This window comes from Pezoporus wallicus, unplaced genomic scaffold (assembly GCF_028554395.1).
Source record: "Pezoporus wallicus isolate ANWC-B61680 ecotype Strahan unplaced genomic scaffold, APGP_CSIRO_Pwel_v1 contig_3710, whole genome shotgun sequence".
NCBI classification, from domain to species: domain Eukaryota; kingdom Metazoa; phylum Chordata; class Aves; order Psittaciformes; family Psittacidae; genus Pezoporus; species Pezoporus wallicus.
In genome coordinates this window covers 664,440-716,054 of record NW_026640315.1, presented here as the reverse complement: position 1 = coordinate 716,054, position 51,615 = coordinate 664,440, and the positions used below count along the sequence as shown (strand labels likewise).

Sequence of the window (51,615 nt, the reverse complement as noted above, 5' to 3'; positions counted from 1 at the left end):
AGGAGGAGGAGAAGAAAGACCAAAACCCTCCCCAGTTTGTGCTCCCAAACCAGGTCCTGCTCGCTGGTTTGCAGCCAACCATACCCACCCCGGCGCTGCGAACACCCGCAGGTGGATTTAAAGAGCAAAACCGGTGCTGTTTTAACGAGCAGAGGAGCCTGGCTCTCCCGCCACCGCGCCTGAGTTCTTAGCCCACGAGCCTCTCGGTGCGGGAGGAGGCGGCGGCGCGCTGCCTGGCCTGCCTCCCGCAGTGCATTCAGCCGGTAAAGCGAGGCCGGGCCGGTTAAAGCGAGGCCCACACCGGGCTCGCTGGCAGAGCGAGGGCGCAGGGGCCGGACGGGCGCGGGGTGCCGGCCCTCACAGCCCCGGACCTTCACTGGGTCCCTGAGGGGGCTCCCGCGCTTCTCCCCCCACCCGCGGGTAACTTTTCCCCCCAAAACCGGGGTGTGACGTCTGCCTCCTCCACACAGAGTGACCAATCAGGAGGCTACTCGGCGGGCAGGCAGCCAATCGGCCAAGCGTTGCTACCTGTGGGGAGTATTTTTAGCCACCGTGAGGGGTGGGGGGGGGGATCGAAGTGCGCCCCCTCCTCTGAGGGCCCCGCACTCACACCCCCGCCGGGATCGTTTGCACTACCCCCCGCACACCCACCCGGGTGAGTACCGCTCGCTGAGGGCGGGGGGACGGCGCAGGCCGGTGCGGCCGTGTGCGCTGGGAGGGCCCCAGGCCGATGGCAGACGCTGAGGCGAGGGGTTGAGGCAGCCACCGCCCGGCCCCGGCCGTGAGGCGAGCGAGGGGTTGAAGCAGCCGCCGCCCGGCTCCTGAGGCGGGGGGTGAGGCGGGCGCGGCCCCGGCTGCAGTAGCGGGGGGCCTAAGGCAGCGGCCGTCAGGCCCCGTCCGCTGAGGCAGCGATCGGCCGGCCCCAGAGGCAGGGGTGTCGAGGCGGTCACGACCCCGAGGTGACGGGGCCTGAGGCGGGCACGGCCCCACGGGGAGGGGCAGGGCCGGGTGCCGCGGGGGCTGCAGCGGCACGGAAGCCGGTGGGGAGGAGGGTGAGGGGGCGGCCGGCAGCCCCACAGAAAGGGGGCTGTGGGGAGGGCACGGCCCGGGGGAGCCGGGCAGCCAGAGGGTCCCTCCCAAGGCGGTCCCTGGACGCGCTCGGGCTGGGAGGAGTGAGCGTTGCCGGCTGACTAATAGCTGCTGCTGCGCTGGGCCTCTCCGGGCAGCGCTGGCAACCGTCCTCCAGGACCCTGCCTCGCGCGGGGGGGCCCAAAGGGGTGTCGCTGGGCCTGTGTGCTGAGAATAAGGGCCTTGCAGTCCGTCCCCCCCTCCTCTTTCCAGTTATCTGCCTTCCTCTTGTTCATTTTCTTTCTTACGGGCTCAGAAAATGCTCTTCCTCCTCCTCCTGCTGTTGCCGGAGCTCCCAGGGCTGTGAGCAGAAAGCTAATGAGACCCGACTGCCTGGTTATGTAACTCCGCTCACTGCTTCAGGCTCCTGCCGGTGCTCTGCTGCTGGGGGGCTCGTGGCCTTGGGTCCCTGAGAAATACCGTCCTCTTTACATCAGAAAAGGACTTTGAAATAATCACACTGATTTGTTTGATCAGCTGTTTGCACCATGGATCAGTTTCAGGGCTTAGGAAAATATATAGCGTCTGCCCGGTGCACCTTGAAAGAATCATTTCTGCCTTAAAGGACATGGGGGAAGGGAAACAAACCAGATGGATTAATAAATCATTTTTAAATGCCCCTTTTAACCACCCAGTCAGATTTTTCTGTACTGATTGTGTCCCTTTTGTAAATATCTTCTGTTTGCCCTTGATCTTTTCCTTATCCACACCCAGTGCTGATCCAGCAAACGTTTAAAGGTCGCCTTATCGTACAGGCTTTCAAACTATTCCCATACCATGTTGGGGAGAACACAAGTGGCTGGGAAATAGGGTTCCAGACTTTAAAAGGAGATTATTTGGAGCAAGAAATAAAGCAAGCATTGCATCCATATTGTTAAGGGATTTTGATACTGACTTTGATTTCTCTAATCTTTAGTGACAGCTACACTAATTTTGTTCCTAGTGATGCAGTGCAGAAAAACACACGCTGTTAATTGAAATTTTCATTGGGCGTTTAACTTGAGCCAAATATATATACATATATATAGGTTCAGTGGAACTTTTTGAACACAAAGGTGTCTCTTCTGGATGAATACCTTTATGCAAAGGTACTGCAGGATTATCGTTAACAGTATGTGTGCTCATCTTTGAATTTTGTCTCTTTTTTAACTTAAGCTAGCTAATTTCTCTTTTGTCCTTTGTGAAGGAGTGGCAACCATATTTTATATTAAATATAAAATGGAGTCGTGGTGGAGAAAAGCAGTCGGGTTTGAGGCTTGCAGAAGCCTTGTTAGCCCTAGTAACTTTCTAATCTGAACTACAGGCAGTGCAATATATCAATTTAGTATATATTAATATATTACATCTCATAATACAGAATAATTCGTAAAAAGGGAATTATTTGTGAATCGGTTTATTGTAATCGTTTTGCAGTCACTGCCACCCTTACGACAGGATCCGTGCATCTATTTTGTATGCATTGACTGCGTTATTGTAGCTATTCCAGGAAGAGTTCTTGTCTATGTGCAGCGGACATTTTCTCTTCAGTTACCATGATTTCACCAGCACACGTTTTATAGATGATTTGCTTGGACTTAAAAATGTTGCATAATTTCAGTTGTTTGGGTGAAATCTTCTAAAGCAATTGTTAACCTTCTTACAATTCTGCAGCTTAACAGTACAACCACTATGTTTGCAAACTTTAAAATGATAAACGACCCTTGGACTAAGACCTTTCAGGTTATACTAATAGCCTGGTGCTAAATTTTGCAGCTGAGTAGTATAAATCATCCAAACACGGGTTGGTAATTGAACCCTTGACAGGCCTGGCAGTTCTGTGATGTCTTAAACATTATCCTTGCTGCTCTGTGAATAGCTCGACAGCGAGCTCATGTGATTCTGAAATGCCCCATGCTGTATATGTAAACACTCGCCTAGTGCATCTTCCGCAGCATTGTCTGTAAGTCATCCTGAATGTAGTTGACATCCTTGCCTTCCGCAGGCCTTAGCATAAACAGTTCAATGCATGTTTTTTGACTTAAAGTAGCCTATTTTATGCAGAAGGCGAGGCTAAAAGAATAGGCCTCAGAGCTTGATCTTATGCTTTCCTTATTTGGATGTGTTTGCTTTTGTTTTTTCTTAAAGGAACAAGAGCACTCAAGGTGAAGGATAATAATCAACTAGGATCAGCACTTTGAATGAAATTTTGGTTCCCTGTGGCATCTTGAAGGCATTCTTCTTCGGGTTTTGAAGCAGACTTATAACTTTGTGGCATAGCAGCTATGCAGCTTGAAATCCAAGTAGCACTCAATTTTATTATTTCATATTTGTACAATAAGCTTCCCAGACGACGTGTCAACATTTTTGGTGAAGAGCTTGAAAGACTTCTTAAGAAGAAGTATGAAGGGCACTGGTATCCAGAAAAGCCATACAAAGGATCAGGGTTTAGATGTATACATATAGGGGAAAAAGTGGACCCAGTCATAGAACAAGCATCCAAAGAGAGTGGTTTGGACATTGATGATGTTCGTGGCAACTTGCCTCAGGATCTTAGTGTTTGGATTGACCCGTTTGAGGTTTCATACCAAATCGGTGAAAAGGGACCAGTGAAAGTGCTTTATGTGGATGATAATGAAAATGGATGTGAGTTGGATAAGGAAATCAAGAACAGCTTTAACCCAGAGGCCCAGGTGTTCATGCCAATTAGTGACCCAGCATCTTCAGTGTCTAGTTCTCCTTCTCCTCCCTTTGGCCACTCTGCTGCTGTGAGCCCAACTTTCATGCCCCGCTCCACCCAGCCTTTAACCTTCACCACTGCCACATTTGCTGCCACCAAGTTTGGCTCGACCAAAATGAAGAATAGCGGCCGTGGCAACAAGGTCGCCCGCACCTCTCCCACCAACCTTGGCTTGAATGTCAATGACCTGTTGAAGCAGAAAGCCCTTTCCTCCTCCATGCACTCTCTCTACGGGCTTGGCTTAGGCAGTCAGCAGCAGCAGCAACAGCAACAGCAGAAGACTTCTGCCCTTTCTCCTAACGCAAAGGAGTTCATTTTCCCCAACATGCAGGGTCAAGGTAGTACCGGTAGCATCTTTCCTGGTGACAGCCCCCTTAACCTCAGTCCTCTTCAGTACAGTAATGCCTTTGATATGTTTGCAGCCTATGGAGGTCTAAATGAGAAGTCTTTTGTGGATGGCTTGAATTTTAGTTTAAACAACATGCAGTATTCTAACCAGCAATTCCAGCCAGTTATGGCTAACTAAAAATAAACCGAAAGTGAAATACAAGTAAATACTATTGTACAAGTTAAAATGCACGTACCCAAGGGTGTATCTTTTTTTCCACCTCTTGAGATTTTTTTTAAGGCTTGTAGTATGAATACATTCAGGCTTGGTTAGATAAATACAACATGCATCATTTTTCATTTGCCAACCAAGCACAAAATTATTTTATACTGACTGTACATTACAAAAAATATACTCTCAAATATGGCCTCTTACAGTATTTAAGATATAGCAAGGACGTGGCTGATTTTTTTCACATGTATATATATATATGTCCCCAAACATATATGTATATATATTAAAAAAATTGGCACTAATAGGTGGGTTTATTGGTCTTTTTCTAATTGTATAATTTAATTTAGTACAAAGTTTGTAAAATATCAGAGTATATATATTGTTTCTACAACATGGTATTGCATTTATATCTTTTTACTACAGTGATCTGTGACAGCTGCAGCAGCTTCATGTTGTATTTTTTTTACTGAAATTGTAAGATATCCATCTTAAAGACATCAATTCTAAAAAACAAAAAAAAGAAAAAAAATAAAAAAGTTGTGTACAGAATATTCCTTAGTGGTGGAATTAAAATGTACGAAATATTTGCTTTTTTCAAAAGAAACACAAATTGTATTTTCTGTTAAAAGTTTAAAGATTTTTGCTATATATTATGGAAGAAAATGTAATCGTAAATATTAATTTTGTACCTACATTGTGCAATACTTGAAAAAAGGTATAAAAGTATTTTGAGTCAGTGTCTTACATGTTAAGAGGGACTGAAATAGTTTATATTAAGTTTGTATTAAAATTCTTTAAAATTAATGGGCTGCTGTGGTCTGTGTTTTTACTGTCCCGCTGAAGATCGGTGCTGCACTGGCGGTGCTAGTGATGCAAAACAGTCTGACTCGGTGCCTCACAGCGGACTCGATGGAGAGCACTGCTGCACTGATGCTCCACAATAACAGGTTGCTTTACCTAAAACACTCCTGACAGAGCAAAACTTGCACTTGTTTTTCCATAACTGCAGCTCGCTGAGGTCAAAAGGTAATTTTATATTTTCTTTCCTTGAGAGTTAAGGCTGTAAGCTGTGTGACTGTGGAGCTGTCGCGCGACCTGATCTATCTAGAAGGGACTCTGGTGATTCAATGAAAATTCCCTTTCCACGTCATCAGAGCGGATTTGAACCATTCTCTCCAGAGGTCCTAGGCCCGTGCGTCAGCGTTCTGCTTCTGTATTGGGGATTAATAGCTCAGAAACTACACTGAATAAAAGCGCTGATTTACAGTTTACTAAACTCACTGTAAACTTTCATTTTGGATGCTCTATTAAAAAGAGAAATGAAATGCAACTACAGTGAGAGATTATTTTGTTTTAGGCTTGTAGTTTTCATACTTTGAGGCTTGGTTAAATAAGATGAACCAAGGTTAAGATTAGATTTACTTAAAGGTTTTTATTTTAGTGGATTGTACTAAATTTAACTGAATAGGTTTTCAAAACCTGAATGTGAGTGGGAGGAGGAATAACTCGGAGGCTGACAAAGCAACTCTGCTTTTCCAGGGTTATTTGGAAGTTGCATCCCTTGCTCTTTCCCATCTGTCCAGCCGATAGTGTTCCTTGCTAGTGGACATTGTCAAGGGGAAAAGAAATTACTCTTTTTAACATATGAATCTAACAAATGTCACCTTATTTTCCACGACAGTTCCAATTGCACAGAGAAGATGCATGCCAAGTGGGTAGCCCTTTGGCTTACCGTGGTGAATTTTAAGCTGCAGGAGCTGCACAGGATTAAATTTATCAGGACTTCAGTACTCTAAAACTGGAGTTTAGGATGAAGATCAGCCCTTTCCTGTTTGATGCACTTGGTGTGCATTCCGTGCAGCGTACACCCCTAGTCTGGTGGCAGTAGCCTGGTGCTGTAGGAAGAGGGTATGTTCAGCATCAGTGCAAGCTCTTTGCCTTGGCTAGAGGCTGTGAAGAGATGGACGGGGTGGGTGGCGGTGCAGGATTGACCATGGTATCAATTTCTAGTGCCTTGACAACCGATTGAAAAGCAAGAATGGAGCAAAGATTTCTTTAGGTGTTCAGCTGTCTCTAACTGGCTCCTTTTTATTAGGTTTGCCCTCTGGTTTATCTTTCCACTAACAGCACATCAGTGGACAGAGCTATGCTTAAAAGTGCACCACTTGGTATCTAATTTTAATTGGATGATTTTGCTTTTAAAAGGAATTCGAGAAAAAAAACAAAAGTGGATCTATTCCTGGGAAATGGAGAAATTTAACTGTGTTAATTCTATTTGTATGTTTTTATAGACTTCCTACAATTTTACTACTTAAAATACAATAAAATTACCTGCATTGCCTACGAGGTGGAGCAGTGACAGTGGAGACTGTTCTACGTGCTCTGTAATACTTCTATTCCTGTGATTTAAACTGAGATCATTTGTCTTAAAGGTCATTGCGCTTATCCTCTTCCCATGCCGATTTGTCCCTTCCACTTTGACCAGCCCTCCGCAGGAAGGATCTCTGGAAACAAGGTTATTTTTTGCAGCACCTTTTAATATAAGGATTTTCCTAAGCAGGGTTTGTTTGTGGTGCTTTGCAAGGAGACAAGCTGTCGAGAGAGCTTCCCGTTTGCTCAAAGAATGCAAATGTGAAGATTTTGAATGTTGTCTCTTACTCCTTATAGTAATTAAAGATGTGTGCTTTCTGTTCAGTCTACTTCACCCATTTATTTATCTTTTGCTAAAGCTTGGTGCTGAATTTGTTAGATAAATATTTACATTGCAACATTCTGTTCTAAATGAGCGCTGAGTCAATCTGGTTGAATTTGCACGCACCCAGTGTTTTGCTCTGGGGCTGTGCTGTCAGGTGAGTGCCTTTGCTTTGACAGAAAGGACCTAAAAGGGAGTGAGTGGGGAAAAGGGAGCCTTTGCTCAGTTGTGCAAGTTCTTTTGTATTTTCTCTTGTGAACATGCAATTTACTTCCTTAAAATTGCTGGTGTAAGTTAAACCTCGGAAGATGTCTTTAATTTACAGTGAAGAAAAGGGTAAAACCGTAAGTATGTGTCCCCTCAGTGCTGCTCAGTGTATTGGGTCTCTTCACGCAGAGCCCCACCCAAGCAGAAGTTCAGAGCACATCCATCCATAAGGCTCACTCAATTCAGCACAAGATCCTAACTTTTGAGCTCAGAGCACCTTGGCACGGTGGGGTGAAATGGGATCGCCAGACAGCTCTAGGCTGTGCTGCATCTTGTGGGTAGGTGACAGACCTTACTCTTGGTCACAAGTTTAGTAGTGTTCACCAAAATGAAATTGATGGGATTATGTCTGTAAAGAAGGGCCAGCTCACAGGTGGAGGTTACAATACCTAGTTCTGAAAGGATGTGAATCCAGAGGGCACAGGCAGGCCTGACACTGGAGTCTTGGTGAGTACAAGTTTTGTAATTCTCTCAACTTCAACTATGCTATCATGAGTACATATATCATTGGTATTCTAGTCAACTGCTAATCAACTAAGTTATCATCATTGATATATCACAGTGAGAACAATCAACCATTGGAATAATCTCCCCAGGGAAGTGATGCATTCCCTAACACAGGACACTTCGAAGATTCAGCTGGACAGGGTGCTGACACGTCTAGTCTAGGTCATGCCTTGCCTAGGAAGGTTGGACCAGATGATCATTTAAGGTCCCTTCCAGCCTCGTATTCTGTGATTCTATGATCTATGCAAATTGAGGACTGGGTGTTAGCCACAGGAAGGTGAATCCCTCCTTCATAATGCAAAATTAGCTATTAAACATGGCTCATACAATCTCTTGCTACAGACAGCCGTGGCAGGTGATAACCCAGCTACAGCACGGCTGCCTACCCAGCTGTCTGCATCCTGTGCTCCCACTATTGCAATGTGCAAAAGCCTGTCAGTAGCAAACAGCCCCGCTGCATTTGTGAAATATCAAGTAACCAAACAATTAGTTGTTAAATCAGCTCTTTGGACCAGCATGGGATCAAAGCAGAGTTCAGTTACTGATCTGACACCCCAGACTGTTCTATTAACGTTTCAGGAATAAATACCTCAGAGTTTGTGTTGGTGGTTTTGGAGCAGATGAAGCAAACCGGCGGTTCAGCACTCCTTTTTTATATCATCAGCAAGTTGATTTAAAATGAGTGTACAGAGCTGGCTGCATTCCTCTCATGAGCTGCATAAAAAGTTCACTAAATCGATGTGCCAGAGCTGTAAAATCCTGCTGAAGGGATTGTTTCCAAAGATCAGTGAAAGGGCTGGTTAAACTGTTACCGTGGCAGCGTGTCTATGACTTTTGTCCTCTTGGCTTTATTTTAGTGACGGTAGTAAGGAGTTTTGCTTTACAGAAGGGAAAAAGCATTAAGACTCAGGAACATAAACCACGTTCCCTTTGGCACTACGAGTTCTCTACCTCATAGACAAAATATGATCAGGGTGCAGAACGAATAGCAGGTGTAAAATATTTTTAGAAGAGCCTTGGCGTAGAGCACAGGCATCCCTGAGCCCCCATCCTTCTTTCTGTCAGCTTTTGTTTGTTAAAACCAATTTGTGCTACCGATGGCTGCAGTTCTGGTGGAACTTGCTGTAGTTTCAGTTGGTAATTTAGCACTTCAGAGGCCTGAAACGAGAGATCCTCCCCTCCTCTGAGAGCTGAGACACCATTACATTGAAACAGTCTGTCAGCTCCGTGCCCTCATGGAGCTCATTGTGCTGCATTCCCTCATCCCCTTTGGCTTTGAGATTACCTCTAGCATAAAACAAAAGAGGACTCTGGGAATGCTGTGCCTTAATTATTGTTTAGTGTGTCTGTGAGCTTCTTTGAGAAGGCTGTATCAACAGGACTGGCTAATGCAACTGAAACAAGACCTGCAAACCCACCTTTTTTTCCTTGGCAGAACATATCCATTCCCTGCTTCACCCATAATGCCTGCCTTTGTCTTCTCCCTCTCCCACAGCATCCTCGGAAGGACCAGCTTGTACGTTGCTCCCTTTGTTCACTGCCTCTTGCTGCTTGTCCTGCTGCACCAGGCTTTGATGCTGCTCTTCTTTTCACCCAGACTGCCCTTCTCACTGACCTCATCTCTTCAACTGCTTGATGCCAGGAACTGCCATGGGAGACCTCAGGACACAAGGCTCTAGCCACTGACAGGTACCCTCTCCCTCTGTCCCTTGCAGGCTAAGGCCTACTTGACTTCACTTTAAAGACATAGCGTAAAGACCTACTAAATGTCAGAATACAGTTAAGGATTATATTAGATGCTCAAAGTCTCACAAAACTGGCTGAATTTGCTGCTTGGGCAGCCTCATTCAGTAATGCAGCAGCCTGGGAGTTTTTAGTCATGTTGATGGAAATGAGAGGTGGCAAGTTAGTGAAGAACATGGCATAACAGATGACAACTCAGGCACCCCGTGTTCCAGATCTGACTCTGGGCAAGCCACTGCCCTTTCCTGTGTTGTTTTCCTCCTCTATCTCCATTGAAATTCACTTTTAGCAAGTGTCAGACATTAGCTGGCTGTCAATAAACAGCTTCATCCAATTTCTATGTGCCACAGGAACATCTGAGGTTGACCTACTGTTCCCACCTTTTGCTGCCTTGAGTCTCTGTGGCCTTTGAGAGCCTCCTCCATTGTACAATTCACTTGACGTGTATTAGATGACCTTTACATTTTGAAACAAGGCATGCATGTAGAAGTGAAGCCCTTGATTCTCACTGTCCATGGTGTATAGCATCTGATTCACCCACCATCAGAGCAGAAGGCCTCCAGAGCAGTGAGATCTCACATACCGACTATTGTGATTCTCTAAAAGAATTTCTGTGGGTGTTCCTACAGATATGGAAGTATATATTCCTCCAGTACAAATCATGTGAAAATTTTGCACCAGCCTACTCACTGAAGTTGCTGCTGGTCAAAATCAGACTTGCATACAGATTGTACAAACTAAAACAAATTCCCCTTTGGTTTTCATTAGACCATAGGGTTAAGAATCTCTTGTGCCAGCACACCCAGGGCTGCTAGGCTCTGCCACCAGCTGTGCTGTGAGCTGTCTGCCCGGTCTCCAACAGATTGCTTTAGCCTTGTCAAAAGTAGTTGTGGTGTTTTTAAGCCCATACTTGAGCCTTTAACTCCCTGCTGAATCTCAGATGTTGTACTGTATTACAATACAATATTGTATTGTAATAAATGTATATTGTATAATTGTATATTGTATTGTAATGTTGTATTGTATTACAATACAACTGCAAGGTATTTTTGAAGCCAATGGGTTCTCAGTCTGGCTGTGTCTCTCAGGATTAGTCAGGTACATAGATCCCCTCCATTTGGCAAGTTAGTGGGAAGAACGCAAAATTCCCAACTACCACTGTTGAAAATGTTAACACTGTTGAAAGTACTTTGCAGATATTTGTGAATCTCACATTATATTTATGAACTGCTTTGAGCAATAGGTCATATTTTACTTCAGAACAGTTGGCATTTCGTTTTTGAGTCACACGTAAAGACGTTCTCCATTTGTGCCTTCACAGTGCTGTCCTTAAGGACTCATTTCAGTATTGCCAAACCAAATCACTGGAGAAATTAGAGCTCAGGCCTCCAATAATACTTTAGAATTCATGAGGTAACTGTAAATAGGAATCAACCTTGCACCATATTAATTTATCTTGTGAGTATCATGTTAAATAGGTTTCAGAATGTTCTGGCTTTTCTCTGCAAGTCCACTAAGAACTGAACTTTTATGTGAAAATTTAGATCCTTAGGGAATCAGAGCTTCCCTGGGAGTGACGCTTCACAGGAAACAAGATATCTAAGGGGCCATGATGAACTCAGAAGTGTGGCAATGAACCAAAGCTGCTTCATGGCGTCAGCTTTCTAAGTGATACAGAAGGACCAGGACCTACCACCGCCCTCCTGTCTGCGTGGTTTGCATGACAGATTTGACAGTCTGGTGGCAAACAACTGCAGACCAGCTCACATGAACTTGTACAAGAAGGTAAAGGACAGAAACACTCGGTAAGAGACCAACCACTGCATTTCTGACCCCTCACTCCTGACCTTCAAGGAAGGTATCCGATGGTGATTCCAAAGACAATCTGAGACTAAAATGCCTGACTCTAAGATATAAAAGTCACACAGATACTGACTGCATATTACGTTACAGTTTTTGCTACCACCAGCCATCCCTAGGCAATAAATATTCCTGTCTTCTGTCTCTCTTGCTCTCTCTTTGTGCCATAAGTGACATTATCAGCTGTCCTCTGGTTAGTATCCTCCCTTTGATCAACAGGAACCCATCACCCCTTCTCACAAATTGCCTAATTCATTAATACGATGAAGTTTAACTCAGAACAATTATTCTCAGCCTGCATTTAGCTCTAAGGTTATTGCTTCTATTTCAGACCTAAGGAAGCCTTATGTGCCTGAAAGCATGTGTAGTTTCTCCAAGTACACCAGCTGACCTAATAAACGGTGTGCCCTCTCCCTGCCCTTGCCTCACTTACGTCTTGCACTGCCCTCACTACAACATGTCTGCTGCACTGCTGTGCTTGTTCCCATTCAGCTGAGTCTACAAATCAAGGCATAGCCTTGATGAGCTACTAGGGAGGTACTCTGCTAGCCCAGTTAATAGAAGCCAAGCTTAGGCATCACGTGGAGGAGATGCTCCATCTGCCAAGCCATCATCCCACCTTGTCTGGGATTGCCTTGCTTGGGGCATGTTGCTGTGGCCGGTGGGAGATAAGCAAAGTTGCTGATGACACTGGAGACCTGTGAGCAAGGCTGCCTTGATGGCCACCTCAGGACGTGTTTGTGGATGATGAACTTTCGGAGGTCGGTACGGTTGTCTTTCCTTTTTTTCTCGGTGTCTCTGTGGTTTTAAGAGCGCAGCATTTGGCAGAGCTTAGCTGCCGGAGCCCAGATCAGTTAAATTTAGTGTCTGACCTCATCTTTACCAATCAATCCATTTTTCAGTGTTCTGATGTATGGACTCTCTCTTTCCTTGCTAAGTCTTTGAAAATCCTAGGTTACCCCTACTGATTTATCTTTCCATTTTCCTTCAAGGTCTTCCTTAATACTTGCTTTTCCTTCCCAAACCGAGCCACTCTCCCCCTTCTGCTTGTTTGAGGTCTGTGCCTCACCTGTATAATTTGCAGTGTATTATCCAATGGAGACTGTAATCTCTTCAGGGCAGGGCTGTGTCCCTCCCCAGACTCACAGTTGCCTGTTTTATTTTATAAGGTTGAATACGAAGGACAGAGATACAGGAGTATACAGACACTCCCAAGTAATACCCACTGTGTATTTTGTGATCTCTGTGCAAGAAACAAATGCAGGAACAATTGTTATTAGTAACATGGTTTACATTGTACCACGGGAGCCTTGAGAAGAAGTAGAGGCTTTAGGCAAAGCAGCTTCCTTTACAAAACACTTGTGGAACATATTTGTCTAAAAATACACATACTTGTGGTAGAGAATGATGTTCCTCTGCTCATCTATAGTTAATTGTCAATGGCAACACGGGACTTTTAAATCTTGTAAACAATCCTGCTGTAGTAATATCATCTGCTTTATCCTTTCCTTCTTTGCAGCATCCTAAAGCCCTTCCCAGGCTGATTTCCATGGCCTCTGTTGCTGTTGAAAGAGTCCTGCTCACTTGGCTCTACCACTGTGCCCGCAGAGGCTCAGAAAAGGAAAACGGATGGGGAGGAGGACGACCCTGTTCAGCTGCAGCAGAGGTAAGTGTGGGGAGAGCAACCTGAACTGTGCAGGACAGGCGTCTGCCTTCAGCACTCACTGAAAATGTTCCTCTGCACGTAGGCGCTGTGGGTAATATGTGGTTAATAGTGCATTCTCAAGTGCATTTTGGGCTGAGATCTCCAATGAGCTTGGCTTTCTGATGCCTGCACAAATGGACTCCACATACTTAAATGTCTGCCTGACGGAATTAGAAAATGAGCGATGTGTAAGAGGAGATGGGGATGGGGGAGGCTGACTTTGAGACGACTCCAAAAGCCAGAGTGGGTAGAGCTAGCATTTTGACTTTGCCTATTTTCCAGAGGGATCTGGGGCCATCCAGCCTGACCTTGCCACTGAAGGCATTGCTGTGGGGTGGCAACTGGCCCATTCCCTCTCCTGACACGTGTGTTTCCTCGAACAAAAGGCTCATTCCAGCTGGGAATGCTACAGCCGGGCTCTTAACGTTGTCCGGTTCCCAGCTGCTTTTTGGAAAGAGCAACTGTGTTCAAGTGCCCGCCTTTGAGTCACCTCAGTGGGGCACTGTCATCTTGGATAGTTCAGTCGTTATTATCTTGGATAGTTCAGGCTTTTGTCATATATAAAAAAGACACCTGTATTATTTGCAAGCAGTTAGTCATCTGCTGGCCACAGTAGGCTTGTTTTCCTTACAGATGTTTAGGATCACATCACTGTTACAGGCAGAGGGGAAAAATGTCTGTAGATGTTCGGATTAGTCACATAACTGCTGCAGTTATCTTCATTCAGAGCCTTTTCTTTCACTCCCAGTTAGAACTCCTGAACTTGAGGGCTGTATCCAGTCTCCAGCCTTTCCCATAATGACATTTACCTGGGCAGGCTGAAAGACAAAAGGGAGCTCAGGCTTTTATAACCTTTAGCCAGTTATTTCTTTACTTGGTTTACTTTTCATAACCACTTACTAAATCATGCAGTGGAGAGTGGGGAAGGAAAGTCTGTAACCTGCTCACCGTGCTTGCCTGCTCCTGGCTTCCAGCAGTGGTTCTGATTTCTCTGGCCTCCATTCCCCATCAGCATGAGGTATAATGCCGTTTCTCTGCCTTGCAGAGGAGCTGTGGGGTTTTCTCCTTGCTTGAGAGGCCTGGGTGACCCTGGGGTATGATACCACAACTGTCCTAACACACCTCCCAGTCAACAGCTGACTTTTATCCTTAGAACAGGCCCATGTGTTATCGCTGTCCCTGGCGTTGAGGTGGGGATGGAGCAGAAGAGAGGTGGAGGAGCAGTCAGCCTTCCCCTGTGGAGCCAGGAACGAGGTGAGCCATGGACTTCGGCACCATGAAGGTTGGCCTTATTCTCCTGTGAAATGCGTGATCCCTCCCACAGCACAGGGAAAGAGAAAGTATTATTTGCTTTCCATCCATTCAATACCCTCTGCTTCATCAGGATGTGCTTAAACTGGGGACAACTGCTTTAGGGGGTGTTTTTAAAGGAGCTGATGCTGAGTGGGACTGAATGGCAGTGGCTGTCAGTTCATGTAGAAAGAGGCATGAATCCTTTTTTGCTGGGGATGACTGGAGCTGTGCAGTGCCCACAGCAAAGACGCATAACACTCTATAGTTTCCTAGCAGTTTGGGATAAGCCAGTCAAGACAAAATGAAGGAAAACTGGAAATTGGTCTCTATTACTTGTAACTCTTTGAAGTCCTCTTAGAAGCGGACCCCAAAAGCCCACCAAAAGTCAATGGATTTATCCCGATGGTCCCTGTGTGGTGCAGTCAGCCCAGGGCGAAGGGTCTGTGCTGGGTGCTTTGCTGCTGCAGGTGTTGTTTGCATTTCAGAGGTCAGGTTCTGGGAGGCCACTTGCAGAGCAAATGCCTTTGCTGTGCACGTAGTCCTCATGAACTGGAAGAACCTGAAGTACTGGTAAAAAGGGGACCCTGCAGCCAGCTCCTGCCAGGATTCACTCGGGGATCCTTCTTTCCTTGTCCCTTCCAGAAATGAACTAACATTAGCTGGGAGGTGCCTTTCTAACGTGGCAGCTGGCCCACGAGGCTGTGCTGAGGCACGGCTGGGTCTAGGATGCACTAAAAATATAGGTGACAAATGCAAACATTGACTTTTGCTGGGGTGGAAGTGTGTCTGCGAGACGTGCCAGCGGGGCGGCCAGTGGTGCTGGGTGCTGTGGGTGCCAGCGGGGACACGTGCTCCGCATCTTGGTTGCTGTCTGTTGTGTCTTTTAAAGCAGTGATTTCAAATTGTAACAGCTTCATACGTTAAAATTGCAGCTTCTCCCTCATTGTGTTGTGGTCAACGTGTTTCAACAGGTAGAGGAGGAAACTGGAAGGGGGGAAATAAGGAAATGAAGAAGGAGGAAGGACGTATGGAAGGGGAAATGCCTCCACCCCCGCCCTGTTTCGTTTCATTTTAAGGTTTAAAAGCAAACCTAAGAATTCAGAAGGAGGTGCCCTGAGCCCCTGCTTGTGGCCAAAGGCAGGGCTCTGCTCCTCGTGCAGCCTCCCCGTGTGCCCGGAGCAGGGGACAGGGCAAGGTGACACAGGCGGGTGCCACGTCAGCAGCCAGCACGCTCCTGCCTGTGGCTGCCAACAAAGGTGGCCATTGAGAGCCTGCCCTCAGCGACTGTGCTGTGGGAACGGGGCTGAAACCACCGGCGTGGTGCTGTGCAGGCAGCTGAGGAGCCACGTGAGCTCATCATCTCCTCCTCTTCCTCCTCCTCCTCTCCAGCACAAGGTCTCCAGGGTGTCTGCGTTGCAGGCTGTGCGGTAGTGAGAGAGCTGGGTGGACATGGGCTCCCCCGGGTGAATGAGCAATACCCACCCAAGCACCCACAAAGCAAACGATGTGCTTTTCCCCAGCCCATTGACTGGGTTTGTCAGTTGAGGATGCAACAGCAGAATAAGGGGAAACGGAGCTTTTTATTCCTCTCCTTGCTAATTCCAGCCTGTGTGCGGCTCCAGCAGGAATGAGGGTATTATTTTTGTTTCAAGGCACTTCTGCTCCAGAGCATAAAGTTACTCAGCATTTGCAGGACCAGGTCATGGTGGGTATTTTTATGCCGTGTCTATTTTGCTCTGCCTCAGACTGACCCATTACTGATGCTTCCAGTGAGCAGGGGGTGAACACAGACAGTGCTTTGCTTGTACTTTGCAAATCAAAAGAGTTTTAGTTCTGTTTGCAAAAATGTATTCATGTTCAGATGTTCTTTGTGCAGAACTGAAAGCACCTGAACCCCTGCCAGGGAAGGTTTGGTGAGCAGAGAGTGTAGGAGCCTGGCTACCCCATCTTGTATAAACACACTGGTGTTTTTGGAAGCAGACCTAGAGGAGTTTGCAAATGCATTTATTTAAGTAGCCCAGCTGCTCCTACCAATAATGGATTCACAGGCTAATTGTGTATTTACTCAGCTCACAGGCCACTGAGTTTTACATGTTACATGATTTGCACAGATCGATGAGTAGCGTAGACACACAAGCTCACATCTGGAACACATGAGCCGTGAAGAAGGGATTTGCACAGTGACCCAGTTAGGACCTAGCAGCATCTGGATCTTCAAATCTGGTATTTGTCTTTCTTTTCTTGCAATGAACTGTTAGATGCTATAAGGCAGATTGCAGCAGTGCCCATTTCATAGGGCTGCATGACTCCTTCAGGATGCAGCTACCCAAAGAGCGAGGCTTGGGGCTGCTTCACTTCCCTGGCTGGCTAAGAAGGAAAACTCCATATGACAATAGCACAGCTGGACTGGGGACCTGCCCCACTCCCTGCTTTGTCAGGTACATGGAGATGCATTTAAATTCTAGCTATGAAAAAGTAGAGAAAAGAAATCTTTAGCCAGAAAAACTAGACCCTTATATGGGACATACGGAACAGAAGCAAACCCAAGGTCCTACGTAGAAGTACCCTTCTGAGCCCTTCAGGGTGTCTGAATCATAGGATCATAGAATGGTTTGGGTTGGAAAGGACCTTAAGGTTCCAACCCCCTGCCATGGGCAGGGTTGCTTCGCACTAGCCCATGCCACCCAAGGCTCTGTCCAACCTGGCCTGGGGTCCCTGTTTCTAGTTATGTGTCCGTCTCCCACCGCTTCCTCCTCGGATGACCCCTGAGGCTCTAGAAACCCCCCTTCTTGCCACAATCCTTTCTACAAGCAGCACTTTTCCCACCCGGCTCAGGAATGCTTGCAGAATGCAATCTCGGATGCTCGGGCATGAGCGTTTGCCCTGGAGCTTGATTTAAGGAGCTGTGCTCGCCCAGCAAAATCAGGCGCTGTTCCTGCGATACGCTCGCTTGAGCAGCCTGGTGAGAAAAGTGGAGGCCAGGAACTTAAATTCTATGACCTTGTAATGGCCAGAGGCTCAAACCCGTGATGGAAGCCTCACTGGCCAAGGCAATTACTAAAACCATGAGGAAGGAAAAAACCCCACAGCCCCCAAACCTGTCCTGTCTCCAGTTTGCCAACTGAACAACCTGTGAGCTGCTATAATTCTGCAAAAGGTGCTCTCAGGAGTGGTTTTTACAGTGAAAACAGCCAGAAGTAATGGCAAAAAAATGCATGTGTGTGTATTTTACAAAGCAAGGGGAAAAATTCCGTCCTCTTCAAGCCCGTGGTCTGTGAATAATTTGTGAACAAGAGAAGCAGCTCCATCTATCTTGCACAGTGTTTGTTACAAATCATTTGCTCAGGTGTAAATCTTCCTGCCAGGGTGGGAGCAGCAAATCCTCCTTCAATTTCGGTCTGCTAAAAAACTTCCATAGCTAAACAAGAGAAACTGAATCGGCAAGTAACACATTTAGAAGGGCATCGTGGGATGGATTTATTCCTGGTGCCCATGATGGAGGTGCTGGGTGATGGTCCTTATGAGTGGTGATGGTCCTTATGAGGCTGGGGGTGGCTGTGGGGCAGGATTCCTGGCTGGCACACATTGCTGAGCCACAGAGGCTTTTGCAGGCAAACAAAAGCCAAGCCAAAGAAAAACATCCCCAAAACCCACTTCCCTCCCAGAACATCCTCAGTGAGCAAGCAAAGAGCTGCTACCAAGGGAAATGCATCAGAGCATCCTATCTCTTTTTAATGCTCATGGAGAGACTCTCCTGTGAGTCTCATCAGGATTGATGGAGCTCCAAAAACTCCTGCTTTGGAGATTCTGTGGCGAAGTGAGGCCTTAAACTTCCATTCACAAATCAAAGTGAGAATAAGAGTTTAATGCTGGTGGTGGCAAAGGGACGTGTAAGCCTGGGATCGCTGACAGGCTCTGCCATCTGAAGGCAGATGAAAAGGGTGATCGCAACACTCAAGAATTTATTTATTTAAAAGCTATAACAAGGTTCCAAAGTGACGCTGGGAGATGGGACTCATGGTACCTAAATGCTCCTGTTTGCCAGCACGCTTAGAGTTCGCTGGGACTGATAGGCCAACAAGTAGGGGTTGCAGAAAGGTGGTTCAGCCCTTCCAGCCTCTACGGCCAAGACCAAGGATGTTCCACCGGGCAGAGGCACCGAGGGACCACTTGCTCCATCCCATCACCCATCTGTTTGGACTGTACGCTCCACACAGGTGAGTTGCAGCTCTCCATCACTGTTTGCAAAGTGTGGCCCCTTTTAGGCAGCCCCATAATACAAACACATTAAGTAAAGCCAAGCACAGATGTGGGCTGGACGGTAGAGGAGAAAAATGCCCATCACAGTATTTTCAGCACCATCAGAGACCCGATGGATAAGGGGATTTTGATGTAAGTCCTGTTATCACACCTGATAGATGAGTAGATCTGAGAAAGTCATTAACTTTTTCCCTTTTAATCTATGTTTTTTCTCTGCTGACTCTGGTCAAACCTGCTGTATCCACACCCAGCCCCTCCAGTGCTATGGCTCCTGTCCCTCCTTCCCCAAAATGCCAAGCCAACTGATAAAAGCAGCGGTTCCATTATGTCAGAGATAAGATCCTTTTGCCCATCTCTTGATGAGATGACTTTTGGAGTGAGCTAGCACAGTAAAAATTGTGAATTGCAAATAATATAATCAAATCTACAATTGGAGTTTCGTCCTGAGTTAATTACCTGAGTACTGTACATCTGTTAGCTACAACAAATCACAGCAGAAATGGAGAATCTGATTGCAATATTCACTTTTGGGATGATCTGCAGGTCAAGTATTATTCACTGAAGAGATTCATGAATAATTCTGAATAACTGGACCAATATATTTAGAAACTGTGCAATCTGCAAACAGGGAGAGGAAAAAGCCTCAAATAAATTATACATTGTGCCTTTTTCCTGCAGCTCTGGAAATGGATGTGATTGCCTTATCACACGCCCTGCTATGTCTATTTTTTCCCCCCGATAAACCCCAAAATCTCTCCTGATAAATTACTAACCCAACAAGGATTAAATCAGTCGAACAGAACCAGTCATCCTGCTCATAGCGAGCTGCTTTCCACTTGGAAAATCTAACTCATTCAGCCACGTGTGTGTGAAGCAGTTTGATTAACTGGGGCGAGGCGAATCTAACCCCAACCGGAGGATGCTGCACTTCAAAAGGCGAAGTAACCCAGGAGCAGGATCGCTGCCTGCGAGGTCCCCAATCCGTGATGCCACACGCCACCTCGTGTCGGGCGCAGGGAGTAGCTGGGTGCTCCTGCCCCCATTTCCAGCCATCTGACATAAATTCAGGGCTGGGGGGGCAGTTTTGCTTGGTTCTCTTTCTTTGCACCCTTTGGGAGCGTGGGGAAGCCCTTGGGTCCTCCATGGTGCTGTTATTGCACGTTGGGTGCCGGTGCTTGGTTTTGGCTCATGTAATTGAATTACACGTTGGATGGAGAACATGACCCTGCCTGTTTGTGTGGTGAGTCCTGCTAAGGACAGTGGGATCTCCTCTGCCCCGCTGCTGTGTATAATATCCTGCTTGTACCTTGCTTTCTGTCCAGGCATGGAGTGACTTGGCCATGGCCAGCCTTGGAGTCATTACCGGATGGAGCTTTGTGATTCCCAAGCACCGTAGATGCAGGACCTGGAAGCGCCTTTTAAAAAGACTCCAGGCTCCAGATTTGGAAGGATTTGTGCCTGTGACCGTTGTCCTTCCTGCAGCACCAGCGTGTGCTTGTGGAGACAGATGGAGGTAAGGTTCCTGTTTGACGAGATTTGACTTTATGGGGTTGGGATGTGGCTGAGATTTTTCCAGTGATCTGAGGAGCAAATCTCTCATAGCAAGTAGCATTTTAATAGCAAGGCAGTAACCAGCCCGGTCTGAGCATGGTGTGCAAGTGCTGCTGGGTTTCTTGGATGTCCGTAGGCTTTTGTGCTTGTAAATGGGAGTGTTGCAAGTTGTCAAGCTGCTGATGCTGTTCTGAGAGGTGTGATGTGCAGGGCCTGCTCAGAGGGCTGCCTGCATGCTGGGGGCAGGCTGGGCTGGCCGGCCTGGTCAGATCCCTGTGAGAATGGGCCAAATGGGAACAGTTTGTTTGAAGCTATCATAGGAATGCACAGCTAGGACTCGCTTTCCCCCCTGATGCATATATTAATCAATATTGCATTTCATCTGCTGTTTTACCATCCTGACACTTGGTATTACAATGCCTGTCTAGAGCTCCTTACAATCAGCTTGTGGTTTTGCAGCCCTAAATAACTTGATCTCAGCAACAACCTTTGTAACCCATCCCTCTTCCAGACCATCTGCCTCAGGCAGCCCAGAGCCTTGCACAGGTCCCCTGGGATGCTGCCGATGACTTCCCTCCATTGTGAAAACTGACCTTTTGGTCTCACCCTTTCTTTCCGATGTTTTGACCGGTTGTTGGCTCAAGGGGCTGCCTTACCTCTCCCAGCAGGACAGCTAGATGTCTTCAAAAGCCTTGGGTGAGGAAGTTACTCTGAGGCCTTGATCCAAGTCAGCTCTATCAGCTGGACCATCTCTGTCCTCATGACTGCTTCAGAGAAAGTTCAGTGTTTGGGAGCATCACTTCCCTCTGTTAAAGGCCACGGGCTCTTTCCATCGTATTTATCATTCAGCTGTGACTTTTATCCTCTATTACGGTTTCTACCAGACGTGCAAGGCTTTCATATCCAGCTCCTAGGAGCCCTTTTCTAAAATTAGCCCCATGTTTTCCACCTCTGGTCCTGCCACAGACTGAAGCAAAGGTTATCCACTGCGGTTAATGGTTAAGCGATTTTTCATGTGAGCACTTTTACCCTTGGGTGAATACAATCTCATCCTGGGTATTTATTACTGTTGGGTTGCTATTTATTTCAAGCAGTAGAGGAAGTCATGTCCTTTACATGTGTTACAATACTCCCCCCTTGGTTTGGGTGTGTTAGGAATGGAGGGAAGGAGGAAGAGAAGGCACAAACCCCTTTATGGGTAGTGCCTTTTCATGCCAGTTGATCCAGTCCAACGACCGTGTTATCATGCCAGGTTAAGGTGAAACAATGCTCCCCCTCCTCCCTCCAAAGGAATCTTTTCCTCTTTCTCTTTTCTCCAGCCTCTTCCTTTCCTCCTCCATTTCTTCCCATCACTGGGACATACGAGAGTGGGTCAGAAAACACCAAAATCCAAGAGTTTCCTGACTTTGAACCACCTAACAGCCTTCGGAAGACTTTCCATTTGCTTTTTAAACACTCAGGCCTGACTATCACATCATGTGCCCAGCCATAAATAGCTGTGAATTAAACAGGCTGCACTGCTTTTTTGGCTAATAGATATGTCCACTAGTGCTGCAGCTTTATCTTCACATCCCACCGGTGTTTGCGTTGTAGATCAGCAGCTCCAGCTGACTTCTCCTTTTCTTCTTCAAGATTTAAAGAGCTGGAAGGATGCTTATTCAGCTGCACAAGCTCCATTCAGGGTGTTTCTCAGGTCCTGGCCATGGGGCTCATTTTTTGTCCTTTGACAGCCTCTGTAAATCAATAAGGCAGCTGGAGGTCACTTGTAGTCAATCAGTAACAAGTGCTGGCCAAGGGGAAAACACTAAATATTTGGTCTAAAAACACTGGTTCTCACTCTGGGTGATGTTTTCCCAGCCCTGCCTTTGGAAACCTGGCTCTGTGCAGAAACCCAGCCCGGCCATGGTCTCCTCCTGGTAATCACCTGCACGGGGAATGTCACAGCACGTGCACACCGCCTGAATCACAGCAGCCCAGGGTGCAGCGTGCTTTGGGTGGAGGAAGTGGGTCTTGTGGTGTGAGGTCCTAATTTGGTGCCAGCTGAATTACCCGTCCTTACGAAGGAAGTCATTTGGTGCTGGCTGAACCCGTGCATGACCTTCAGCAGCCACCTCCTTCAGGAACCAAGACCCATGGCCAGGTAGTAATTCTCGCAGGGGTCCCTAATTCCTTTTGAAACAACTGGGAACTAAGCTCTTAAATACCTTTGCTGCCTGAATCATATTCCAGTGGCGTCATCACCTCTGTTTGCTCCTAGCTCTGGAGCTGGATGCCTATAAAATCTTCTGCCTGACCTCACCTCACGGCCCTGCAATGAGAACACCCTCGGTTCCCTCTTCCCTTTGACCTCAGCTGCTCTGGGCTTTGCAGTGATGCAGGATCCTATCTCTGAGTAATCATGCAGCCATCTCTCCACGTGTGCTCATGGGGGGCCCTCATGCCCTGCACCACCAGCTCTATAAATGCATCAGGCTCTGTATGTAGTCTGGACGTGCTCTAACAGTCTGGGCAAGCCATCACTTTTTCAGTGCTATTTTTCCCCCCTGTTAATAGAGCTGGGCTGTGCAGTTTGCACAATAACCTGTGACTCATTTTTGGATCCATATGCTGGTTTCCATTGAGATTTAGCTGCAGGGTTTGCAGATTTATGTGTTGCACGTTACATCTTCACTGCAAACTGGGAGGTGGGCACGTTGTGCTGCGCTCTCCATCTGCCTCCCAGAAGTGTCCATCGCATCCATCCCCGAGCCCTGGGGAGTTCCTGCAGGTCTTGGACCCGGCTATCTTGGGTCTGCTCCCTTGCTGCTTCCCTGGCCAGTGTCTGCACACAGAGGAGAGCTTTGAGAGTGGCCACTGGCCATGGCCACATGGAGCTGGCATCCTTCCTCCAGCTCTTCCTCAGAGCCTCACACAGGCACTCCTGCTCCTTCCCACCCTGCTGCTGTGCAAGGAGAGGAGTCAATCAGGCTTTCCTGTGTCTCTGCCTTGCACACATTTAATACAAACTTTAAACACTGGCGTTGCCTCCCAGCTTTCTGACAACCTAGAGAGATGTGCCCAGACAGCAGGGTGGAAAACCGAGTGCGTGAGCAACACAAAAGGGATTTTCTGATCAGGAGCTGCATGCAAGCACCTATTAGGCTTGCAAAGGCTTTAACAACATCCTCCAGTGCTTGCCCTGTGCGTAGATTTTCCTCAGGCGGGCTGACTGGTCAGACTTGAATTTTAGGCTTCTTAAGGATTTAATAAGAGGCTGAACTGAAATGCTAGCTTTGAGTGGAGAGCTACATTCCTCAAGGTCAGAAGGTGGAGAGGGTTAGTCCTGTGCCATGGGGACGTGCGGTGCTCCCAGGATGGCCCAGTGAGCAGGCAGGGGGATGCCCATTGCACTTCTGCAGTGCCATCCTACAGGCACCACAGGGCTCAGAACCCCACGGGCTTGGGTGGGAGCTACATGAGTGTGGCTGTTCTGCGTCTGGGAGATGGGCTGGCAATTCAGTGTCCTTCTTCCACTGCACCACATTGGAAAACTGACCCAAAATGTTCCCCATGCAAGGAAGTCCTTGCACACCAGAACTGCAGCGTGCTTAAGAGTGCAGTGAGCATGCATGCTTAGTTCCCACGGGTTCCAACCAGGAGTAAAAGCTAAGATGGCATTTTAGACCCCAGGTTTAAGCACTGTAACATGCTAGCTGGAGGAGCAATGAATCGTTTGCTTTCTCCTCTCAGCTACATTTGCATCCCAGCTCTTCTGGAACAACTGGGTACACGTCTCCCGAGTCCCTCCAACCCTCCCACACTTGCAAAATCCCTTAGCTTTTGGGGGGAAAAAAAAAGAGCCATATAAAGCCAGTCTTTATTACACCACTCTCCAATGCTGCTGTGTTAAAAGGATGGCAGGAACATGCCACTTCCTACGGCTCGCTTGCAAAATGACAGATGAGCCATAGGAACAGCAGCGCTTGTCACAGCCAGGGATGATCCGGCTGAGGTGCCAACTGCTTCAGAGGGCAGCTCCCAGTGGTCTTCACAAGGACGTGCACAAGCAGCATGGATCTTTAGCTGGAGTTTTTCTCCCATAGGAAAGGTACAACTGAAACCCAAGTGGGTGTTTTCTTGCTCAGCAAATCCAATCCGGGCTCCCCTCCCTCCCACCCAGCTTCTGAAGTTCTACAAATAACTGGAATTTTAGAGCATTTTGGGCATAACCCAAGGCCAGACCACTGGGAGAGAGGAACCCACTTCTCCATCACTCTGTGGTCTTTATCCATGGGTCAGCTGCCAGCGCAGCGCATGGAAAGCCTTCACAGGAACCAGAGCTGGACTTATATTCAATGCTGTTACCCTCGCTTTCTCCCTTGAACAGCAAAATCCCCACCATGCACAGACTTTAGGGGCTTTAGAGCCTCACACATCATGCTGAAGGCCAGCATCTGCTTTTTCAATCTCTTTCCCTTATCGTACCAAGCCCCAACACATGCCTGCATCCCCAGCACTGGGCACCAACCCGTGATGCGAGCCCGTTAGATGGCACCCTGGGGTAGTGCTCTCTGCACCTTCCTTCCTCTCACCCAGACGTGTCTTGACACTGGTCCAGCCTTGAGCTGGCCTTTTGTGCGAGGCAGAAAGCTCTGGGCACCGCCGTAGTAACTCACTGCGCGCACCGAACACAGAGCAACGGTAAGGCTCGCCATGCCACGCTCGCCCCTCTTCCCTGCAGGGTCAGTCCTCAGCAGGGATTTTCCAGGATCCGCCTTTTCTTTATTTAAGGATTTCTGCATAGGCAAATAATACACTGCTGGGGGCACACAAAGGTTAAAATGATCAGTCCTATGTGTACGCACACGCTCACTCCCACAGCCCGTGCTGCTGTTCTTGGGGTATTTAAACGTATGCGTATATACAGTGGGCTGGAGGGAAATGTTTGCTGTGGTTTGAAGGAGGGCTCTGACAGGGGCTCACTGATGAATGCCTCTAAAGAGTGTCCCCTCTGTGTGTCTGTGTCTGCGCAGTTCAGTTTCAGCAGCTCTGTGTCTGTGTAACACAGTCTGCAGAGCGCGTATTGCCCTTTGAATTCTGTTCTGACTCCTCTTGCTTTACTCCTTTGCCTACAAAAGAAGGATTTCTAATGAAAATAAGCAATACATTGCTGCACGAGCTCAGGTATAAAGGGTTTTCACAAGCAGGACAACTGGCAGCACACTGCCATCCTTCTGCCTTGGATTTTTTGTGATAGAGAATATACTGATGAAAGCAAAAACAGGGAAGTGCAATGCGATGAGGGTGTTTGCTGACCTTGCTCTGATGACCGAAAAGTCATTTCAGGGTGAGAATGTGCCTTGAGCTTCTACAGGGACCTGTTGTGCTGGGCATAGGATCAAGGGAGATTTTCATCCAGTAGGGATTGCAAGATAGGTAGTAGTTGCCATTTAAAAACGAGGTGCGTTCCAAAGAAAACAGCTAGGAAGATTTCAGTTACAAGAAGCAAATTCATAATGCGTGGATTGGTTAAATGTGCACAGTTGTAAATACAGACAATAATTTACAAGCTTTTCTCTTGAGATACTAGTGCTGCTATAAGGAGACAAGCATGTGACTTACTTATAAAGACTTACCATAGCATTTCCATACTGTAAATGAGCCTGATTAGGTTGACATTAGCTATTACTTGAGCTGCGTTCCAATTAGCTAAACAAATGCTATGAATTCCGTCATTTCTGATGGAAGCTACACAAAACTCGTCTAATTACCGCAGTGAGTCATCTAGTTAAATGGTACTTCTATATGGACAAATTGATTTCAATGCGAGATTAATAGCCCTTTGCTGCTGTTTTACGTGCTTGCCAAAGACCATACTACATTGTTGCTAAGCATCATTAATGGATTAAAAGAAAGGTTCTGCATAATTCCTACAGTGGATCTTCAAGCAGCTTGTTTAGTTCGTGCTCTAGCCTAGCGCTTGTTAGCCCTACGTAACACATGGGTCTGGGAGGCTGCCACGTGTGAAGGAGGTTAATGCAATCCCAGGAACTCTTTCAAAAGCTCACAGGTTTTCTTATGGATGACTTCGCGGAGCTTCCGCACGCGCCGGACGCTGGAGGTGCCCACAAAGCTGTCTGGCTGCAGGACAGCCATGCCGTTGTGGACATCTCCCATGATGATGAGCTGGCCATCCACCGTGGTCATGTTGGGACATGGGCAGCTCCAGTCCATGTTCAAAAGGGTGATTTCTAGGGGTTCTTTCCCCAGGAATTTTAATCCCATTTTTTCATCTTTGAGAATCTCCTCCACTGTCACCAGGGCATGTCCCGAGTCTTGGTCTTCCGTCAGCTCTGTTATCCGGCCCAGGATAACAAAATCACTTTTGCAGAAGCTGGTCACCAGCTTCTGGCGTGGTTTGCAAGCTTTGCAGTGCGTGTTCTTTGGGAAAGGGCACATCTCTTCACAGGCCTCCCGGCTCTCAAAGTTGTTCTCATTGCCTCCACACCCGCCGTAGATGAAGGACTGGCACTGTTTCGTCAAGCTGTTGTAGGCCCATCGGGGCTCATAGGCTTTGCAGTGCCCTTGGAGGGCTGGCAGGTTGCAGATGTTGATGGGGCCGTTCATGCACGTTAACATACAGTTCTCGTAGGTCTCAAAGTGGTTGAGGTTGCTGTTACAGTTCCCATAGATGAAAGTAAAGCAGTTGTTTTTCTTTGCGTCATAGTACCACCTGGTCTGCTCTTCCCCACAGTCTTCGCTGTCCGGTTGCTTCAGGCACTCATCGGTTGGAAAATGTGTTTTGTTTTGGGAAGCTTCTTTGGATGTGGGTTCCCCTTTGATGACTGACAAAGGGAAATCAGCCCTGAGAAGACCACCGCTGTTCTGGGCAGTGCAGGTGTAGATGCCAGCATCTTGGAGCTGGGTGTTGTAGATGACCAGCTGGGCGATGTTGGTGACCACAACGTTCCCTCTGACGTGATTTGGTTTCATGATGACTTTGTCTTTCCCGTCGACCTGCTTCTCCCACGTGATTTCTGGCTTGGGTCTCCCTGTAACGTCACAGAGGAAGCTGACGGTCTCTCCCACATAGACAGACTGATGGATGGGGTTGTTCACCAGAGCAGGGGGCAAGATATCAATGACTGTTGTCTCGGAATAGGTAGTAGTAGGGCGAGCTGTTGTTTCTGGTGGGATAGGGCTGGTGTTTGGCCAGGTAAGATGGTACCTACAGGTGACTACGTTCAGTGTAATGCCTTTGATGCAAGCTTCTGCATCCATGTAGCACTTGTTATAGTAGGTGAGCCCGTCAGAGGCACAGGTGAAGCTCGGCTCCTTCTCACACCTATCCTTGCACTTGCAGACGGGTTGCCCGTCCCAGATATCACACTCTGAGCCTTGCTGGATGCACATGAAACGGTCACAAGTTGCCTCCTTGGGCATTCCCACCGGCCCTTTTTTCCCCTTGACGTCCATGTACCGAGCTGCCACACAACTCTTAGTTCCACAGACATTGGGGCAGCACTTCTCAAAGGTCTCACACTCCTGTGGGGAAAGAAGACAGCCCAGTCATTCCTAGGGGCAGAGCAAAGGCCTTTTTTAGAGACCCAACAATCAGGGAGCCCAGAAACTCCCAAGGTGTTAGCTCAGGGCACCTGGTCTGCCACAGGTATCTGGAGTCTGAAACCCAATATCCCCAGTAATGAATAGAAACATCCCCCCAGCACCTCCTGAGTGGTTTCTAAACACACTGGGGGTCCTGAGTGCTTCAGGAGAAGACTTTTGAGGAGGAAAATGAATTTCTGTTTCTTAAACACTAACCTCATCATAACTCTTTCCTAGAGTCACATGGGCTGCTCAACTACTGAACCAACAGCCCCCCTTCTGCACTCTCCCAAATGCCTGAGGACAAGGCCTGAGAAACAAAAGCGGATGGAAAGTCTTATCATATGGCTGTAGGCAGTAATCCTTCTTATTTTCCACAGAAGTATGTAAAGTATTATTTGAATTCCCTGAGACTAACAGCCTACTCTTGGAGGTGAAACTGCCAAGGATTTGCAATTGTTCACATTGTAGCTGAAATAATAGAATATCTCAAAAGTAAGGAAATTCTTGCTCCAAAAATACTTTTTTTCTATGGTATTTAGGAAAACAAACCCAAAACAGCTCATTATGGCTTCTCTGTCCTATTTTAGTCCTATTTTCAAATGCATCATCGCTCTTGTAGTGATTTATTACACCCCATCTCAGCTACAGTCAGCTCTAAATTGCAGTTAATTTTAGCAGAATTCTCATCTTCTGTGCAGAAAAGGTATTTGATACGTGTGATCACAGCTGCTGGGCTGTCATGGATTAAGGGACCACGAACACTGGTACCATGTACCCAACGGGGCACGCTTCCACCGTGTGTTAAACCCCTACAACCCCCCCGAAACCCAGCGGCTTTCTCCGTAAGTGAGAACAAAATGTTTCTTAAGCTACCAAACCAAAAGCTTCCCCTGAGTCCAGTGTCCTTTCCTTATTGGGAAAAGGATGACCTAATAACATAACTCTTTCCCCATTTCCAGCTGCACATTGCTGGGTTTCAGAAGCAAAGTCAGAAACCAGAATGGGTAATGTTTTCAGCTGAGGTTGAGGAGCGTGGCTCTTTAGAGTCCTTGGTGCTCACAGACCACTCACTGCAGGCAAGTATTTTTAACCAATGACTTCTGGCTTTCAGTTTTTGACCAGTCAATTATTAAAACATCCTCCCCTGCTCCTACTGCTGGGGTTCTGCAAGTGTTTTTATATCCATTGCTGCACCTGGTAGCTGGAACAGAGGAGGCTTATTTGGGAATGGTGAAAGTAAAAAGAGCACCTTCATTCGCAACACATGGGATCCATCTGAGCAAATGTCTTTGTTTACTTGATGGCCAGCATTTTTCTCTATCATTATTTTTTTTCCTCCACTCCTTTTAGCCTTGCAAAACCAACCTGGCTGCGGAGCATAAACCCAAGGACTTTTTCAGCACCGTACATGTTGCTGGAGCTTTGCTGTTGGACATGAGGTAAGCGGCAGGATGAGCAGGTATTTTCAGATGCCAGCTTGAGCTGGCGGTGCTGACAGGTTGAAAAATGAATCTGGGGGTTGTAAGCTAAGCACATTTTGAGATGGGAGCATCACAGAGAACATCTGCCTGGTCATTTCAACCGTGCCCCTGTTTTGCACTCCAAGCACGCTTTGTGTTTCAAGTGCAGCAAAGACTGATGATTTACATGTTAAATCAAACCATTTCATTCAGGATTCCTCCCAGGAGTATAAAGCACTGATGATGGCCACCAACAACAAAGAGCATGGTGACACTGCTAAAATACCATGGATTGGCCCCAGGGCATGCTGAGTTCTGGAGTATCAAATTCAGACCTTTCTTTTGACAAGAAAGCCAGGAAAATGATCAAACAGAGCGAGCGCTGTACCCACATCAGCGTAAGTGACAGCAGCCACACAGCTCCCCACCTAACTGATAACTCATCAAACCTTTGCTATTTCCTACAGATCACAGGTCAATTAAATACATGCACTGTCTGCATCGAGTCCTGCACGGTGCCGGTGCCTTCCCAATGGGAACAACCCTTCCCATCGGGTGCAAACAGCCCACCACCAGACCCCATCGCCCGCACCACGGAGGTAGAACCGTGCATCACTCACCAGGTCAGCTTCGCACTCTCTCTTGCAAGTGCTCTGCGCGTCCACCCACAGGTTGGGGTTCATGTCATTGGGGCATATCCCAGCGTGGGAATACCGGATCGGAGGTAGAGCTCTCCCTTTCAGAGAGACCTCCAGAAGCAAGAGGACACTGCTCTTCCCCAGCAAGATCCACATCCACCGAGTGAACAGCACCACCAGCATCTCAGAACTTCTCCAGGGCAATGGCAGGGACTGAGCTGGAAGCAGTTCTTGTCTGCCTGGGGCTGCTTTGCTTTGTTTGTAAGCCTTAAATTTTCGAGGAACCCAAATGCACTTGACTTCGGTAAAAACTTCAGCAAGCTCCTTCGCTGCCTCTGCTGATAGTGCAGCGTGGTCTGGACCTCATTGGATTAAAGGTCCTAGGAAGTTACCCCCTTATTTTAAGAGAAACGCTAATAGTCTGAGCAGAGTTAGCTCTATTTATACCCTGCCTCTGTTAACAAGTCAGAAAAAGTAAACTTGATTTCTTTGACAGGCACACGCTTCCTATGTCCTGGTGGCAGTCAGACAGATTTGTTGCAAGAAAAAAAAGCTGGAAAGAGTTCAAAAGGCTGGAACTGGCATGGTGGGACCCCTGCATGTTTCTGAATGCAGGGAGGCCTTCTTAACCCCTTTAGACCTAAAGTACTTCCCTATGCTAAGAATGGCATTTACTTCTGAAAGAGTACTTGTCTAAATAACACGGACCCGCGGGCAGGGGATTTCCCCACGGCAAGGGGCTACACAATCACTTGCTAAAAGGAGCAAGTAATAGGATTGAAGCAATTAAAGCTCGAATATCATATTTTAACAAAGGAAGTGGGGAAGAAATAACTGATTTAAACTCAGGAGCGACAAAGCTGTCGTCTTCACTGCTTCTCCCGGGGCTCCTCCGGGCTTTTTTGCTTCTCTTTGGTGGGGAAGGTTTCCAGGATGCCCAGTTTAATGCTGCCCTCCGAGCCCACCAGCAAGATGTTAAAAGTGTCCCTGAATTCCTCCACATTTCCTGACAGCCAGATCCCATTGTACAGTGCATTGCTGACCCCTTTAACAGCAACGACAAAAAAATAGTACAAGTTCAACTCTATGGAAACCTGCATAAAGGAATGTACAGCATTTTTGCATCGGGGGGCGGGGGGAAAATGCAGTCAAGCTGAGTTCCTCGGTCCCTGATTATTACAGCAAGGGGCTGATCCTGCTCATGCTGAACACGTGCCAAAAGCCAGGGACGAGCGGCAGAAGCCAAAGTCGCTCAGCACCTTCCAGGATTAGGGCCTTGGGGCTGAGCTCTGGGCTGGCTTGGATGGATCCTGCGTGGTGCTAAGAGCCAGGTGAGTTTGCATCCCACGTGGGGGTACAGCAGGGCCAGACCAGCAGCAACAAGTCTGTGCCCCATTCCCAGTGCTGCAAAGCCAACAGACCCAGGCACAAGCAACCCCTTCAGCAGAGCTTTTCTGTTGTGTTTATGAAAGTGGGGCTGGTTTCATGGCTGAGCCTGGTCCTGGTTCTCCCCTCAGTGATGACAGCTCCCAACCAGTACAACCAGAATGAACTGGGCTACATGCAGGCAACACCCCAGGGCCATGGGGCTCCCCAAAGCACAGCAACTGGGAGTTTCCCAAGGATCACCTAGGAAAGGAAAGAAGAGCCTGGACCCAACCTGCCCTCGGCTGTGGCATTACTGCGGCACCCCAGGCTTGTAGAGAAGTTGTGTGATTTGTGTGGCTGAGTTAACGATAGGCACCGCAGTTGAATCACTTGTGACGTGCAGGGAGAAGTTTTCCAAGCGAGTTATTTATAAGGAGCGAAGTCAACCACCAGGCAGCCGCTCCTGCAGATGATTTATCCTCTCCAAACCTTAGGAAACCTGCACGGCACTCGTACAAAGCAACATGTTTTATTCAGCGCTTGTTTACAAAGGCGAGCACAGCGCCCTGTGATGCCTCAAAAAGCCGACCAAAAATGACACATTCCCAAGAGGTACTTAAAATTCTTACAGCTCTATTAACAACAAAATCCCATGTGCGAGCGGTTCTGTTGACTAAACAAAGACACTTTATGTGCTAAAACTGACTACAGATCGGCTCTGAAACCAGCTGTATGTGGGTCTCAAAGAGGGTGGCTATCCCGGGTGATGGGATGACCCCAGCAGCTGCTGTACACGCAGGGAATTTGCCCTCGGTCCATGCCTTTGCCACCGTGTAGCTGTGGATGGCGTTTCTCCCTCCCATATGGGGTCTTTTAGGGCTGTTTTACCTCCTTGCCCACTGAGGCAGAGGTAGGGAGCTGGTGAGTCCGTGGGGCTCTTGCAGCCTCTATCTTCTTGTGACAGAAAGCAAGCTTTGGCCATGTTAAGTGAGAGAAGCACCAGTGTGGACACACACTCCATGGGACTCCCTTCCAGGGAGTACAAAATAACACTGTCTTATGTTTTTCCCCTTCCCAGACTAAGGATCCCTTGCCCAGAGGCACATTTCAGCTGCAGGGCAGCAGAGTGAGACTCTAAAGAGTCAAAAACTGGCTTGCATCAGAAACTGGTTTGCATCAACTGCTTTGCTGTGTCCTCCTCCATCTACAGGGGTATTCTCCAGGGACAGGTAAGTCCCACTGCTGCTTTCTGCTTTCAGCTCCCAGGTACTGTGTTCAGTGTGTGACAGGCGGGATGGTGGAGCTCAGGAGGTGACAGGTTAGCTGGAAGGGAAGCGGCATGGGACATGCAACTCAGCTGATTTAATTGTGTCCCTGTTGCAGGTCGGTGGGGTCGTTCAAGGAAAGGCCATTTGAATGGCTGGATTTGATGTGTTGTCACCCCAAACACGGGGGTAGTGCTTGGCAAAGCGGAGAGGGGCAAGGACATTCCATAGGAGCTTGGGATAAAGGGCAAAGCAATTATCATTAATGACAATGATGGTTTTGTTGGGTCACTGTGCTATTAGAATGAGGCACAGGAAACCCCTGTTAACTGAGAAATGTGTTTCAGCAGAACTTTTGCATAGGAAGCTTCTTTGGGGATCAAATCCTGGCCTAATCCAATGGGAACTGGACAGACACTGTGCCCCTCTGGCTCCCATTGCTCCAGGAGCAGGGAGTGCTCAGCCCCATGAAGGATCAGGCCCTCGGCTGCTTGAGCACAGCCAGGAGAGAGGAAAACAGCGCCATAAATCTCACTGCGGGCAGGGGCAGGGAGCTCCCGGGGTCAGAGGAGGCAGCGAGGGCTCTGAATAACCCTCGACAGCCCCGTCCCTGCCAGCGCAGCCCGGACACGCGGTTACCCATCCTGAGCGGGAGGGGACACCAGCCCCGCGCTGCCCCCGGCTGTCCCAGCACAGCCAAGCTCTGTCCAAGGCACTCGGTACCTCCTGGGCTCCATTGGGAGCTGTTTTCTCACCTGGTTTAGATGAGTTTAACTCCACTGACCCCGTGGATCTGACTGGGTACTCCAGAACAACACCAGTTAGTGCCGGGTGTGAGCTGGGGGCTTTGTCAAGCTCCCTGGGCATAGCTTTTCTGTTCTTGTTTATAAAACACAATGCATTTTTTCTGTAGTATGAGGCATAAAATAATCCTCATTCTCCATTTCTGTGAGCAAATCTGTTATGAACACTGATTTTGGCTCCTCTTGTCTTCCTCATATCAGGTACTGATGTGATAAAGAGCTTCCCAAATGAGTTCAAACCTTAGAAGAAACCCCACTACTCCCTCAAAATCCCCCTTTCTGATCCAGGCGTGGATCCGGGGCTGGCGGATGGGGAGCTGGGATCAGCTTTCTCTTCATCCCAGATGGATAAACCTGAGCCCTGATGACACAAAGGAACAACCAATATCTACTCCCAGCAGTGGGGATACAGGATCTCTGACCACCCTGTGCCCCATACATGTCCATCCAACATCACACCACAGTCCTGAAAAGGCCTGCTAGGATGCCCAAGGGTCCTGGTTAGGGCTGTTGATCCAGAATTGGCTTAACTGCTGCTGGGTTTTGTGCATCACAATTTCTTTGCCCTTTTTCTTACTCTTCCAAGCTCTTCTATAGGATATCCCTGCCCTTCTCTGCTGCACCAAGTGCTGACCCACTGTGATCTACTCAAGGAGGGAAATAGGATTCTCTGATGCACAGGGAACCTGGTACTAACTCCCTGCCCCTTCTCCCAAGCAGGGCATTAAACCTTCCCTGCTGCAGGGACCCTGCTCCCACAGGCAGCCCCAAGGACATGCTCTTCTTTAGCCCCATCATCATCATCATTCATGCTCCTTATGTGGCTCCTGGTCCATGCACAGATGCAAATGTGGTGCCTGAACAGAAAAGTACTTTAAAAAAAGCCCCTAATTCTGTATCATTTAGGAAGTAACGATGTTCCCCTCTGTGTGTAAAGCTTATTGCACTTAAAGCTGATAGCCAGACATTTGAGAGGGAACATCACTGCCAGAGCCCTTCTGAAGCGCAGCTGCCAACTGCTTGCCTCAAGCAGGAACGTTGCTTCCAAACCCACAAAGAAATCCAGATAATGCCTCAGGACCACAGATTCAGCTTACTTTGGACTACAAAAAGGGCAAATCTTCCCCTTCAAGTGATGCCCCACTCCCACAAACCTTGGGAGAGCCTGCTCAGGGGATGGCCAGGAACCCAGGATGCCTGGATGCCTCCCCGCATCCCTTAGAAGGGCACACATCTCATGCTGGCCGTGAGGCTGGCCAAGTGATGAGGATTTTTGGCACCGTGAGCTGCACCTCTGAACATCAAAGCAAAGGCAAAGGCTGCTGTGCTGGCCACCTGTGTTGGAAGCACACAGATATGAGTAGGGCAGATTTGGGCCGAAGCTATGCGACGGCAGTGGTGTGCCTGGATCCTGTTTTCAGGGCTGTTCACGTGCATAATTAGCAGTGGAAGCATATTTCAGTTTCCCCACAGTGCAGATCTTTGTCTTGGCTCCCATAGCCAACAAACACTGGTTTTAACTTCTAAGATAACCCATCTGAGCAGATAAGAGCGTGTATGGACCGGCTCGGGGAGCCGCGGGTACACTGAGAGCAGTGATTGCTCACCACAATGAGCATGCTGCCTTACATGCAGATGCTCAGTAAGCAGAAGTTAATGTAGTTAGACAAAAAGGGCTCAATTTGGGGGGGGGAAGGAATCAATAATGTCAGGGAGTTTATTACAGGGTTATGGGCCACCTGCTAGACCCCAGCATTAAGCAAGCGTGATGCTGTGCTTCGGAGAGGGCTGATGGTGCCGCGCTCAGACAGGGCTAGCGCCAGGATTATTATTTTATGCCTCAGCAGATGGCTTCTGCTCAGGGGTTTTATCTTTGAGTGCAGGCACACGACTGCTCATTTGCTTTCTCTTGCTCTGCTAACGTAAGCTGGGCAGGAAGCAATTGCCAGTTTGATGACGGTTCATTATTGCTAGGTTTATTCAGTCTGAAACAGCGCAGCGAGAAGCAAAGAGGGCACAAAGGAAGACACTCAACCAGTTAGTAGTGAGAGATGGGGAAAAGCTGGGCTCAGAAGCTTGTCTTCCACTGGCCCCTCTCTTTCTGTCTCTCTTTGGGTATCCCCATAGATAATTCAGGGGTGCCATAGAGCTGGTATCTATCGAGACTGCAAGGGTCAAATGTTGAGAGTGAGTTCATCCCACCTTAGAGCAGGAGGGTCTCGGTCACTTCCCAAAGTCCCTTCCAGCCCTGTTCTCTGGCACCCTCAATGTGGAGTGAGACCTGCTCCATCCAAGCTTCAAGTTAGGGAAATCTGAGATCTGTGCTGCATCCTGGAACACTGAGAGACAGAAATCACAGCCACATTGCAGGGCCAGCACTGTTCATGTCAGTTATCTGCTTCCATGATGTACAGGCTGGACAAGAGCGCTGTCACCTGCTGAATATGGGGAGATATATGGGGATATATGATATGGGGATGGCTGCATCCTGCACTGAGGCACAGCTGCACCACAGAGGCTCAAGCACCTCACTTTGTTGCAGGTTTTACTAACTAGCAGTAAGTTTTGTGGCTAGCTCAACTAACAGCACTTTAGGAAACTCTGGAACTCCGGCACCCATTCCAAGGTGTGCAAATGGAGATGTCCCCATGTCTTGCAGCAGCCATAGGATGAAAACCTCATTGAACTGGTGCATTTGCTGCTGCTGTTTATGATTTTCACGTTTGGTTCTTGGTTCCAGGTCATTCTGAATGAGGATAACAGCGAGGTGCAGGCCTGGCACGTGCTCAGGCTGAGTGCTCAGCACATCTTCCACCAGAGCCGGTGATGCTTCTCCGGGAACGTGAGTTAATTTAGTTCCACATGTAGGAGGCTAATGAATATTATTAGACCCATTGCACAGATTGACTTCAGTCTGCGAATGACCCTCTTTTAACCTCCCTCATTTACTCTTAGGAACTTAAAGCAGGGAGGAAATCACTTACTGAGTGTCACACAGCAGCAGCCGCAGAAGGCTGGAGCCCCCAGACCCTGCTGCCCACCCCATGGGCACCATTTCCTTGTCAGAAAGCTAGTTCAATACAGAAATGTCACGTTGCTTTTGTTTGTGATGTGATTCAGCTTATTAAACAGTAAGGTTTTAACCTGCTGTGCTAATTCAATTCAACACAACCCCATCATCTTCCTTGAAAACCCAGTTCCTCCTGGTTTGTGCTGTAAGCCTTAACTGACTTCAGCATGAAGGTCCCATCTCACTGTCGCTCTGAGCTGTTCCTTTTAGAAAGCTTAAGAACCTACTGGTGGATGGGGGTTTGTCAGGTGAGATAAAGGTGAGATAAAAACTGCTGCACCGTTGCCTGGGTTTGTGCTTCATTGTGAGGCTTCAGCAACCCCCTGAATCCATTGAAGTCTGAAGCCCTTGCTGTGGCTGGGAGCCTCTCCAGCTCCCAGCGACTGGGCTTTTCATCAGGCAACAAGCCAAGGTTGTTGGCTTCTCCGGTCAACCTGGAAGTGCCAGAGCTCCTCCAAGGGTTTGGTATCCAAAACTTTGCTATAAACAATAATTAATGTTCACAAAATGGAGCTATTTCCATTTCTGCAAAATGCCATCAAATCCTTCTAGCGTCAGTTCTGTCTTCATGGAATTTAAACCTAAATTAGGACAAAATTCCTTTTAACTGAAGAGTTATTGCCTTCATTTGCCTTTGCTGGCTGTTAGTGGTCCCGGCTGCCACTCAGTGCATCCTCCAGCCATGCTCAGTGTGACCTCAGCCAGGAGCAGTCCCTACCTGGTAGCTTGGCCCTGTGGACCGGATAGAACACATCATACGGTCTGCACTGCTGGAACCTAGACGATGGCCATCAGAAAGGGTGAGTAAATCTCTTCTGGCCCACTGACACCCCACTCAAAATGCCCACAGGAGACTAAATGCATATGTGGCATTAACAGGGTATTCCTCTCCTGCCGTTCATTCAGCAGCTGATCTGAACACTGGCTGGAAGCGCAAAGCAGTGATGATCTACTTCCATTGAGCTTTCAGGTACCAAGCCACCCCTGCCTGCCCTGGTAATGGGATGTTTGTGTTCATTAGTGGCTCTTTTCATTGTAGCTCTTTCTGATTCCAGCTAATTCAACACACGTTTGCATTTTGATCTTTTACTGTTTGCAGTGTGAAGAGAGCACCTGCAGCCTACACCGCAGCAGGGTTCACTGAGAGGCAGCACTTTGTTATCCACAGCAGCTTGGTCCTCAATTGTCTGAGGTGATGGTGGCCAGCAGAGCCATTGCAGGTAACGTGGCAGAGATTCATGTGGTGTAATCGTTATCGTTTTCCCGTGCCTCCAGGGCCTGCACGTTATCTACCCAATTGCCAGGATTGTGTTTTAATGACAGACGCAGCAGGCTCCTTTGAGCAGGGAGGTACAAAGGGATGGGAGCATCGTTAGAGGCAGCGTTTCAAACGCTCCGTAATGGCCTCAATATTCTGCTGACTTCAAAGCGGAGCGGGGCGAGGTTACAGCCAACCACGCTTGGAAATCCCACCCAGCGCTTGAGTTTTCTTGACCTGAAGGCCAGTTCAGCAGCGCTGCTCCCACAAAGCAGCTTTCAGGAGTCCTGTAAAAGCGGCTGCAGTGATTTCAGCCCTGGGTTCACATGGTAGCAGCATGTGAACGGTGGAAAACCCAGAGGACAATCCAGCCCTCCCAGGTTCTCATTGCTCTTCTGCAGATGTCGGGCTGGCAACGCTCTGGCTCTCTCCTCATTGGCTGGGGGGAAGTTTAGGGCAATGGGATTCCTAATTAGGTACTTTGGTGAAGGTACTTAGGTACTGGGGTGAACTTTGGTACTTAGGTACGGGGTGAGCTCCTTCAGTGGAACAGGAGGATCTGGGGAACCCTCACATAGCCTTTGCTGTGCATCAGCCATGAGAACAAGTTGACTTATGTGCTTGGAAAATCTTTACGCTAACCCTTCAAACCATCTCTTCCCATCACAGAGAAAAGGGTCTTGAGTTCATTTTCCTTTGGTGTTTCTTCTTTTGTAAGTTTACACGTTTTTCTTTCATGTTTCTCCAACTCCGCAGTCACAAAGCTCTGTGCAGGCTGGGAAATCAGACTTTGTCATACATTTCCACACATTTCCATAAACTAATTCCCTCTTAAAATCAATTAGATTTGTCGATGTGGAATCGTGATCAACATGGGACCCATTCCTGCCTCTGCCACTGTGAGCCTAGACCACACACTGCCTCTGTGCCACAGCCTCCACCCCTCTGAAGGGGACCATAAAGCTCACAAGTGACATCAGTTTGTCTCCTAAATCCCTGCTTCTTGCCATTGCCACAGCAGTGATGTGCGTGTGTGAGGTGTGATCTGCTGCAACCCCAAAACCGCCTGGAAACTGTACCTACAGCCATTTGTTTGCATGTCTTAAGCTGCAGCTTAAGCAGGACCCTTTCCAGCTCACACACACATAGTTCTTTTTTTAACTTTGCCATGGCTTTGAGACTAATACCACTGCTGTTTCAGAACATATACTGGGTTTGGACTTTCTCAGCTCCTTCTCGGTTTCCCTGAGGAATCTGGCGTACCAACGGCCATGGAAAACCAGGTTAAGCGCACAGTAGAGGCTTTCATGGCCCCTAATCTTGATGACAAAATTATTTGAACAAACACTTCTTGTGTCACCAATATATATTATGTAAAACCTTGTGACTTTGATTATGTGTCTATAATACAGATTAGTCTGTTTGGGTGTTTGGTGCTGACCTCCAATAAGCTCCTAAAGTATTAGCAAGAATTTGCAAGTGACAGGCAGGCAGAGGTGCTGCTCTGCCTAATCCCATTCTCGAAACTCAGGCTATATATGTCTGAACAGTTTCTGTTGCTTTCCTCAAGGCACGGGGTTATTTCTTTCTCTGCCCCCACTGCCTTTGTCCTACTCTTCACTGCTTTGATGTATCACGAATGTTGGAAGATTGAGCTAACCTTGTGGATCAGAGCCAGGAAGACAGCGAGAACAAATTTAGAATAGGAGGCAGAGAATGTACCAGCTGGGAGGTGATGCTGTCAATCTCCATGGAGACCTCTTTAGTTACAGCTTTGCTAATTGCTCTGTTGAATTGTATAGCGTCTGGTTGAAAGCCCGTCCAAGTCAATGGGGAGTTTCTAATTGACTGCCCATGTCTCAGGACCATGAAGAGTGCACAGGGCACAGCCCCTAAGTTATGATTTGCATTTCTGGCTTTCTCCTTGAAGGCCAAAACACATCCTCAGGAGAACCCAGACGCCATGATCTGGTCTCCTGCATGGGGAGACAGCTCCTGGGACAAGATCCACAGAGGCCTTTGGCTCTGAACACTAAATAAGACATGGCCCTAGGCCAGCTGAATATATTTGCCCCATGTCCCCAGGATGAGCCTGTTTCATGGCTTGGAAGAGTCAAGTGAGGGACCGGAGGCACAGGCAGAGAGGAATGCCTATAGAAAAAGCAAAGGCAGCCCCTTGTATGCTCAGGTTCCTGGGTTAAGACATCTCTTGGCTCACAGGGGCCTGGGGACCCTCCCCATGACTGCAGCTCAAACAGCAACAGCCCTCAAGGGGAGAAGTTTGCAGCTCAGGCTTGAAGTTTGAAGCCAAACTGGCTTTAGACACTAATCCACTGAACAATTTCCAGTTGTTATCAAAATCTATTGGACTTCTTAACCACGAGTCCCTGAGCTGATGTACCACCCCCCCCAGGTTCCAGTGCTCCAGCCTGTTTGTTCAGAAATCAGTTATTTGCCCTGCAAATAGGAACAATGTTAAATTACCAAATGGGAATCAGCCACACACCTGATGTCTTAGGGATTTGGCTGCAAATAACCATGCCCCCAAAAAGCAGTGCCCTTTTCCACCCCGCCCTCCTCATCAAATCTCACTGCATCCTGCATCTGTGTGCACGTGCATGCGCACACCTACTAAGGAATCCCTTTCTTAGGCACTCAGCTCCCCCATGAGCCCCCATGGGATGCTCAGCAGGGCTGAGAATCCATGGGATAGCTGTTTGCTCCGTGATTCAGGGATGCTCCCCGTGGCTCAGACCTGTCCTAAATCCCAGCCCCCTTCACCACTCTCAGCACTGCAGTTCCTGGCTGGTGATTTGGTGAGAAGAGCTGTGATTTAAGGTCAAAAGAAAGATGACCGGTGAGTCCTCTGCAGCTTTGCAATGGAAGGATCTGTTTATCTCATCAAGAATAGAGAAGCTCTGGTAGAGCTCCAGCCACCCTGCCTCAGGTGCTCCTCCTGCCTGGCACTAGAGAGCTGGGAATTACTGGGTTCAAAGCTCCTGGGTTACCTTTGGCTCCCCTAACAGCAGGCAGGACACAGCAGGCACTTCCAGAGGATGACTTGTCTGTGCTGTTCACCCAGGACGAGGTGAATCAGCCCCTGTGCTCCATGTTTTGTCCCGTAGGCATGAAGCGAGAGTTGGGTGACGCAGGCTCAGACTTGGTAACGTGGAGCTTCAAACTGAACCTAATTCACCTACAGACTCTCACACGGGGGGACGTCCATGGGGCCAGCACAAAACCTGGTGTAATATAAATCAGTTCTCCCTTGTGGCTTTGCCTTCGCCCTTTGAGATCATCCCCTCTGCATTCACACACTCATTGGAAGGCCCAAAGTGAGCAGCGTAAATGAGTTTACACCTACGTGAATATTTAGCTTGACTTCTAATTCATTCCATCTTTATTCCCCACCAGTCCTGCCATTTCCCTGAGCCTTAATGCCATAACAGCTTTAAATCTCTCTCTCTCTGCACATGAAGTATAAGGTTTAAGGTTCTGACTGTCCCTACGTCTTATTTCTCATACCCTTACACAAGTGCAGGGTTGGTTGAAACTACTAGCAGTGTTATTTTGGTGGGTTGGGTGAGGACTGGGTGCTTCAGTTTCACTGCAGCACCGTGTAACTGGGGATGAAGCCTTCTAAAAGTTGTTCAATAATAGTTTTCAGTGATTGAGAAAGTGGTTAAAGGAGTCTGGGAATGAAACCTGAAATGCAAAGAGAGTGGCAAATTTCATCAGCCTGAAAAAACAGGAGCAAAGAGCAAACACAGACCGTGGTTTCTCCAAAAAAGGAGAAAAGAACCAATGCAGAGGTTCAGTCACAGCCGGAAGCTTGTAGAAAGACAGATATTAAAACTAAACCAATACAATCTGGCACACTTGCTCTGAGGACAAAGAATGGCCCAGCTATTCCTTGCGGTTACTTCAGGCAGCAGCAGGATGTCCAGGCGTGGCTCTGTGCTGCCAGGCATGCCCAGTGCTCCCAGTGATGCCCAGGGGATGCGGTTCCCCCTCGGTGGTGAGGGTATGGGGAGCTCCTGTAAATGCACCATGTAAGTCACAAAGCAAACACACCAGCACTGATCTGAGCTCCATACAAACTCTGGCTATGGCTCAGAGCTCAGTGTACTCCTACTGAAGGCAAAGGGACTGCAGCCATAAGCTCGCAGCACCGGGTGCGATTCCCAGCATCTTCCAAAGGGGATGGCCCTGTACCAGCACCTGCACCACATCTGCATCCGCACAGCCCATGCTTCTGGTAGGGTGATGTATCCACACTGTGCCCTACACAGGTACAGGCATCATCAGAGCACAAACCCAGCAGCCATAGGGGAAAGGGAAGGTGCAGGGACAGAACACGCCCTTGGTTTTGCTCAGGTTTGGTGCATGCAACAGGTCCGAGGCACGAGCAGGAAGGCTGATGGCGGCAGTGGGGAGTTTGAGTTGAGTGAACTCGCTGCTAATCCTCTTCTACACAGCCTTTCTTGCGGGAGGAAATCTTATGACTGCAGGGAGAAGTACATTGTGTAACCAAGCAATGGTGAACCCGAGGTGCATTAAACAGGGCTTGGCACGAGCACGACACAGTGGGATACTCATCCCGAGAGAGCGTGAGAGAGACCACCTCAGTGCATCACCCGCCGGCTTCGAGTCCTTAAAAGCCCTGGTGCGGCCTTGGGAAAGGAGCCTGAAACAGAGGGGAAAGAGCCTAAAGAAATAGAGGGGAGAGAGAAAAAAAAGGCAAAAAGCCCCATAACCCTGCAGGAACCAGCTCATCGCACAGGGCTGCCCCGCGCCTGTGCTTGAAACACTGCACAATGTCCCTCTGCAGTGCGCAGGGCTTCGGAACCCGCAGGATCGGAGCTGTGCTACGGATGCACGCTATGGATGCACGCTATGGATGTGCTCAGACGAATTCAAAGGCGTTTTACAATGGCAGCACAAAGCCGCGCTGCGGGCTCCTCCGCCTGTTCCGCGCTGACATCTAGTGGCACAGCGCAGTTGTGCTGATGGACCAGGACCCGGGTTGATGTTTTCAGCCCTCCTGCTCCTAAATACCATTTCCCCAGTGGTCTGACAGATGTCACCGCTGGAAAAGGCTGTTTTGCCTCTGTATCCTATTGGGTTTTAGAATCATAGAATGGTTTGGGTTGGAAAGGACCTTAAGATCATCCAGTTCCAACCCCCCTGCCATGGGCAGGGACACCTCACACTAAACCAGGTCACCCAACCTGACCTTGAACACTGCCAGGGATGGAGCATTCACAAGTTCCCTGGGCAACCCATTCCAGTGCCTCACCACCCTAATAGTAAAGAATTTCCTCCTTATATCCAATCTAAACTTCCCTGTTTAAGTTTTAACCCGTTACCCCTTGTCCTGTCACTACAGTCCCTAATGAACTAGATTTAAGAAGCTGAGATTTAAAGCTTTTACGGTGTGCAAGAGAGCGTTCCGTGTCCTATAACACATCGCCAGGTCTATGCATTGGTGTGCCTCTGCTTTACAGAAGGGACCATGGGTTAAACAGTGTCATCATTTACGATGGTTTTACTGAGAGTTAAAGGGATGTTGGGCACAGCAGTGTCCAGCTGCAGGCCGCCTGTTGTTGCAGTTGTCCCTGGGTAAATCTTGTTGGCAAACCATTGCCTGTGTCGGGAATCAAACTGGTTCTCCTAGTACTGTTGTGTCCGTGGGTACGAGCCGGGCAAGGCTTTTGCTCAGGCTGTGGTGTGAGACGAACAGCGTGTGATCGGTGTGAGAAACCACCATGGAGTCACTGTGAGACCTCTGCCATAGCGACAAGGTCTGGTGTGAGGCGTCCCTGCCCATGGCAGGGGTTGGAACTGGATGATCTTAAGGTCCTTTCCAACCCAAACCATTCTGTGATCCTGTGCGGGATGTGACCACTGCTTGTGTGTGCTCCTCTTGTGTTCGGAGGGAGGGAGGTTGCAGGGATGCTGGGCACTTGCTTATGGAAACAGAGAGGCCTGTGGGGCTCAGCTCTCCCAGCGGGTTAACAGGAAGGTGGTAGCTCTCTTTTGCTGTGCTTTGAAGCATCATTTATAGTGATGGATAAGCAGGAGCTGTTTGGACGGGTATGGTCTTCCCCTACCTGCCACTTCTGCTGTGGTGCAAAGTGATGGCATCCCAAGCCCTAACTTAACCAGTGTGTTAAAACCGGTGCTGCTGATGAGGAAAGCGCAGCACTAAAAGAGAGGCACCGAGAACCCACCCAGCTGAGCGCTGGTTTCCCATTGGTGGCAATCACCGGGGCCAAAACAGAAACCCTGCGGTGAGAAACGAGCTCCCCAGCGCCCGCCGCACGGGTTTAACCAGGAACCGGGGTGCACGGGGAGCACCCGAGGGGTCCCGCTGCCAGCCCAAGGCTTTCAGCCCACCCGCGGGCTCCCTGCCGGGGCGGCCGCACCACGGTGAGGTGGCTGGAAGGCAGGAGCCGGGCTCCGCTGGCCCTAAACGCCCCGCGGAGGGCCGGGAGCGGCGATGCCCCGGCTGCTTGCACGCTGCCCGGCACCGCCTCACGCCGCCGCTCGGAGTCGGGCCCCCCCTCGCCTCCCCGCCTCGGCCCGGCCCCGGGCACAAGATGGCGGCGGCCGGAGCTCAGGCCCGGGGCGGCGGGCGGCGGGACCGGGGAGGCCCCGCGGAGCGGAGCTGAGGAGGCCGCTCGGCCCCCGCCGCCTCCTGACGGGCCCCGAGCGGGGCCGGGTGTGCTCCGGGCCCGGCCATGAGCGGCGCGGAGGAGGCGCGGGAGCTGGAGGAGCGGCTGCGGGAGGCGGCGGCGCTGGGGGACGCGGAGGAGGTGCGGCGGCTGCTGCGGGCGGGCGCGGACATCAACTCCCGCAACGAGATCAACGGCTGGTGAGGGGCCCGAGCGGGGCACGGGCTGCCGGGGGCGCGGTTGGCCGGGTGCTGGGCTCCGCACGGGGCTGGACACCCCCGGCCTGGCGCGGGAGAAGCGAGTCGGGAGCTTCGGGTCGTGCTGTTGACCGGAAAAGAAGCGCTAATCTCGGGAGGCTTTGAGGTTTGCGGCCAAAGAGGATCACGGTGAAGGGAGGGCAGTGTCCTGCCACCGGCCACCACAGCCCTGCTCAAGGGCCTCATGGCACAGCTACCTGAAGGGAGGATGGAGTGAGGTGGGGTCGGTTTCTTCTCCCAAGGAACAAGGGATGGGACAAGAGGAAACGGCCTCAAGCTGCACCAGGGCAGGTTTAGATGGAGCTGAGGAACAATTCCTGCCCCAGAGGGTGCTCAGGCATTGGAACAGGGCAGGGCTGGAGTCACCGTCCCTGCAAGTGTTCACACAGCGTGGAGACGGGGCCTCAGTGCCATGGGTTAGGGGTGGTCAAGGTTGGACTTGATGTTAGAGGGCTTTTCCAACCTGGGTGATTCTGTCATTCTGTGTCCACCAGCAGGGCTCACTGGGACAGCAGCAGTCACTCTTCATGCTGTAGCAAGGCAAAACGGGGCCTTGCTCTGCAAAACTTAAAATAGATTCATAGCTTTAACAAGGGATGCAGTGAAGGAAACTTTATTCCCAGTTACTGTCGCTTTGTGTGTAATTCAGGTGAATGAGGATGGGTGTGTGAGGAGGACCTGGGAGCAAGCTGCTCTAGTGGAAGGTGTCCCTGCCCATGGCAGGGGGTTGGAACTGGATGAGCTTTAGGGTCCTTTCTAACCCAACCCATTCTGGATCCTAGGAGCAGGGACCACAGATCTGAAGCTTACAGCACAACCTCTCCTTCCTTCCCTGCAGGACCTGTTTGCACTGGGCCTGTAAGCGGAACCATGCACAAGTGGTGTCCTGCCTGCTGGAAGCTGGAGCAGATCCGCAGATCCTCACAGCCAAAGGAGAGCTGGCTGCACAGCTGACTGCCAAACCAGACATCCGGAAGATACTGGGAGGTACCGTTCCCATCTTAAAGGTCATCTGGGATTCTGGGACTAAAGACTAAACCGGTTTTAGTGCTTTTACCCGAGGCAGTAGACTGGCAAAACTTTGGTTAGGACTTTTGTGTCTCACTCGATAGCTCTGATTTATAACTGTAATTCATGCCTTTATTATTATGGCAATTAGACATGGAGTTTTCAGGTAGGAAGGCCTTTTATTCTGCACGGTGTCATCAGGAGATTGAACAGCTGTGTACTTTGGAAACACACTGCTGCAGTCCTGTTTGCTGTCATTAAGCAGCAGGTAGCATGTGGGCTGCAAAGAGAGGCTTTTGCCATTGCATTCTTACGTTCTCTGACCATAAGAAATGCTACAAATCCACTCAAAACTGCAGCATTTCAGAGGTTATGGCTTCTGAGCATGTTACACTGTGACTTGCAGTATGGTTAATTTTTGCTCCATAGCTGTGTCATCTTACACTTTCCCTATGTGCAGGAAACCTGGTTAGAGGTATGTGAGACTCCTGCACACTGTTAGTGCCTGTTTCCATCAGCATATGGGGACTGTGCTCCAGATCAAGATTTTTAAGTGCTTCACCTTTGGAAATGTTAACTTTCTATCTCCTGCTGACTGCACTTAAATTGCTCTTTACTATGATGCATTCTTACATTAACAGTTCATGGTTATTTTACATGAAATTGCAGCTAAATCACAACTGAGGTCACAACAGTCACCACTGCAGGAATGGCATGTTACTTGCATGAGCATTTTTTGTGTTCTTTGGCCAAGGTGCTCATCTCTTGGCCTTAGTTCATGGAAGATGACTTGAGTTCTGTTGTTAACATCTAAACTGTCAAGTGTGTGTGAACTCTGTTTGTAGTTGTAGTTACCTTGTATTTCTGTCCAGCTTTCATGTATTTCCTGGGGAATAACACATATCACTTATATTCCCCTAAATGGTTTTATTCTGGGAGTGTAGGGCTGTTGAGCAGATCTTTTTGAACTGCCTTGACATGAGTATCAACGTCCTGTAATCCTCAAGTCAGGCAAGAACGGCATTTACTGCAGTACTTTAAGGCAAGAGCTGGCTTAGGTATTACATCAAATAGTCACTTACCTGAAGAAATACTCAGTTTAAATGACTGGCATAAGTCATAACAAACTATTTACAGCACTGTTAGTAAAAGCATTATAAAATGAATTTTAGCAAAGAACTACTGGTCATACAGTTCCTTTGACAACAATGGAGTAACACTGCTGGAGATGATGTGTCCTTCAATGGTTGTTTTTTTCCCACTTTGCTTTTAAAAGACACGGTATATTTTAAGAGCCTGTAGATTTTTCTTTCATTCTACAGCTCCTTGCCATCCAGCTGTTACCATGCTTATGACACATCAGTGTCATCATCAGAATGATGATGTTTTAAGACACAATAGAAAAACTATATTCAAAATGAGAAAGATCTATCCAATATGCTTCATCCCTGGCAGTGTTCAAGGCCAGGATGGATGGGGCTTGGAGCAAGCTGCTCTAGTGGAAGGTGTCCCTGCCTGTGGCAGGGGTTAGGACTGGATGAGCTTTAAGGTCCCTTCCAACCCAAACCAGTCTGGAATTCTATTATTCTATGATAATAATATGGTGGGGTTTTTTTTTCCTCTCTCCATCCCCTAATCCCATTTTTAAACTTCATTAGTAGAGGAAGAAACTGAATGTCAAGGAATGAAGGATTTCAATTTACCAGTTGTTGCGAACTACTTGGCCAGCCCTCCATTCCCTTACGTTTACACCGAAGAAGGCATTCCAGACAGCCCGGCAGAATCGCAGAATGAAAGCGCTTCCATCTCCTCTGCCTCCCGCTGTGAAACCAGCCCTTGTTCATCAGCAGCTCAGGTTGAAAGCATCTGCACCCCTACATCCTGCAACAGCGAAGATGACTTCCCTGCACAAGCCGCTGCAGAGCAGCTGCCCACCTCACCACCACCTCCAGCAGCCCCGGAGTGCCCCCAGCCAGCAGTGCCCAGTGTCCCCCAGCCATTGGTACCCAGTGTTCCCAGGCCAGTGGTACCCAATGTCCCCACACCAGTGGTACACAGCATCCCCCGGCCAGTGGTCCCCAATGGCCCCATCTGCCCATCACCTGCGCTGGCAGCACTCGAACAGGCCAGACCTCTGCAAACTGACAGTTCACCCACTGGTCCTGCACCATCATTCCAGCCCTTTTTCTTTACTGGAACTTTCCCGTATAACATGCAAGGTAATGAAGTGTAATTTCTCATTCTTCTATTTATATTCTGTTCCATGTTTTTGTTACTGGGTCAAAGATGAAGAATCATTTCACTTTCTGACTCATGTGGAATAGAGGCAGAGATGTTCAATTCTTTGGCCAAAAGTACATCCTGCAGTGCTAAGTAAAACATTACACTGTGTTTAAACATGGTAATACTTTGCAAACCAAAGGAAGGATCAGTCCAAGCAACGTAACAATTCAGATTTTGCATCATATGATACAGCATCAAATACATTTCTGGTAGTTTGGTCACAACTTGACTTGGAACTGGATGGATTGGATTTTTAACATTATAAACATGTTTTCCCTGTGTATTTTTGCTGTTCAAATGGAAGCTTCTATTAACTGCTTGATGAGATAGTAAGTATAGCATTATAAAACCTGACTTCAAAAGATAATGGTAGATACTTTAGTGTTAGATTTGGGTTGGGATTTCTTTGTTTTGTTTTGGTATTTTGGTTTTAATCTTTTTGTTTTCAATCAGAACTTGTGCTTAAGGTGAGAGTCCAGAACCTCAGAGACAACGACTTCATTGAAATTGAACTGGACAGACAAGAACTGACCTACCAAGATCTGCTCAGAGTGAGTTGCTGTGAATTGGGTGTTAATCCAGAGCATGTCGAGAAGATCAGGAAATTACCCAACACGCTCCTAAGAAAGGTAAGAATTGGAATCGGCTTCATTTGACTTTGCAGAGAAGGTATTTTTGTAACGAAAATTGACAAAACATGGCCTTGTGTTAAAACTGAACTGCCTTAAACTCACAAATCCAAAAGGATGCTGGACTTTTCTTAGAACTTTGTAATTTACCTAAAAACATTCTTGTTGAAATAGGGGCTGAGTATGTCGGCTCCTATTTCAGCGTGAAATTAGTACAGCTTGACTTTTTAATGTATCAGAAGCAGTGCATTAGGGTGCTTTTAACATAATTGCGATGTTCTACTTCACTGTTTGCTTGCCTAAAAGGAACAAATAGTAAGGGTAAAAAAAAAAAAACACAAATTGGCATGTGAAGAACTTAAAGATGTCATTAACAAATGAGCATGCTCTTCTGTTCCCAAAATACCTCCTGGGGTCTGGAAATGAAATGCATTTGGTCACAACCCTTACTTAAGTGACATGCATTAAGTGCAGGCAAATCATAATGAGGTTCAAGGAGAAATAACTGTAGTTTAAGGAGGAAAAAACCCAGAATGCTTCAAAAGAAAGAGCAGATACTGGCAAGATTCTTTCCTATTCTTATTTATTCCTGTCATTGGAATGAATGTGTGTGGAGGTGTGACCTCCCTGGAATTTTAGTTTTTACTGCCTTTAGCTATTATCACAAATAATAACCAGGTCTGTTTAGAATAATGCATTGTTCTGTCTGGTCTTTACAAGGACAAGGATGTTGCCAGACTTCAGGACTTCCAAGAGCTGGAGTTAGTCCTTGTGAAAAGTGATGGCTCTCCTTTCCGAAACGCTGCATCCACTTTGATGGAGAGGCAATGCTACAACAGCAGAGCATCAAAGCTGACCTACTGACTCTTCCAGTGCAGCTGGAGGATGGAAACCTGGTAATTCTCCGATGATGCTGCCTTTGGAAGGCAGTAAATTAAGCGTGTGTAAAACCTTAAGTTATTGTTAGGGTTACTATTTTAACTAATAGTTTATTTTTTGTATTTAATATCCCTTTTGCTTTTATTTTTTTATTGATACTGGATTCAGATAAGGGATACCTCATTTGTCTACTAAAACCACATGCTTCCAGTGTCTTTCAGTGAGGTTTATTGGTTGTATTAGGCAACAGAGGGCAGGAAAGACTTAATAATCACTGCTGTGAAAAGTGTGTTTACTCCACTCTTTGACCAAATAGGACTCATGGAAAAGATTCAGGAAACTCTCTGTGTGTATATATATATTTTTCTTTAAACTTCCTGATTAAGTTACACATCAGAGGGTATTTGGCATACAATGAACAGGTGCTCTCTATTGATGTAAAACTTGCAAGTCTTTGTATAAGTCAGTCAGTCTCTTGCCCCTTCCCAAAGCCTTGCTAAGGTATGTTGTCTTGCCTGCTGGGGCTGGAAATATTTAATGCTCTGAAGTGACACAAGAAATAATTTCACTGGGGCTGAAAATAAGTGGAGAAAGAGTGTCACAATTAAATGTCTTTTTCCCATATTGTAGCTTAAGCGATGGCAGCCTTCTACCTCCACAAATACAGCAGCCTCTTTAATGCTTAATTAAGTCCCAAAGCAAGTTAAAGTGCCCGGTTGAAAGCCCTTCTGTTTGAGGAGCCAGGGAAGGGATCACAAATCCATGCCTATGGTTTTAATTAACTATTTTCCCTGAGGATGTAAGGAGACTGTGCATTACTCCAAAGCCAGTCCTGTTAATTCAGGTAACGTCCTTATGGCCCACCCTCACAGACCAGTTACAGGGTGCATGGTTAGTTTCTGCCCTGTGAGAAGCAGAAGCACAACAGTATACTCCTGAGGTATCACAGCTGTGAGGAGCATCCCACACTCTTGATTACCCATACTAAACCATTAGCAAATAACTAACCTGTAACTTTAACTTTACATGTTGCAGAGTCTACTATCACTTTTACGTAATGTCCATAGTTTTAGCTGGGTGAGTGCTGAAAGGGCTGAATGCCTCCAGGTGCTTCCACCTCATTTTGGGGGCTAGGGGGAAACAGACTGTGGTTAAACTACATTAAACTTAACTTAGATTTAAGCAAGTCAGTAATGAAGACATCTACCTGTGTTTTTATGAATGGCAAAAGTCAGCATTAAAAAACACCTTGAAGTCACTCCCCCTTCTGTCTGAACAAGGTATTTAAGTTGCAGCATTGCAGGAGCATTAATGTGAAAATTTCCTGTTAACATGGTAGTCTGCAAAGTTACACCTTAGGAAGCAGTTAGGGTTTTTTTTTGTACCAAAAAAATATCATGATGACCTTTGCAGCAGGCCCCTTAACTGGACACTGAGGTGGGTGAAGGGAGTTGTGTTTTTCTGGGTAAGAGCTGGTGCTGCTTTTCTTTCCCCCAGTAGTATTGATTTCCCTTCCATCTCTGCTTTATTTAAGCTACACTAGAGCAGAGTTTCCACACAGCTGATGCAGTGTTTGTTGTTGCTGAGCCGGACTGAGGTGTTGACATTCAGACCATCAATAGTACAATCAGTGTGTTTTGGTAGGAGCAACATGGTTGCAGCAAGGTTAGCCAGAGCTTTGCAAGACCATACACTTAACTCTGGGTTCAGCATTGCAGCATGGTACTTAGGCTTACAATTCTTATTTAGCACAAAGTAATTATCCTTTTGCACTTGCTCCCATATACATGCTCTCACTTAAACTCTGCTAACCCACCCATTCTCAATCTTGGCCCTCCTCTAGCTAGGAGCCAGGCTACTTTAGAGCCCAGTTCAACTCGTGGTGAACTCAAGACTGTGACACAGTACTAAGTGTAAAATTTCCTTCCTGCTGTTTTTCTTGTAGCACAGGAAAGGAGTTCTTTATTTTACCAATTGTCTGTTTATCTGTTCAGCACAGCCTGGAGGCTAGTTTAGATTACGTGCAATAACTGTCTGAAAAACAGTAGTAGTGACTCAAAGAGTAACTAATTCATTTTCAGCTCCTTTGTTTAGGCAATCAGTGTAAAAACTACTGACCATTCAGCTACAGGAGCAGCTGGTTTGAAAG

General features: G+C 47.9%; 3 protein-coding genes and 1 long non-coding RNA gene across 6 annotated transcripts; 3 read left to right on the top strand and 1 right to left on the bottom strand.

Annotated features, from left to right (window-relative positions):
• The first annotated feature begins 596 nt into the window (after positions 1 to 596).
• On the top strand, positions 597 to 5,210 carry TOB1 (transducer of ERBB2, 1). 2 transcript variants are annotated; one of them, XM_057418386.1, is made up of 2 exons: positions 597 to 655; positions 3,253 to 5,210. In XM_057418386.1, exon 2 carries the CDS (start codon positions 3,390 to 3,392, stop codon positions 4,368 to 4,370), a length of 981 nt encoding a protein of 326 aa, XP_057274369.1. In that variant the 5' UTR covers positions 597 to 655; positions 3,253 to 3,389; the 3' UTR covers positions 4,371 to 5,210. The 2 variants fall into 2 exon arrangements, with proteins under 2 accessions (XP_057274369.1, XP_057274370.1); XM_057418387.1 differs by lacking the exon at positions 597 to 655 and adding an exon at positions 2,201 to 2,216.
• A 13,047-nt stretch (positions 5,211 to 18,257) lies between these two features.
• On the top strand, positions 18,258 to 29,994 carry LOC130604099 (uncharacterized). Its single transcript, XR_008973371.1, has 3 exons — positions 18,258 to 18,690; positions 20,056 to 20,246; positions 29,222 to 29,994. It is a non-coding gene; the product is annotated as an uncharacterized LOC130604099 (long non-coding RNA).
• On the bottom strand, positions 25,024 to 45,030 carry WFIKKN2 (WAP, follistatin/kazal, immunoglobulin, kunitz and netrin domain containing 2). Of its 2 annotated transcripts, none has more exons than XM_057418381.1 (2): positions 44,865 to 45,030; positions 25,024 to 27,808 (listed from the first exon to the last, which is right to left on the bottom strand). In XM_057418381.1, exon 2 carries the CDS (start codon positions 27,737 to 27,739, stop codon positions 26,297 to 26,299), a length of 1,443 nt encoding a protein of 480 aa, XP_057274364.1. In that variant the 5' UTR covers positions 27,740 to 27,808; positions 44,865 to 45,030; the 3' UTR covers positions 25,024 to 26,296. The 2 variants fall into 2 exon arrangements, with proteins under 2 accessions (XP_057274364.1, XP_057274363.1); XM_057418380.1 differs by lacking the exon at positions 44,865 to 45,030 and adding an exon at positions 29,952 to 30,564.
• Positions 44,446 to 50,175, top strand: LOC130604098 (ankyrin repeat domain-containing protein 40-like). The gene is made up of 5 exons (XM_057418382.1): positions 44,446 to 44,610; positions 45,506 to 45,654; positions 47,337 to 47,894; positions 48,412 to 48,587; positions 49,308 to 50,175. The coding sequence occupies exons 1-5, from the start codon at positions 44,477 to 44,479 to the stop codon at positions 49,449 to 49,451; spliced, it is 1,161 nt and encodes a 386-aa protein (XP_057274365.1). The 5' UTR covers positions 44,446 to 44,476; the 3' UTR covers positions 49,452 to 50,175.
• The last annotated feature ends 1,440 nt before the right edge of the window (positions 50,176 to 51,615 follow it).

Excerpts from the sequence above, each read along its gene's own strand:
- TOB1 (XM_057418386.1), top strand. The coding sequence starts at position 3,390 with ATGCAGCTTGAAATCCAAGTAGCACTCAATTTTATTATTTCATATTTG.
- WFIKKN2 (XM_057418380.1), bottom strand. The coding sequence starts at position 30,152 with ATGCTGGTGGTGCTGTTCACTCGGTGGATGTGGATCTTGCTGGGGAAG. Across the intron at positions 27,809-29,951 it reads GAGAGTGCGAAGCTGACCTG|GAGTGTGAGACCTTTGAGAA; the intron begins GTGAGTGATGCA and ends CTTTCCCCACAG.
- LOC130604098 (XM_057418382.1), top strand. The coding sequence starts at position 44,477 with ATGAGCGGCGCGGAGGAGGCGCGGGAGCTGGAGGAGCGGCTGCGGGAG. Across the intron at positions 45,655-47,336 it reads CATCCGGAAGATACTGGGAG|AGGAAGAAACTGAATGTCAA; the intron begins GTACCGTTCCCA and ends CTTCATTAGTAG. Across the intron at positions 47,895-48,411 it reads TTTCCCGTATAACATGCAAG|AACTTGTGCTTAAGGTGAGA; the intron begins GTAATGAAGTGT and ends GTTTTCAATCAG.